Here is a 72,089-nt window from a genome sequence, read left to right as displayed (position 1 = left end):
GAGGTCAGATTCGGTCGAAGACACATCACACTATCAACCCCAAGATTTCGGTATATAAAGAAACTTTATTTTGGAAATCAATGGCATGTATAAGCTAATAAAGTAAATGTTAATATGAAATGAATGTAAGGTCAGCCATTGGTATGGCTAACAAATCTTGGTTTTGGTATATGATGAGGTTATCTTATAAATATGCATGAATCTATCTTGAAAATATGTTGAATTGGATTCGTTGATGTGGATTGGTCTGGGTTTAAAATTTGCAGGGAAGGTTAGTTATGAATAAAGGGGCTATATTGAGTAAAAAAATTAATTCGTAAACTCCGGTAATGCCTCGTACCCTATTCCGACAACGAATACGGGTAGGGGTGTTACAGAAAATCCCGTTTGAACCTTAGGAATAGAATAGGATACAAGTGACATGTCACTAGGACCCCATGTGATGTATATGATTATATGATCCGGGTGCTGGTCATGTACGTCCTACCGGTGGCTAGGTAGTCCGGCATGTGTTGCGGATACCTGACAGCTTGTGTGAGCAGCCCGTGTAGCTACGTCTTGACTCTCAGCTTGTGTGAGCAGACTCGTGATTAGCTCGAGAGTGAGCCTTTATGTGATACGAAATATGAGGTAGCTTTGGCTACATTTGTGGCACTTGTGTGCAAGGACCTTCCGTGTATCCGTTTAGTATTCCAAGTGTTCAACGGGTATGTTAAAAATGAGAAAGAGTATGTTAAGTCACGAGTTGGTACATGTACTACGAATAACGCATAAGAATGAGCTTGTTAAGTGATGAGCTTTTGGTAAGATTAAGAATGATAAATTTATGCTTATGAAACTATGATGATAAATATGTGATTTATGTTAAGTTAAATTTTATAATATTCATGCTAATGTTGCTTAATATTGTTTATTGTTGCATGTGAACTTACTAAGCTTTATGCTTACTCCCCCTACCTTTCCATTTCCTTATAGTATCGCCAAGCTAGCTCGGGGACCGAAGGACATCGAAGCTCGATTCACACTATCAAATTAATCCTTTGGGTATTCATGATTTCACATTTTGAGTATGGCATGTATATGAGACTTGGTCTTTTTGTTTACATGTCATATTAATTTGGCCAAGTATGTTGGCTTATAATGATTCGATGATTCATTTTGTATATGGCCATGAGATATGGCTTATATTAATTATTGGGTTGTAAGCCTATTTATACATGCATGCATGTGCTTATGCCTTTGAAATGTGGTTTGTGGTTGTGTATATGATGGGTTATGTTATTGGTTATGAATGCTTGTTTATTTATTCGAGATGAGTTGGTACGATGATAGGTAAGGTCCCAATGTGAAAAATGGAAACAAACTTATAATTCTTAATGCATGAGAATTGGTAAATTTGGCTTGACAAAGTATGGTGTCTTGTGCATGTATAAGTTGATATGGTGTTGCCATGAACATGACTTGTTTGATGATGTTTAAGTACTCAATTATGCCATGTTAAGTACCTTTAAAGTTATGTATGTGCTTGAGTATATAAGGATGGAAAATGGCTTCGAAAATAGCCTCAAAATTGTCTACATAGGTAGACACACGAGCATATGTCTAAGCTATGTGTGACACACGGTCTGTCCCGTGGGCGTGTCATCTGGCAGGGTGTCCCCTGCACCTTAGTTTTGAGAAACAGAATGCCCAGTAGTAAACATACAGGCACGAGACACGGCCATGTGTCTCGACCGTGTGAGAGACACGGCCATAGGACATAGGCATGAGCCCAGGCCGTGTGAAGTCTGCACCTTAATTGTGAAAATTAAATTTGCCACACGGCCTAGCACAGGGGCGTGTGACTTGGCCATGTGACCCTATTTTGTTGATGACATCATAAACAGAGAGTTACAAAGGCTAAGGACGCGGATGTGTCGCAAGGCACACGGGCATATGTAACTACACAGCCTACCCACACAGGCGTGTGACCCTCCAAAGCATGAAATTATCTAAATGTTGTAAAAATTTTGAAAGTTCTTAGTTTAGTCCCAAACCACTCCCAATGTATGTTTTGGGCCTCGTAGGCTTGTAATAGGGACGATATGAATGTATATGAAAATTTTTATTTGGATGGAAATTTATGTCTCGGTTCTGCATGATTGCTCGTGTATAAGCCTGGTAATGCCTCATACCCTATTTCGCGAGTAAGGGGTGTTACAAAAGGTTTTACATAAAAAACAAGGTATTGATTATTTTGATACTTATGCTCTAGTAGCAAGAATTGCTACGATTAGACTCTTAATATCACTTACATTAATTTATAATTTGGTTGTTCACCAAATGGATGTTAAAACTGCACTTTTAAATGGAGAATTGGAAGAGGAAGTGTACATGGAACAACAGAAAATATTTGTTATTCTAGGACAATAGCATAAGGTTTGTAAGCTTGTTAAATCTCTATATGGACTTAAACAAGCACCAAAGCAATGACACCAAAAGATTGACAAGGTTGTTCTAACTAATAGCTATAAAATAAATGAATCCGATAAGTGCATATATAGAAAATTTAAAAATGGAAAATGTGTCATAATTTGCTTGTATGTAGATGACATGCTCATATTTGGCACAGATTTGGAACAAATAGAAAACAAAAAGAAATTCTTGTCAAAAAATTTTGCTATGAAGGATATGGATGTAACAAATGTTATTCTTGGGATTAAAATAACCTGAGAGTAAAGCACTATAGCTTTATCACAATCACATTACATTGAAAAGTTGCTTAAAAAGTTTGATCCTTTCAATTGTATACCAGCATCTACACCCATGGGTCTTCAAATAAAATTAGTATCTAATGCTGGCAGGAAAATTGATCAATTGTAATATGCAAGTCTAATTGGTTGTCTTATGTACATAATGACTTGTACTAAACCAGATATTGCATATGCTGGTGGGAAATTGAGTTGGTACACAAGTAATCCAAGTAGTTTGCATTAACAAGCTTTGAATAGAGTATTTAGGTACTTAAAGAAAACTATTAACTATGGGTTGTCCTATAATGGATATCCTTCAGTTTTAGAAGGGTATTCGGATGCTAGTTGGATTACAAGTTTGGAAGATCATGCTTCTAATAATGGATGGATCTTCATTCTTGGTGGAGGAGCCAATTCTTAGGGTTCCAAAAGACAAACATGTATTACTGATTCCACCATGACAGTCGAATTTATTGCGTTAGTCGTTGCATCTAAAGAAGTGGAATGATTAAGAAATATGCTTTATGATATACCTCTATGGCCTAAACCAATTTCACCTATTTCTATCAGTTGTGATAATGATACTACTCTAGAAAAGGTATATAGCCAAGTATATAATGAAAAGTCTAGATACATTGGATTAAGACATAGTTATGTCCGACAATTAATCTCTGATGAAGTGATCACTATTAATTATGTAAGGTCAAGTGAAAATTTGGCGGATCCTTTGACAAAACGTCCTGCTAGAAATGTAGTCAACAAGACCTGAAAAGGGATGACACTCAAGCCTATTAACTAGAGTCATCCATAATGGAAACTCGACTCAACGCTTGGCATAACATCAAGTCTTGAGTTCAATGAGACAAAGTACATCGTTAGTATATGACTGCTAGAACTATAAATAAATCCATTCTAAGATTAAAGTGCTAGGTACACATAATGATAAGGGAAAGATGAGTAATGTACTCTTAATGGACCCATAAATTAAATATGTTAGAGTGTTATAATTACGGGAACACTCTTGATGATATCTACCTATGTGAGTGGAAGTGTGACTATTTTTAAGAGATCAAGGGCTTGGCTTTGACAACACTCATGAAAAGAAGACACAAACACATGGCCATAGTAGTGTCCCTGGATACTATGCATTGACCAATATTGAAATCATTGTGTGAGATGTGTTCGGTTAATCAAATTGAATAGTTGGTTCAAAACTTAGTTTATCATGCAAGTTCGATTAACTTTAACATGTTTTCACTAAGTGAAGGTTCAATAGTAAGTCATCTTCATTTATGCAAATTGATTTCCAAGAATATCAAAATCTAAAATATTTTGAAAATATGGGGGAGATTGCTGGAACATTTTCAAATATTTATAGTGTTCCAACAACTATAAATGAAAGGGTATAATTAATCAAAAGTTAAATCTTTAGGTTATTGGTCAAGAGTTATATCACTTGATTTTTGACAAAAAATTATAACTATTCAAACAATTTTATTTGAATAGTTATAATATTAGATGAATAATTATGTGTCTTTTTTAAAATGTTATTATTCACAAAAGACACGTATTGAAATATGTTTTTATGAAGAGACATGGAAATTCCTATAAATAGGAATGATATTTCATTTGTAAATCATACCAACAAGTTCTAAAAATTCTTTCTATCTTTCCTCTATCTTCTAATATTATTAGATTGTTCTGTAAAGAGTTACTACAAAAATTCTTTATAGAAATTGATTTTCTTGTTATATATTGCTCAGTGTTTAGTGGATTATTTTTGTCAATGCAAAACACAAATAATAATCGGTTGTATCCTCAAGGTTCATTTGCTTGAAACTCATTTGCACATCGAGTATAGGTGGGGGCAAACAAAACCTTAAATATAGTGGCTTGATACACGCCTTGGAGCCTTGTCCTATTTCTTCGTTTTCTGTTTGAGTTGTTGTTCGTATTCTGTTCGTGTGTTCGAGATTTCCCTCACTGAAGATTTGTACTAACATACCCAATATAAATATTGCATATGGTACATTAGGTTATAAAGGTAAAAGTACCATTGAGGCCCCTTTACTAGGAGTCAGATTGTATTTTACCCCCTCTACTAAAAAAATGGGCAAATTAGTTCTTGTACATTAGATAAAAAAGCAAATTGATCCTTTTGTTAAAAATTTGATCTATTTCTGTTGTTAAAAATTGGTCATTGTACGCCAACATGAGGTACACATGACATATCACATCACTGTTTGGTTATTTTGTCAACCATACATGTTTTTAACAGTACAAATAGATAAAATTTTTAATAGAAATGATCAATTTACTCTTTAATCTAATATACATAGACTAATTTATCCTTTTTTTTTAAGTAAATGAGACAAAATACAAATTAACTCATAACACAAGATCTTAAAAATATCATTTAACTTCAAAACGTTGTCGTTTATTTCTTGTGATTCCAATAGTGTTTTCCACTTCAAAAGTAATTCAAAACCCAAAGGCTTGAAAGTTGATTTATTCGATGGCAACCACCTGACGTGTCTTCAGCTTTTGTAGATTGTGATATAACATTATTGTTTCCAACCTTAATATCGGCTCCAGCTTTTCAACTCAAGTAATTTTATAAATGATACTTTCACCATCATACCTCAATTGCTTAACTGTTTCAACAACAGTGTTATATCCCTACAATTTACCTTTTAATTCACTTATATTTTGGTATAACGAGAAATTTAATTTTTAATATTTATATTTTTTAAAAATTTAATTTTTTTAAACTAAATTTGATTATTAGTTTTTTAGAAAAAATTTAAATAATTTTTTTAATAAAAATAATGATTAAAACATTAACTTTTTATTGATATTGTTATGACAACTCACGTGGCAATCCGTCCACGTGTACTTCTTCCTGATATAACACTATTTGTCTTATATATCACATCAAAAAATAATTTAAAAATTATAAAAATATTCAAAAATAAAAAATTCATAAAATATAAAAAGATCATAAATTTTTTTTAAAAATAAAGTACATGTGGATTCTTATGCAGGCTATCATGTTTAAAAAATTAATGTTTTAATTTTTATTCTCGTTAAAAAATAATAATTCGACACTTTTTAAAAGGTTAATGATAATATTTGATGTAAAATTAAATTAAAAAAACAAATTGATAAGTAAAAATTTCTAACAGTAAAAATTATGCCTTATATTTTCTCACACTTCATTCACTAAAAACCTACAAAGATTATCTTATTATTTCTTTTATCAATTTTATAGTTTGAACTTAACCTAAATCCTCATCCCCATCGCTAATTAATTGGATGTTCATCAATTTAGGGTTTAATTTTTTAAGATTGTTTTGAGTTTAAATTTTTTAGTTAAGGTAATTTTGGGTTTAGTTCTTGTCTCTTTTCAAGTTCAAATGATTTTAAAATTTGATCATTTCAAGTTCGAGTTAAACAAATTCAAATTACTGATTTTTCATGATGAATTTATTCAAATTTAAGTCCATCAAATTTTATTTCCAAATCAAGTCTGTTGATATAAGTCTTAATAAGGGAAAAGTTAGGGAGGAGGAAGTGATGATGCAAAGGAAGTGGGCTCACCTAAATAAGTGGAGAGCCGGAGAATGTACAAGAGGAGGGAGAAGGTTGTTGTGAAGGCTAAGAAGGTACTCAAAGTTGCTAATGAGGTAGAATATTCATTTCTCATTGTCTTGGAGGGTATTTATAGGAAATACCCATTGTTTGGTAAAGGACGTGGCAGGGTGATTACCATCATGGAGTATGTGAGAGATGTGCATGGTAGGACGCATTCTGTTATTCCTTTTGAGGGGTGAATGTCAATGATCCTTGAAGAGATGTGCATGGTAGGACGCATTCTGTTATTTCTTTTGAGGGATTATAAAATTATTATGCTCAGGTAAATCTCAATGATCCTTGAAGAGAGTGTTCATATTTGAAAGAGTGCTCACACTAAACAAGGGTGACCAAACCATAGTAAGTAAGAAGCTTGATATTTCCTCTATTGACAGATGGTCTCATGCAGTCGAGGATAAATTGATAGATGAATGGTGAAGAACCATTTTCAGGCATCCACTAGATGCATTCTAAAAGTGCCACTTGTATGGTCCATTAACAAATTCAAAGCGTAGCTATTTCATTGCAGATCAACTTTAAAACCAACCTATAAAGTGAGTGAAGTGTGAACCAGTGGAAGTTGAGCTTTATTTAATTAAAAGATCATCGCATAACCATCCATTTAAACTTGTTTTGGTTATCTAATCAACGTGCTTTTAATCTTTGACTATTCAGCAACTTGCCCCAATTTTCAACAGTCTTTCACTAGATTAATAGCAACCAACCAATGCGATGCCATTTTTATAGATGTACCTTCAAGCTACTATGTTTGTTTGCTTGTGGTCAAACCCACCACATGCCCATAAAAAACAACCCTTAAATTCCCACAAATAACATTAACAAATATAATTTCCTTTCAATCCATCAATCAACTAATATGTTTTTTCATAATGTAATGATAATTCATATTATATATTAGAAAGAAAATTTAGTTTTAAACTCTGATGATGATGTAATTGAGAAGAAATCTATGATTATCGAAAAAATTAATCTTTATAAATAATAAAACAAACATAAAAGATAATTCAATTATAAAAAATTAAAAATATTTTTTTCCTTATTGGCAGGCATAGAAAACTTTATTTCCCATAAAGAAATGGGAACCAAACTTTGGTGATTTGTTAAATATTATCACATTCTTGGCCTACTCATAAACTAATATATATTTTAATCATCAAGGTTTCAGTTCACATTTTGATCAGCATTGTTCTGCAAAATTCAGTCACCTTTTCTTAGATGGGGTACCCATTTATGGTTGGTTGGCTACAGGGAAAAACAAAGATCACTTAAGATCCGTTTGTTTATATGTAAAATGTTTTACAGAAAATATTTTTTTATTTTTTTGTGTTTATTTCACAGAAGATAGTTTGGTCAATGGAGAATTATTTACAAATCAAGGTAAAATAAGTCATTTTTCTTGTAAAATAACTTACCATTTTCAAAAGCGTAAGTCATTTTCCGGACAAGAGCTCATCTATAAATAATTTTATTTTTATATAAAAATTAACTTAAATCAAGCTGAACATTATTATATTGATAATAAATTTTATTTTTATTTTTAAAAATATTTAAAATATTATATTTTTTAATATTATTAAACTTACATATTTAATTATTTATATTTATTCAAATAATAAATTATTAATATAATAAATATAATTTATTATTTTAATAAATTATTTAATATTTCAATTTTATTTTAATAATAAATTTTAAAATTAATAATTTTAAATAATATTATTCACATATTATTGAAAATATTCAATATTAATATTTTAATAATAAATTTTTTATTACAATTATAAATGTATTAATAATAAATGTTGTGTAGTATAAAGGTTAAAATATGTCATAAGTCCATGTACACTTCACAAATGTATAATTTAGTCTTTGTACTTTTATTTTCAAAATTTAGTCTCTTTACTTTTCAAATTTAAAAATCAAGTCCAATTGTTGACATCGTTAATTTTTTTTTGTCAATTTTGTTGATGTCACATTTTTAAATAAAAAATACTCACTTAGTAGTCATGTAATTAAAAAATGACATTGTGATGAATCTAAATTTAACATAATATTTTTAATATATGCAAAAACAATGTATGTTTAATTCAATTAAACAATGAAAAAATAAGAAAATCTCAAATGTATGTTTGTTTAATTGAAAACAACTTTAATGAAATATCTTTAAGAAATCTACCAAACAATAAAAAAATATTAGATTTTCTAGAAAAGTAAATCATTTTCCAGAAATCATTTTCTGGAAGTCATTTTCAGTGAAACAAATGGAACCTTAGTAAAAAAACATAAAAGGAAAAGAAAAAGAAAGGATTGGCAGTGTGTGGATGAGAACATGCACCTCTGTACCAAAAAAATATGATTGATTGGTTCATATTTTAAATTCAGATTCAAATTATAAAACATTTAGCTTACATCTTAAAATATTAATATTATATCAATCAAGTTATTCATAAGTTTAATCGTTAGTTTAAGTGTTATATGTTAGCTTGGATTCAACGTGAAGTATTCTCAAAACAAATGGATGAAATTTTAAATGTGTATGTACTTACTATATAGACTAGGGTTGAGCAAAAAAATTAATCAAATCGAGAAACAGAATCGAACTAACAATTTGATTCAATTTGGGTTTTTATAGCTCGATTCAATTTCGATTAGATGATGTCATTGAATAATATCAATTCAGTTTAGTTTCAACTTATTCTATTTGACATCAAAAAGTAAAAATAAAAAAAAGGCCATTTAAAAATTTCAAAAATAAGCTCAACATTTTTTTGAACATATAAGCCCAATATATAAACCCACTTAAAATCCAAAACAAAACTCATTACTTCTAAATTCTAAATATGGCTTTTATTATACTTTTACATATTCTATAATTAAATAAAAAATAAATCCTAATTTTTTTGGTGAATGAAACTTCATTATAAAAAACTAATTAAAGGTACATACAAGACCCTATGGAGGTGTCTCAAAAAATTGGGTTCTACCTTTATTATCAACATCCATTTTAGCAAGACTATCAACTTCTTTGTTGAAATATCTGAAAATGTGTAGAATCGACCATTCCATCAATTTAGCCATACGAAGATTAATTTTTCTAACCAAAGCAGAATTTGACACCTTTGTAGCACTCCCTTGAATAACTTGTACCACCTCATAACTGTCGGAAATGATTAACACCATGTTGAAACCCCTATCCATAGCAATCATGAAGCTTTCCAAAATGCCCCATAATTCGAAGTCGAGAAGTGAACATATGCCCACGCACCTATTATACCCAATAATCCATCCGCCGTATCTGTCACGAAGAACTCCCCCAATCATGACAAACCCAGATTCCTCTTTTACTGCTTCATCAAAGTTTAATTGAATCCAATTCCCAAGCTTGGGCACAACTACTATTGGTACTTGTCGATTGGAGACATTTATCTTAAGAGCTTATACATATTGTTTAGCCCAACTGAAGGAGTTTTTAATCACATCCTCAGTACTCCATATTATGCCTTGGAAGATAAAAAGGTTTCGGTTTTTCCAAATATACCAAGCTACCATAGCAAAGAAACATTATCAATCTACCCCATCCAATAGAAAATTAAGATAATTCTAAAGGTTAGCTGAAATCTAATCATACAAGTCACCTACAAAAAAAGAATTTTGTTTGGTCTCTGGAATAATTCATTTCCAAGTGTCCTTAGTAGTAGGACAATCTCGTATGTCGTGTAAAATGTCTTCATATTCATTTCCACATATAAAAAAAGAACCATTTGGCCCAACTCCTCTTTTCACGCGCTCAGAATTAGTAAGAAGACGTTTTTTAAGAACAAGCCAAATAAAATATCTAACTCACTGAGGGCTTTGAAACTTGCATGATAATTGCCATATGCCATCCTTGAGATTCCAAGTCTATTCATGAATTTTCCAAAATGCGCTCTTGATTGAAAAGGGACCATCAGAAGAACTTGCCCAAGTAATCCTATCCGGACCGACTTTTGACTGAGGTGGATACCCATAATACACCTAATCATATCCTTCGAAACCCATAAGCTAAATAAATTGAGGTTCCAAAGCCCATCCTCTGTAACCATTTCACCAAGCACATTCTCCCTTTCCATATTCGAATGCGATGGAATATAATTTAACAAAGGGCCAAATTTTGGAATCCAAGGGTCACCCTAACAATTGATCAAATTACCATCCCTAACTAACCATAACATATTCTCTTTGACCAGTGGCCAAACTTTAGAAAGGCTTCTCCTAAGGAAAGAACAACATCCCTGGGTTAAGGTTACTGGTAGACCAGTAGGAACTCTATTCTTCGACCTGAGCACACAAACCCATAAAGCATTCAAATTTGAAACAAGATTGAAGCCAAGTTTCATTAAGAAAAATGTGCTCTGGTCTTCCAATCGCCAGAACCGAAGGCCCCTAAGGGATCTTGGTTGACAAATAGACTCCTAACTGACAAGCTCCATCTTACTTTCCCCTTTAGATGCCACCTACATGAATTGTCTAACCAGTTGCTCAATCTCTTCACAAAGGCCTTTAGGGATCCTTATTGATTGCATGAAGTAGCTTGGTATCATTAATAACATAGACTGAGAAAGGGTGGCCCTGTTTGGTAGGGAAAGTTTTCTATCTTCTCAGCTTTGTAGTTTAATCTGAACTTGATCAACAACGAATCTTAGAGTACTATTAGTAACTTTATCATGAATGAGAGAAATCCCTAAATAAAAACCAAGATTTTGCACCCTGTTGAAACCCAATATGTCACTAAGGATCTTCTTTGAATCTTACTAACTCCTATAGAGAAGAAGATTTTATATTTCCTTGTATTCATTCGATGTCTGGAGAAGTTGTAGAAATCTTTTAGAATTCCCTTCAACAACCTAGCTTGATTTTTGTCTGCTTTCCCAAATATGATAATGTCATCTGCAAAAAAAAAGTGAGAGATATCTAGACTTGAATGACTAAAGTGGATAGGTTGCCATTGACCCTTTTGAATTACCAAATGCAAGTTGTGTCCAAGCCACTTCGTACACAAGAAAAAAAAAGGGGGATAAGGGACACCCCTGAAGAATGCCTCTAGTCGGTTTGAACTTCGAGGATGAAACACCATTCTAGATAATTTGCATAGTAGAATTAAAGATAACAGACATAATAACGTTATTTAGGAGATCATGAATACCTGAGGCTTTACGAGAACCATTAATAAATTCCCAACGAACTCGATCATACGCATTCTCCAAATCGATCTTCATAGTCATCTCTTTTATTTTATTCTCGTAAAGTGGATGAATTATTTTGCAACAATGGTATTATCTATAATATTACACCCTACTATGAATCTTGCTTGTTCCTATGCAATAATTCTTCGAAAAATCGTATTAAATCGATTAGCAATGACCTTTCTAACCAATTTGTATAAGTTCGAGCACAAGCTGATGGGCCCAAATTGGGAAAAATTTTCAAGGGCATGGACTTTAGGTAAGGGAAAAACTAAAATGTTATTTAAATTTGAATCAATGATTTCTCCATTAAAGATCTTTTTTACCCAACCACAAACGAAATTACCAACGTGCCCCCATTGGCTTTGGAAAAATAAGACATGAAAACCATCACTCCCTGGGGCTTTTAAGGGCGCCATGTCAAATAAACCAACCTTAATCTCCTCATCAGTGATGCCATACTGAAAAATTGTATGTCTTCCTTAAATAATTTAGGAAAAGAGCCAGGGGTAACCCTAACATAGGTGCCGGATGCTCCCCGTAAAGCTGCTGGAAAAAATTAATAGCCTCCATTTGTAGGACTTCATCATTGTAAACCAAATCCACTAGATCATTTTTTAGAGCTGATATCTTATTATGCTTTATTTTCTAAAGGGTGCACTTATGGAAGAACTTTGTATTACAGTCTCCCATGATAAGCCAATCATATTTGGCCTTTTGTTTCAAAAGCAACTCCTCATGGTGGAAAACACTTTTTAACTCCTCTCTAACTTTCATTTTAAATACCAGCTAATTTTTGCAGAAGAATTTTTTTACGAGTGCGAATATGCTCATATATATTCCTATTCCAATGCTTCATGTTATTTGAAAGCAGCTTAATAGAGGCCTCCATATTACCGTTAAAATTCCAAGAATCCTTAACAAATTGAGAGAATTTTGGGTGTTCAACCCAACCAGCAAGGAATCTAAAAGGTCTACCTTTTACAGGATTTGATTCTTTTCTTAATGATGGTAACAGAGGTTGGCAATCCAATTTAAGCCTAGGGAGATGAGACATTGAACAGCTTGGAAATTCTAAAATCCATGCATCATTGCAAATATCTCTATCAAGTCTTTCAAAGACCCTGCCTCTCTTCCAAGTAAAAGCTAAACCTTTAAATTCGAGATCATAAAGATTACCGGAGTCTACAAAATTATCAAAAACAGAACACATTTTTCCTTCTCTTCATCTCCCCCTATTCTCATTGGGGGAAAGGATAGCATTAAAATCGCCAATCGCCATTCGTGGAACATTTTCATTCGGTAACACCAAATTTAGACCCTCCCATAAGAACTTCCTCTTTTACTTATTCGGGCTACCATACACAAAGGCAACTAGAATTGACCTTCGATATGAATTTTTAAGAATCCAAATAAGGACAAATTTAAGGTGACTATAAACCACTTCAACTCTAACCAAGTCTTTCCATCCAATCCAAATACCACCGGAAAAACCTACAGCCTCAGCCCTATGAGAATACTGGAAACCCAAGTTAGCGATAATCAAATCAGGTTTGCCACCACTCACTCTTGTCTAGAGCAATCCCACAATATCTGGTTTAAATTCCCGATTATATTCCTAGAAAATTCGAGAAAATTTACTACTGGCACATCCTTGACAATTCCAAGAAAATATATTTAAATTCATATATTCAAAAAAGAAAAAGAAAAGAAAGGATAGACAATCGACCTCTACTAATTAGAATCAATCCTATTACTCTGTGCATGTTAGATGAAACCATGAAAACCTTATTAGTCCCGGTATCAATATGAGAATTTATAAGTTCCACCATAGAGTTCATCAAGTCTAAAAGCGAAACTTTTGTATTTTTTTACCTTGAAACACTCTCCACGATCCTTAATAATTTTATTACGAGCCCTTCCTTTTCTAGTAGTAGTTCCTTTCCCAAATGATACACACATTATGGTAATAGAACCGATATAAAAAATTCCCAAATCACCACCGTCCAAAGAGATAGTAGTATTGTCTCCATGATTATCCTTAAATACCATTAGCGTATGCTTTAATGGATCAAGGAAGTTAGGATTTAAAGAAATCCCCAATTTGATCGGAATTCAAAAGTAGGGTTAAAGTGTGAAGTGGTATTTAAATGAAGATCTCCTGAATCAATAAGTCTTTTCCTATAATTATTCAACATATTCTCAACAACCTGCTCCACTGTTGCATTTTAAATAGGTGCCGAAAGTAACCAATCTCTATTGACCTTCTCCATATTGTTGACAATACATGAGCCCATTAAAGTGCCATGTTCACTTAGGTTGATATTAGCTAAAATCAGACCCAACCCCCATTTAATTCACCTGGGCCCCATATTCCAATTAAATTCTTTCCATCAAGTACCCCCATTTGCTTCAAGCCTACAACTGAATCCCCTATCCTTGAGGACCCAACCTCCTTAGAAATGATAAGAAAAATTTTGGCCTTCTGTCCTGGCCCAATTTAATTCCCATGGCATACAATGCCTACACCCCCTTCCTCTTTATCCAGCCTAACGGTCATGTCCCCTTTCCTATTAAAATTATCCTTTTCAAATCTTTTAAGGAAATCTCATTTTTTAAAGTTTAATCCTGAAATATCAGCCCTTAACTAATCCTTTTCCCCTTTTCATTAACCCCCGTAGAAAGTGCCCTAAATCTAGACCTTCCTTCGCCGTTAACCAAAAAGTTAGCCTCTAGTTTGCGAGGTTCCTTCATATTCTGGTGAAGATGTCTTTCAATGACCATCCAAGGACCATACTCAGCTGAGCCGACCACCCAAATTTCAATTACTGATTCATAATTATTAGTTATGTTTCTTGTTATTGAATGTTATGTTACTTGATTATTAACAAAAAATTATTAGTATTGAATGTTCGTTCTTGATAGACATTACTATCCAAATAGGCATCTATTGAATAGTTACATCTCTATCAAGAGACATGAAAACTCCTATAAATAGAAGTGGAATTTCATTTGCATGGTCCACTAGTAAAACTCAGAAATAGTTTTTTTTGTTCTCCTTCATCTTTTAAAGTTCAAAGATTATTCTATAAAAAATTAATGCAAAATTCTTTATAGAATTAGATACTCTTACTACGATTCGTTCAATGCTTAAAAAATTGTTTTCGTCAGTGCAAAATGTAGATAATCATTGGGCTTCATTGTACACTCACGGTTCATTTGCTAATAACTTTTTTCACACCAAAATATAAGTGGAGGCAAATAGAACTGTAATACCCTATACCTAACCCGATTTAGCTTACCCGAATATGGATGCCACAATACTCAAATACTTAAAAAAAATTATGATTGGCGAAAACCATGTTGAACATACTTCTTATACATTTTATTATTTTATTTTTGTCTAAATTCAAAGATTTTGAAGGAACATTTATTAATTATAATAGATTCTCAAAAACAGTATAAGACATTACAACTTAAATCTTTGTTAAACCAGACTTAAAATTGACTTAGAATACTATTTGCCATATACCCAAGAGTGCCCCTTTGTATACATAATATCGCTCTACGAATAGTCACCTTGGCACATTCCTGGCTTGGTCCCTTCTGCCATACTGATTCAATCCTAAGAACCTGCGTCATAAATAGATGCCGGTAAGTTCATTCAGAAATTATTGAGTCTCAACCAATATTACCTTTAAACATTGTAATTGAATTCCTTGAATTTAAGATTCTAGATTTCCATTCAAGCTTTGGCAGATACTTTTCAAATTCCTGGCGGATAAGTATACGCCAATCTCTACACTTGACCACTTTATACACATTCCGCCAGATGGGCAGATCACAAACTTCAACCATATTGCAAATCCTATTTCACAATATCTTTGAAGATAGAAGTTGGATACATTTTTCAGAATGATATACATACGGAAACTACTATTGGCAGATTCATATACTGGCTCTGGCTGTTGTTAGAATGCCAGTCACACCACATCTTTAAGTCGATCCAGACAAAAAACTCATTCCTATGAATGCAATACTTTAGATCATCCAATAGAATCCCATATGACTTCGATACATAACGTGAGAATTCCCAAGTTTGGCGTACACTTACACCACCCATAATTTCAAATATGCCAAGCTCTCTGTCCTGGCTGATAACTATGGCAGATTCATTAATCTGGTACACTATCGAGAATCCTTTCAAAAAAAATGCCTCAAAGGCGGACTAACAACTCACCACTTAGGCATTACAAAATTCGCCTTATAGGCTTTCCAGATAACTCCGCCACTAAGGCTCTACTTGGTTTGCCACCAACGCAGCACATAACTGTCGTGTTTAACGATATGGATTTGCCTAAACTCAGCATCACCTGAGGTTTGCCCATCATCACCTAAGGTTTGCCCATTGTTTTCCACAAGAGACGTAGAAACCCTAATAAACAAATGCGGCTCATCCACCATTTCCAAAGTATGTCATGGCCATGGACATTTTACAAATCTACCACACTGGCCTTTTCTCTTATTTACTATCCCAGTGGACTACATTTTCACCATATTGGCCTTCATGTTTACTATCCTAGTGGACGTCTTCAAAGTACCACCATGGGGTCCATTACCATCTTATTTTTTTCTCGAGACTCCACCTAAACCCCTCACCCCAACTTTACTTTACCATGTATCATATTAAACATAACGAACACATTTATGCAGATTTTACTCATACCCATAACAGAATCATACTTCCCAACACATAATTTCCCATGCATGCTTACCACATATCGTCATATTCATGCAACACCTCATACACTTTATTTACCTACATGCATATGCTTCACAGCAAACGCCCACACACATATATACAACAACTCCATAAGAAGACATGTACAACTACAAGGATATCAACCATACAAAGATTCATCATAAAATAACATGTAAGAGTCGGGTCTAGAGACTTACCAGAGGCCTACTTTTTCCTTAGCCCGGAGCTTCTGTTTCGATCTTCTTTCCCAATTACTAATAGCAACGGCTTAAAAGAATCATCAAATTTCCATTTGAATCCCCATTTGTAGATAGTTTACTAATGTTTCAACTACATGCGACCCACATGCAGGGCATTCCACTCATACCATATTATTCTTACGCCTTTTAACATCCATAGTCTCAAACAATCGTAACATACAGAGCTATAAGACTTACCAGAAGGTTAAATCATCCATTGATTAAACAAAATTTTAACTCTAGTTTAACAAAGAAGAAGAGAACATTTAGGTTAGAAAGAAAAACTGTCTGGAAAGCCCTATTCACTATATATATTCTCGGTCCCCTTTAGTGGATTTTGACAAGTGGCGATGCTTACTGAAATTATCTCATGATAACCCTACAAAAATTCAGGAAAAGAAAACCCAATAAAGGTAGACTTTACTGATTGACCAGTCATGGGGAAGGTCAAATCAATCCAGTTGACTCCCAACCAATTCCATTATGAGAACCAACTTAAACAGTGCTTATGTAAACCGAACGTACTACACCTTGATGGTGACTCGTGTATAGAGTGGTCTTAAAGACAATTAAGTCTCGTAATGCTTTCTCATACACTTGGTAGGATCTTCGTGCCCAGTCAAAACTCTAGGGCGTACTCTTTCTTGGGCGTATTATTTCTTCACTTGAAGATTCCTTATAATTAAATCCTTAGATACCGCTAACGGGAAAATACTTTAACGCTAGTATGTGTCAACACTCTAACTTGCTAATAAGCCATTAGGTTGGCAGATTATCCTACCATAATGTGCCAAAATAGTTAACATGCTTACTAAAACACCCCAAACCCGACCTAAAAGTTTTGACCCAGATTTAGCAATCTACATTATCCACCAAGGTGATTCTCCATTAACTCCCAACATAACCTCCAACATACCACTTATACATAGCACGTGAACATAGTGTTAATCTTTAGCTAAGCAGCCAAAATTACAAGAACTCAAATACAAGGGTTCGCGTGGACAAAACATTTGAAGAATGTAAAAATGTGAAACAGTGCTTTCAAACATGTAGTTATTTAAAACCATTCAGACATGGCTCGCATATTAACTTAGGTTCTCACGAAATCATGTGTTCGCAAGATCCAACAGCTCGTATAATGAGAAATCAACTTTTAAGGTATTACATTAAACATTTTAAAGGCTTATACATCCTAGTTTTACCAAGTAACAAGCTTCGCAAATTAAGTAAACATGCATGCAGGAGTTTATCACACTTAAGTAGGGTTCACATAAAAATAAGAGTATGCATGTAACTAAGGGTCGTAATACTTACACGGGATCACATTCATCATTGGGTATGCTGAGTTAGGGGTACGCATGTAAATATAGTAATTATTACATGGTTTTGCATGTAATTATAGCATGCAACATAAAGAGTACGAAATAAACTTAAATTATAACTCTAACTTAGACGTGTACAAGCATAGTTCTCTCATGCCTGAATAGCATCAACTTTATTTATGAATTATTAAGCATTTAAAACATGGCTCGCAAGAAACTAGAAAATAAAAAATAATAAAATAACCAATCTTGAGATAACATTGTCAAAGTCACGAAATCATAAACACATCTAAAACCCATAACAAAAATCCCATCATCGTTAACCCATGTTCATCGATATCCACTCAGGAATGTCCTTGCCCAATCATTGACCTCACCTATGTCATCTGCAACCTACTTACATTAAAAGGAGTAAGAGAGGAGTGGTTGAGTTCATTGAGAACTCAATGAATAATTAGAATTCTTAGAATATTTCTTAAAACAGTATTGGAAAAAAGTAGTAAACTTCAAGCTGGAAAACGTTTTGCATGTTGGGTTCGCATTAAAATCATAAGCCTATCTTTTTAGCAAAGCATTCAAAAACTAGAGTCTGGGTACGCATTTAAATAGTGAAACTAGCTCATACTTTTTTAGAAAACATTTTCTTAGAATAGAGTCAGTCTTAGCTCGCAAGACTAATTCTCACTAATGAAAAAAGTCTGCCTTAGCTCTCATGATTGGTTTGTCATTTTGTCTCGGTGGACATAATCCAACCTATCTCACATGGAACTGGGCTCACTAAGGAGCACTATCACTTAAAGTCGCATGGGGAGCTTTGCTGATACACAACTTCATCACTTAAGCTCATGTGGGGAGCTTCTTTGATGCACAACTTGTCCTTAGCTCACAGGGGAGCTGTGCTAATACACAACTTATCCATAAGCTCACAAGGGAACTTTACTGATACACAGCTTATCCATAAACTCACAAGAAAGCTTTGCTGATACACAATTTATCCATAATCTCACATGGGAGCTTTTCTGATACACAGCTTGAAAAATTATTCTTAAAACATTATTTGAAAACCTTAGCTCACATAAGAGCTCGTACAAACTATGCTAAAATCATATTTTAAAATCGTAATTGAAAACAGAGTATCGTAACTTAAAACAGAGCTTTTCAAAAATCTTACTTTTGGGTTTTGAAAACAATGTTTCCTTTAGAAAACCATAGCCATTAGCAATCATAATCGGAATACCTTCGAAAACACATAAACTGAAAGTTACCGATCACTCACCAAAAAACAAAGAACTTAAACAAGTTTAGCTTTGCCATTATCCTTGCTGGTAGACGGTCCAGCTGGTTCACAACAACACACATATATTACTTGGATAGAAAAAAATATAGAATTTATGCAATGTGAAACTGGACAATCACACCGAATAAGAAAGAGACTTACCCTGATAGATACGTTCTGAACTAAGAACAAAGACTTTGACGACAGAGTATTCAGTGAAGAATTCACATAATTTAAAGGTCTTATTTATAGACCAATGACTCTTGAAAATATTAAGATACCCTAATTGACTTAGGAAAATTGTTACTTGCACGTAAAATATTCCTAGATATACTAAATCACTTTTTTCCTAATTTAAGTTTGTTTGTATCTTTGACCACCGAACACAAGTTCGCAACTTAGCTTTCAATTCGTAACTTTAACTAGTGAACACCAGTTTGAAAAAGACTGGCAAACCTACCTCGCAAAGAAACCGGCAAACCCTCTTACCATTACTTTTGGCACATTACTACTAGTGAATATCCTTACTAATACTCTTCTAGCGAACACCTTGCTCGCACAACTCTTGACGAACACTAGTTCGCCGATACACTAGCGATCCCTTCACTTGAGATGCCATAACTTCTAGGCCCGTCTATAGGGTGTTACAAGAACCAACTCTTAGTCCTACAATCCAACAATAAAACATTGGTTTAGAACTAAAACCAGCTTATTGCCTTACTCTCCAATAAGAAAACTCTAGTCTCTCACAAAATCTAACTCGCAATCTTGCTCTCCATTGAGAAAACTCTAGTCTTATGTTAGAACCAACTCTTGATCATGTTCTCCAATAAGAAAACTCTAATCCTAAATAAAAACTTGCCACCAATCTTATTCTCTTATAAAAAAAATTTAGTCTCACACCAAAACTAACTCACAATATCATTTTTCAACAAGAAAATTTTGGTCTTGCACTAGAACCAACTTTCAAGCTTTTTTTATAATAAAAAATCTAATCTCACACCAAAACCAGCTCTCAATATTGCTCTCCAAAAGAAAACTCTCATCTCAAACCAAGTTGGCTATAATCTTTCTATCCAACAAGAATTACTATACCAAAATTAACTAGAAATCTTACTCTCCAGCCAAAAAACTATGGCCCCGCACCAAAACTAGTGATTGCTCTTGCTATCTAACAAGGAAACTTTGATTTGACACTAAAACTATCTATCTCGCTCTCTAGTAAGAAAAAAGTGGTAATGTACTAGAACCAACTCTTAATCCCTCTCTTTAACATGAAAATTTTGGTTCTACTCTAAAACCAACTTAGAATCTTACTCTGTAGAAAGAACTCTTGTCTCACATTGGAACTGTCATAAATCTTGTTCTATAGCAAGAAAAATTTGGTCCATGTCACGCCCTGTATTTTATTTATTATTTTACGTTAGTTCATGACACAAGAGATTTAATAGCCTAGTGGTTAAGTAAGTGAATTAATTCCAAGTGGTCCCAAGTTTAAGCCCTCACATGCTCACCTTGCTAATTAAATTTTTGACAACTTTAGCTAAGTGTGAACACCCTTGCCGTCCAACTCATGTTACCATACAAGGGAAGATTTTTTCCTTGATTACAAGGTCAAAATTCCCCTTTTTCTCCCCTTTTCACTCCCATGATCCCCTTTCCATGCCTTTGCCCCCTCAACATGCCAAAAATTTCCTCTTAACTTACCTTGGCCAACCATGCACCTAGACATATCCATTTTCACTTTTTATTTTTTCATTTTTCTCCTGTCCTCTCTCTTTGCCATCCACCACCTTGCTCCTCCCTCTTTCTCTCATTTTTCTTCCATTTCACCACCTAAATCACCCTTTTCTCTTCCTTTCTCCTACACTCCACCACCACCACCACCACCACCACTCAAGGTCACTGCTCCACTACCTCTCTTCTGTCACCACTACCTCTGTTATACTATCGCACCATCGCCTCCGTTGCACTGTCGCACCACCGCCATCGACCACCACCAAAATTCTTCATTTTTTCTTCTTTTCTCCTCCTTTATTTGTAATCGATTTTTCTAAAAAATCAATTCTAATTATTTTTTATTAAAGGGTTACTTCTTATACTATTTTCTAACTTTTATTTATACATCATATTGTTTTCTGATAGTGTCGAATCCTTCTCTCTAATAAACATATCAAGGGAAGTTGCTAAGCCCTTTTTCCTCCGTTCCTATGTAAGTATAATCGATCATCTGTTCTTGATTCACTCTTGTACATTTTATACATACATATTCAATTAAGACAACGCATATTAATTTGGTAACAATTTTATTGAAGTGCTATTCAAATCCTAGAATCAATACACCACTTGTGTTAGAGTGCAATTAGGCGACCGATTACGTAATTACTTTACTGAATCGTATAATTGAAGGATTATTTATTTAGTAACCTATTCTAATACATGAGTATGGTTTTAACCATAGAGTCTCGAGAATCGAACTCTTTTATTAGAAGTTGAATCGGGATCCTTGCGATCAATTTGCAAAGGTGTGGGGACCTATTTGATTTAAATAAATAACATTATAATTAATCAATATAAAATGTTTACATTTGAGAAATTTTTAATTGATGTTTAAATAAGTTTTCGAAATGTGATATTGGGTGAATACTTTAAGTATTCACAAGGATTGATGAAATCCTATAAAAGAGGATTCCAAGTAAGTGTTTCTAAAACTTCAGATCTGTGTTGTTGATATGTGATTTAGTGATTTTTTTTGTTAAATGTGATAATACGTGATTCCTAATACTCATGATATGTGATATATGATGATTTGAATATGTATGTATGATAAACGTGATATTGAGTTATTGATGTTCTAATTTACATGTTAAACATGTTAATATTCTGATGTTCTGATTCGCATGTTAAGCATGTCAAATTTTTTATTCTGATTCGCATGTTAAGCATGCCACTATGATAAATTGTACTAATATTTGAATCGAATGTAAAGCATGCCTATTGTAAAATCCGTTCTGTATGCCATATCACATGTATGGGGTTGGGAAAATGTATACAGAGGAAGTATCTAGCAGTATATTTGCAATTTTTTGGTGGCTTGTCGGCAATCTTCTGTATCTGGCAGTAAATCTGCATTATCTGGTGGCTCGACCACAACATTTTGTTTTTGGCAACATGACTACACTATCTGGTGGCTTGTCCATGATATTGGTGTGTTATTGGATTGAAGAGTTTTAGGGAACTCATTATGGTGTGTAGCGGAGATGGTTAGGATATGTTTTCTGAATATCTATATTAATTTCTAAAAAAAGTGTTACATTGACATCGTCACTATGCATTTTAATAAATGTGATTCTGTGACTGAAAATTTAGTAAGTCTATGATCTGGTTAAACTGATTCAATTATGTGTTAAATTATGTTATTGTTATTTGTAACACACACTGGGCTTTTTAAGCTCACCCCTTTAAATTATGATTTCCAGATAATAATCAAGGCTAGGATGGGCTCAGCTTATAGAGGTGCTGTCGGTCGTTTTCAAAAAAAACTTATTTATTTGGTATTTGATATACTTTTGGTGTGTTATTATTTCTGTGGACTTTGGTTTGGGACTTTCTTTTAGACTTTGGATTTATCGTGGTTCTTGGATGGTTTTGCATGACGTATGTTTTAAACTAGTAATTAAGAGGTTTTATCAAATAATAATTAAATGATGGTTTTTTTCACAATAAGGTTAATCCAACTCCATGATAGTGTTTTCAAACTCGATACTCTATTTCCAAAACTCAACATTACTTGCTCACGAAACTGATGGTTTACAAGTTATATAAAATCTACATTTTCAAAATGACAAACAAGTTTTAAATATATAAATTGTCTGCTGCGATGTTTTAACTGAAAAATGACATTTTTTAAAAACTATCAAACTTGAATTTTTCTAAAAGAAAGACGATTTCGATAAATTCTTTCAAAAGGAAATTTATAGACAACATTTGGCCTTTCTTAAAGCAACTCAAGATGATGTTTTTAAATTAAGGACAATTATTGAGAGAAAATAGTAAATAGTTTTTTACGTCATTAACATGGCCAATGTGATCTTCAAGATTCAGCCGTAACGTCTAGGTTAGGTTTAGGGGGTTATAGTCCAACACCAGAACCAGTTCCAAATCCTACTTTACAGAAAAAAAAACTCTTGTATTATGCTAGAACCAACTCAAAATTTGACTCAACAACAAAAAAGAAAGAAACTATGGTCCTTACCAAAGCCATCTTGCAATCTTGCTCTATTGTAAGAACCTAGCCCATACTAGAACCAGCTTTAAACTTCTACTCTATAATAGTAAATTCCTACTCTATGAAAACAAATCCTTCTTCCATGGTAGTGAAATCCTACTTGTTGCAGTCCAAAACCTACCCTAAACAATAATTTAACATTCCATAATAGCCTAAAACTACCTTGAGGAATACACTAAGGCTCTATAGCATCTCAAACCTTCATTGGGAGCAATTAAGGCTTTATAAAAGCCTAAAATTTACTTGTAAACCTTCCCTGCATAGGAATTTAAGGCTCAATAATGTTGGAAAAAATCTTATTTGAAAATAGTTTTCTTGCACAGCGGAAAAATAAAAATTTGAAAATCGAGCAGGTTACTGATATTTATATAAATAATATTTTCTAGAAAAGTACTTGTGCTTTAAGCGAGACGGATCCTAAATGTTCCTAACTTTCAACTGAACGACCTTCTTCGCTAATCTCGTACCACGAACTATTTCGTGTGTGGGCTCAAACAATTACAAATCAAATACAAAAGTAGAAATAATTTTCTTGCTTTTAGTAGGAAAATGTATCTCTTTCTCTTATAAAAACTGATAGAATTGTTATTCCTGGAAAAAAAAAAAGAATTTACACTTTTTAACTGTAACAGCCCAATTTCAGTGAAATCAGAACAGTGGTTTCGAGACCACAAATTCGATCCGAAAATAAAATTTATTTGTATTTCATTACATGGTCCATATTATGTTAGAAATGTCATGTGAAAATTTCGATAAGAAAATTTTATCGATTATGTGCTTAATTACGAGAAGGACTAAATCACCTAAAATGTACAAGTTGAATTCTAGTAGCTAGAAGGATTAAATAGCTATGGAATTCAAAACTTGAGGTCCTTATATGGTAATTAAACCATTAAAGAAAATTATGTAGATATTTTGGTGACTAATCCATGGAAATTTAGAAAAAAGGCAAGGACTAAATTTAAAATTAACTTAATTTAATTAATTAAAAGATGATAAAAGAATTATCATCTTATTTTCTTATCATCTTCCCAAAAAATACATGGAAACCCTAGGAGAGAGAGAAGAAACTTTCATAGCTTAATTGGATCCAGACAACACAAATTTGAGGTTAGATCGAGGAAAAGGAAAGGTTTCAGATTAGTAGATTATTTACGCAAACAAGTGTCGAGGTAAGTTCGTGTAACTTAATCAAGCATGTAAATATGTTAACTTGAATGTTATGATTTATATTTATGTGAATATTATAAAGGTGTGAAATGATTATATGTTCGGAAATGTTGGAAAAATGGTAAAGTCTCGTTTGAATATTGAATTTCGATTGATAAATGTGATTGCCTTATAAAATGAGGTCTTGCATTTGTTGCTGATGGGATTTAGCTCGGATGAGTAATCCTATTGATCTCATTATAGAAAGGATTTAGCCCAGACGGGTAATCCTGATATAATCCCTCTCGAGCATATGTTACAATTAGGGTTTAGCCTGGACTAGTAATCCTAATTGAGCTCTTCTAAGCATACATTATATAAAGGATTTAGCCTAGACTGGTAATCTTGTTATACGATATGTGTGACGGCCCAAAGTTGACCCTAGTCGAAAAGTGGTTTCGGGACCACGAAACCGAGTCTTATAAATAATTAAAAATTATATTCTGTGTTTATGATGTGAGTAATTACATGTGTGAAAGTTTCATGCATTAATTTGATCATCTTTATGTGAATTTTTTTTAATATGGACTTATATGAAACTTTGTTGGAAAGTGAGAGGCTAATTTACAATGGTCTAATAGTACATGCATTGAAAGGAGTGGTTTTGCATGTCAATTTACCCATGTTAAATATAGTGGCCGGCCAAGGAAAGAATATGCTCCACTAATTCAAAAATTAAAATAATTTTGTATTAACAAATGATTTAATAATTGAAATAAAAGGAATTAAATAAAAGAGAAGAAGGAGGATGGTGTTCATCTTCTTCTCATACCTCCCTCAAGCCGAAACAAGGAGAAAAAAAGGAAGGGGAAAACTTACCTAGAGCAATTCGGCATTCATCTTTAGCTATTAGGAGGTAAGCTTTGAATTTGTTGATTTGGCTTTATAATATGCTAAGTTAAATGGTGGATGCACTCTTGGTAATGTCAAGAAAGTTGAGATTTCTTATGGTGAATTGAGCAATATGCCAAATGATTAAGTGTTGGAATTAGGGGTTATTTCATGTTGTATGGAACAATGGGAGAGTGACTAGAATGGGGTAAAGATTTTTGGATGAGTGGCTTAGAGGAGCCTAGTACATTCGGTCAAAGATTGAGCCTATTTAGAATGTAAATTTCTTCCTCTATGATTATGTTCCTTGCATGTTAAATGGTTCTTGATAGGACCAAAGGATTGATCAATAGGCATTAAAAGGCTAAATGTGTGAATTTAAGGTATAAGAACCTATAGGTAATTACCTAGGTAATGTTGGAAATTAATGTAGTGTATTCGGCCATGTAGAGTATATCCTAGAGATATTATGTTTAATTCTCTATAATCGGCTAAATGAGTGATAATGGGTTATAATGTTGAATTGAATTATATGTATAAGTGGTTAGCAAAGTGATTAAACTACCGAATTTAATTAGTAAATGTGTTCTAAGCTTGATGAATTTTGAGATGCGATTGGGAGTAAATTTGTCATGAGCATACTTTGTTAATAATAAATATGATAAATGTATATATATATAGCTGAATGTGATATGTGTGAATTATATGTTAAATCAAGGCTTGGTAAGCTAGCTATTAAGGTGAAATGCTAATGTTACTGTTTGGGGACAGCAGCAGTAAGGTGATTTTGGAAAATCGACATAAATTATAGGAGTTGAATTAGAAGCTGAGTGAATTATGTCATTAAAGCTTGAAGAGTCTATTTTCTTACAAAAGAAACTATAAAAACAAAAGAGTTACCGATCTTGAGATATTTGAAGCATTGTGGGGCTGAGTCATAATGACTGCTGGATTCCCTGTTCTGTTTTTAGAAAATCATTATAAATTGTACAAAAATGATTATAAGATAAAATTTATATGCTTAGACTCCTTAATGAGTCTAGTTTCTAATGAGATCAAATACAACACATTTTGAATTCTGTAAAGTGAGAAATTGGATTCGTAGTGAAGAGTGGTCAGAATAGTCAAACAGTGAACAGGGGAAACTTTAAGAAAAATCTGGTATTGATTGGCCAAGCCTAAAATTCTGAAAATTTTATGGATGGAAGATATACGAGTCTATATTCAGGGAAAATTAACGGCAAGTGATTTGGAGTTTAGTAGCTCCAGTTATAAGTAATTTAGTAACTACTGCTCAGGAAAACAGCTCGTAGTGAATATGTGATTTTGTTGTAAACATTAATGAAAGTTTGCCGATGAATTATTTATTGATTAATATAAAGCTTACTATAATCTATGTGTGTGAAAGTTGGATCAATATATATATTATTCTGAAAGTAATACTTGAATAGTCGATTAATGACTATTTTAAATTTTGTTGAACTTAAGCTCAAGAGCAAAGGGGAACTAGATCCGATAAAGGGAAGGAAAAAGTAATCGAATAGCCGTTGAAGTCGTTCGACGACATTTGAGGTAAGTCTTCGAGTAATGACCCTACTTGAATTATATTGAAATGAATAGTCATACTATGACGGATAGTCGAATGTGCTTAGAGACTATCTTATAAAGCCAATTGAAATCATGCTCTTTGTGTGTGGCTACTGAGCCGAAAATTGAAAGGTTTAATAAATGTTTTGTGTTTGAGCCTTAGTAACGAAGAAATGATATGGATGTGTTATGATTATTGATATATGTGTGCATGAGCATTGGATTATATCCGGGCTAAGACCCGAAGGCAATTATGCGAGTTGATATATCCGGGCTAAGACCCGAAGGCAATTATGCGAGAGTTGATATATCCGGGCTATGACCCGAAGGCAATTATGCGAGATGATATATCCGGACTAAGACCCGAAGGTAATTATGCGAGTTGATATGTCCGGGTTAAGACCCGAAGGCAAATGTGTTTGCGGCTGTATTCGGTTAAATACCGAAGAAACTTGGGTTTGAATGTGAGCGTTTTGTGCTGTAACTAATTTAATAATTATGCTTGACCAACCCGAATGATAAGGTATGTTTGCATGTGCATTGGAAAAGTCGGTTCGTTTTAAATAGTATTCGTGCGATCGGCTAACGAATTTTCGGCTTTTAGAAAGGTTGATACCTTGTGTATCTATGTTGATGAAGTGTGAAGTAAGTATGATTATGAGAATGTGTGTTAATAAAGTGATTTAGTTAGCTATGTGAATGTAATACTGTAGTCAAAGCCGATTTCATTACTTGAGACTTACTAAGCTTAAAATGCTTACCCGGTTGCTTTGGCTCTCTGTTTTATAGATTTTGTTCGTTAGCTATCGGATTCGGGATCAGCGAAGTCGAAGTCATCTACACTATCAAGCTCTTTTGGTACTCTTTTAGTTGAACTCTGGATATGGCATGTATAGGACTACCCCCTGTTGTTTAAGTTCTTTTGTGATGTATGTGTGTAAAGCCATGCGAAAATGGCTTGTAAAAGTGGAGTATGGCATTAGACCATTTGTGTTTATGTATGTATATATATGGTTTCACGATGTGACTATGGTTTGAAATGGAAGTGTTGGGCTAATGATCAGCCATTGGAATGGCTAAATATGATCACATGTGGACCTATGTATGGCAAAACCCTAGTTGGTCCATGGTAACCACAAAATAGGTAAAGTTTATCTTGAAAACAGATTTTGACAGCAACAGTGGTGTAGAATTGAAAAATCACATAAATTCGTAGGAGTGGAATTAAATAGTGAATAAATTATGTAATCGAACCTTGATGAATCTACTTTCATATGGAAGTAACGAAACAATTATAGGAACAGTACAGAAAGAGATATTCGGGTTCTTGTGGAACAGGGCCAGAACAGTTTCTGGATTCACTGTTCCGCCTTTGGAAATTCACTATAAATTGACCAGAGATAATTAGGGGTCATACCATATATGTATGGATTCCTCTCTGAGTCTAGTTTCCATAGAAACAAACGGAATTAGTATTGAAGCTCTGTGCAGAGAGATATCCCAGTCGTAATGGGAAAAGGTCAGTTTAGTCGACCCCTGTAACATGGGAGAACTTGACTAATAAACTGTACCAATTGGTCCGACCAAAAATTCTAGAAAAAAATACATAGGTGGGGACATGAGTCTAGTTTCAGGGAAAAATCACAAAACTAATTTTCGAGTTGTGAAACTCAAGATATGATTTTTGAAGCGACTAGTACTCAGACTGGGCAGTGTCTGGAAAATTTTTTAAAAAGTCTGTCAGCACCTCGTATTCGACTCCGGTGACGGTCTCGGGTTCGGGGTGTTACAATTGATTGGTATCAGAGCCAGGTTTAGTCGATTCTAGGACTACCGTAATGTGTTGGGGTCTAGCTATACATGCCATTTTATGTGATTAATTGATAGTGTGGTGATTTCTGACATTTGCAAATGTGTTTATTTATAGTAATGGATCCCGATCCCAACCGAGCGGTAGCTGATGATCTTGAGAGTGTAGCGCCTGCTCCCGCACAAGGGACAGCGCCGGTGGACTCTCAACCTAATGCGAGTAACCCGAACGATGAAGCTAGACAAGCTTTCTATAGCGTGATGAATGATTGGTTCAACCAATACATTCGAACTAATACGGCTGTTCCACAACCTCCATTCCCGACAAACACCACCCCCGCACCTACAATACCTCCGGTAACTGACCAAATAAGGTCAAATAAGCCCCCAGTTGACCGAATCCGAAAACATGGGGCTACTGAATTTAAAGCTACGGATAGCGACGATGCCGAGCAAGCTGAATTTTGGTTGGACAACACTATCCGGGTACTCGATGAGCTATCTTGTACACCCGATGAATGCCTAAAGTGTGCTATCTCTTTGCTACGTGATTCTGCCTACTATTGGTGGAGTACTCTGACTTCTGTTGTGCCCCGGGAGCAAGTAACTTGGGAGTTTTTCCAAACTGAGTTTCGGAAAAAGTATATCAGTCAGAGATTTGTTGATCAAAAACGGAAGGAATTTCTCGAGCTTAAGCAAGGTTCTATGTCAGTTACTGATTACGAGCGAAAATTTGTTAGACTTAGTAGATACGCTCGGGAATGTGTTTCGTCCGAGGCTGTCATGTGTAAACGCTTCGAAGATGGGCTGAATGAAGATATAAAAATGTTCGTTGGCATTCTTGAAATACGAGAGTTCGTAGTACTTGTCGAGCGAGCTTGTAAAGCCGAAGAGCTTAGAAAGGAAAAACAAAAAGTTGATGTGGGAACCGGGGAGTTTCGTAAAAGATTCTCGGGAAAGTCTCTTCAACAGGCATCGAAGAAATTTCGAGATGATGTGGGCCGGTCTAAAAGCACTTCGGGCCCTTTTAGACGAGATCGTGATCGACCCCCTGTGGGTACACGAGGCACTTCAGTCGCCAGTGTTGGGAATGAACGTCGAGGCCGAACGGAATGTCGACATTGCGGTAAATGGCATTTAGGGAGTTGTAGATTCCATGACCGCTCCTGTTACAAGTGCGGATCAGTGGACCACTTCATTAAAGATTGCCCGAGGCTGTCCGAACAAAATGTAAATCAGAGTGGGAAACCGGGTGCTACCACTGCTCGAGGTAGACCATCTAGAAATATGGGCAATGCTAGTGGTGGTCAGAGAGGATCTAGAGATGCTACGACCAGATCCGAGGCTCGTGCACCTGCTAGAGCATATGCTATACGTGCCCGCGAGGATGCTTCTTCGCCTGATGTTATTACCGGTACTTTTACTCTCTTTGATACTAATGTAATTGCTTTGATTGACCCCGGTTCTACTCATTCTTACATATGTGAAACCTTAGCATCCAGTAAGACTTTACCTATTGAGTCTACTGAGTTTGTAATTCGGGTGTCAAATCCCTTGGGTCGTTATGTGCTTGTCGACAAAGTGTGTAAGAAATGTCCCCTGGAAATTCGAGGTTCTTGTTTTCCGACGGACTTGATGCTTTTGCCGTTTGATGAATTTGATGTTATCCTTGGGTTGGATTGGTTGACCGCGCATGATGCGATTGTGAATTGCAAGAGCAAGACTATTGATTTGAGGTGCGCAAACAACGAAGTAGTCCGAATTGAGTCCGCGGACTTGGAGGGGATACCAGCTGTAATATCAGCAATGTTGGCACAGAAATATGTAAGAAAAGGGTGCGAAGCATACCTTGCATATGTGCTTGATGACAAAGAATTAGAAAAGAAACCCGAATCTGTGCCGGTGGTTTGTGAATACCCGGATGTTTTTCCGGAAGAATTACCGGGTTTACCACCTGTTCGGGAGGTAGAGTTTGGTATTGAGCTTGTACCTGGGACTACGCCGATCTCGATAGCTCCGTATCGTATGGCACCAACCGAGTTAAAAGAGTTGAAAGCTCAGCTGCAAGAATTGACGGATAGAGATTTCGCTCGGCCAAGTTTCTCACCTTGGGGTGCACCAGTATTGTTCGTGAAAAAGAAGGACGGAACCATGAGGTTGTGCATTGACTATCGTCAACTGAATAAAGTGACGATAAAGAATAAATATCCACTACCGCGTATCGATGATTTGTTTGATCAACTAAAGGGGGCCTCAGTGTTCTCAAAAATAGATTTGAGATCGGGTTATTATCAGTTGCGGATTCGAGATTCAGACGTACCCAAAACTGCTTTCAGAACGAGGTACGGTCACTACGAATTCTTAGTGATGCCGTTTGGGCTCACTAATGCCCCGGCAGTATTTATGGATTTGATGAATCGGATCTTCAGACCATATTTGGATCGGTTCGTAGTTGTGTTCATTGATGACATCTTGGTCTATTCAAGAGATGAGACCGAACATGCTGAGCACCTGAGACTAGTGTTGCAAATTTTACGGGATAAGCAGTTATATGCTAAGTTCAGTAAGTGTGAGTTCTGGTTAAGAGAGGTTAGCTTCTTGGGTCATGTGGTATCCGCGTCGGGTATTCGAGTTGACCCGAACAAAATTTCAGCCATACTTGACTGGAAACCTCCGAGAAATGTTACTGAAGTTCGGAGCTTTTTGGGGCTCGCCGGTTATTACCGACGATTTGTGAAAGGTTTCTCGATGATAGCCACACCAATGACGAAGCTACTTCAAAAGGATGTTAAGTTCGAGTGGACGGAGAAATGTCAGAAAAGTTTCGACCAACTGAAAACTCATTTGACTGAAGCTCCAATTTTGGTGCAACCCGAATCAGGTAAAGAGTTTGTCATCTATAGTGACGCATCCCTACTTGGGTTGGGTTGCGTATTGATGCAAGAAGGTCGAGTCGTGGCCTATGCGTCGAGACAATTGAAGCCACACGAGAGGAATTATCCGACCCATGATCTCGAACTAGCTGCCATCGTGTTTGCTTTAAAAATATGGCGACATTATCTGTTTGGTGAGAAGTGCCATGTATTTTCGGATCACAAAAGTCTCAAATATTTGATGACTCAACGAGACTTGAATCTGCGACAAAGACGTTGGCTTGAGTTGTTGAAAGATTACGAGCTTGTCATTGATTACCACCCGGGAAAGGCTAACGTGGTTGCGGACGCCTTAAGCCGGAAGTCATTGTTTGCTTTACGAGCGATGAACGTGCATTTGTCTATTCTACCAGACAGTGTGTTAGTAGCTGAATTAAAAGCTAAACCATTATTGACTCACCAAATTCGTGAAGCTCAGAAAGTCGATGATGAATTGGTTGCAAAACGGGCTAAGTGTTTTCCGAACGAGGGATCAGAGTTTCAAATTGATGACGATGATTGTTTGAGGTTCAGAAATCGTTTGTGTGTTCCAAGGAATTCGGAACTCATTTCGATGATTCTGAACGAAGCCCATTGTAGCCGAATGTCAATTCACCCGGGGAGTACGAAAATGTACAACGATTTGAAACGTCAATTTTGGTGGCATGGTATGAAACGGGACATCTCCGACTTTGTTTCGAGATGTTTAATATGTCAACAAGTGAAAGCGGAACATCAAGTGCCTTCAGGATTACTCCAGCCGATCATGATACCCGAGTGGAAATGGGATCGAGTCACAATGGACTTTGTGTCCGGACTGCCTTTGTCAGCAAGTAAGAAGGATGCGATATGGGTTGTTGTCGATAGACTAACTAAGTCGGCTCACTTTATCCCCGTGCGTACGGATTTTTCATTGGATAAACTAGCTGAATTGTATGTTTCTCAGATTGTGAGATTACACGGGGTACCGATTTCTATTGTGTCGGATAGAGATCCGAGATTCACCTCGCGATTTTGGAAGAAATTGCAAGAAGCTTTGGGTACCAAGCTGCATTTTAGCACCGCTTTTCATCCACAAACAGATGGTCAATCCGAGCGGATAATTCAGATACTTGAGGATATGTTGAGATGTTGCATCCTCGAGTTCAGTAGTTCATGGGAACGGTACTTACCTTTGATTGAATTCGCTTACAACAATAGTTTTCAGTCAAGTATTAAGATGGCACCCTACGAGGCTTTGTACGGTCGTAAATGCCGTACACCATTGTTTTGGACCGAGCTCGGTGAAAGTAAAATTTTCGGAGTTGATTTGATTAGAGATGCTGAACAGAAAGTAAAGGTAATCCGTGAAAGTCTGAAGATAGCCACGGATCGTCAGAAATCGTACGCAGATTTGAAACGAAAAGACATCGAGTATCAGGTGGGAGACAAAGTGTTCCTTAAGGTTTCACCTTGGAAAAAGATACTCAGGTTCGGCCGTAAGGGCAAGTTGAGCCCAAGATTCATTGGGCCGTACGAAATCTCCGAACGAGTTGGCCCGGTTGCGTATAGATTGATTTTGCCCCCGGAGCTTGAAAAGATTCATGACGTCTTTCATGTTTCGATGCTTCGACGCTATCGATCTGATCCATCGCACATAATTAGCCCATCGGAGGTTGAAATTCAAGTCGACATGAGCTATGAAGAAGAACCGATGCGTATCCTAGCTCGTGAAGTAAAGGAGTTGCGAAACAAAAGAGTTCCGCTAGTAAAGGTGTTATGGCTCAAACACGGGATCGAGGAAGCTACTTGGGAGACCGAGAGCTCGATGAAAGAACGATACCCAAACCTATTTACCGGTAAGATTTTCGGGGACGAAAATTTCTTAAGTGGGGGAGAGTTGTGACGGCCCAAAGTTGACCCTAGTCGAAAAGTGGTTTCGGAACCACGAAACCGAGTCTTATAAATAATTAAAAATTATATTCTGTGTTTATGATGTGAGTAATTGCATGTGTGAAAGTTTCATGCATTAATTTGATCATCTTTATGTGAATTTTTTTTAATATGGACTTATATGAAACTTTGTTGGAAAGTGAGAGGCTAATTTACAATGGTCTAATAGTACATGCATTGAAAGGAGTGGTTTTGCATGTCAATTTACCCATGTTAAATATAGTGGCCGGCCAAGGAAAGAATATGCTCCACTAATTCAAAAATTAAAATAATTTTGTATTAACAAATGATTTAATAATTGAAATAAAAGGAATTAAATAAAAGAGAAGAAGGAGGATGGTGTTCATCTTCTTCTCATACCTCCCTCAAGCCGAAACAAGGAGAAAAAAAGGAAGGGGAAAACTTACCTAGAGCAATTCGGCATTCATCTTTAGCTATTAGGAGGTAAGCTTTGAATTTGTTGATTTGGCTTTATAATATGCTAAGTTAAATGGTGGATGCACTCTTGGTAATGTCAAGAAAGTTGAGATTTCTTATGGTGAATTGAGCAATATGCCAAATGATTAAGTGTTGGAATTAGGGGTTATTTCATGTTGTATGGAACAATGGGAGAGTGACTAGAATGGGGTAAAGATTTTTGGATGAGTGGCTTAGAGGAGCCTAGTACATTCGGTCAAAGATTGAGCCTATTTAGAATGTAAATTTCTTCCTCTATGATTATGTTCCTTGCATGTTAAATGGTTCTTGATAGGACCAAAGGATTGATCAATAGGCATTAAAAGGCTAAATGTGTGAATTTAAGGTATAAGAACCTATAGGTAATTACCTAGGTAATGTTGGAAATTAATGTAGTGTATTCGGCCATGTAGAGTATATCCTAGAGATATTATGTTTAATTCTCTATAATCGGCTAAATGAGTGATAATGGGTTATAATGTTGAATTGAATTATATGTATAAGTGGTTAGCAAAGTGATTAAACTACCGAATTTAATTAGTAAATGTGTTCTAAGCTTGATGAATTTTGAGATGCGATTGGGAGTAAATTTGTCATGAGCATACTTTGTTAATAATAAATATGATAAATGTATATATATATAGCTGAATGTGATATGTGTGAATTATATGTTAAATCAAGGCTTGGTAAGCTAGCTATTAAGGTGAAATGCTAATGTTACTGTTTGGGGACAGCAGCAGTAAGGTGATTTTGGAAAATCGACATAAATTATAGGAGTTGAATTAGAAGCTGAGTGAATTATGTCATTAAAGCTTGAAGAGTCTATTTTCTTACAAAAGAAACTATAAAAACAAAAGAGTTACCGATCTTGAGATATTTGAAGCATTGTGGGGCTGAGTCATAATGACTGCTGGATTCCCTGTTCTGTTTTTAGAAAATCATTATAAATTGTACAAAAATGATTATAAGATAAAATTTATATGCTTAGACTCCTTAATGAGTCTAGTTTCTAATGAGATCAAATACAACACATTTTGAATTCTGTAAAGTGAGAAATTGGATTCGTAGTGAAGAGTGGTCAGAATAGTCAAACAGTGAACAGGGGAAACTTTAAGAAAAATCTGGTATTGATTGGCCAAGCCTAAAATTCTGAAAATTTTATGGATGGAAGATATACGAGTCTATATTCAGGGAAAATTAACGGCAAGTGATTTGGAGTTTAGTAGCTCCAGTTATAAGTAATTTAGTAACTACTGCTCAGGAAAACAGCTCGTAGTGAATATGTGATTTTGTTGTAAACATTAATGAAAGTTTGCCGATGAATTATTTATTGATTAATATAAAGCTTACTATAATCTATGTGTGTGAAAGTTGGATCAATATATATATTATTCTGAAAGTAATACTTGAATAGTCGATTAATGACTATTTTAAATTTTGTTGAACTTAAGCTCAAGAGCAAAGGGGAACTAGATCCGATAAAGGGAAGGAAAAAGTAATCGAATAGCCGTTGAAGTCGTTCGACGACATTTGAGGTAAGTCTTCGAGTAATGACCCTACTTGAATTATATTGAAATGAATAGTCATACTATGACGGATAGTCGAATGTGCTTAGAGACTATCTTATAAAGCCAATTGAAATCATGCTCTTTGTGTGTGGCTACTGAGCCGAAAATTGAAAGGTTTAATAAATGTTTTGTGTTTGAGCCTTAGTAACGAAGAAATGATATGGATGTGTTATGATTATTGATATATGTGTGCATGAGCATTGGATTATATCCGGGCTAAGACCCGAAGGCAATTATGCGAGTTGATATATCCGGGCTAAGACCCGAAGGCAATTATGCGAGAGTTGATATATCCGGGCTATGACCCGAAGGCAATTATGCGAGATGATATATCCGGACTAAGACCCGAAGGTAATTATGCGAGTTGATATGTCCGGGTTAAGACCCGAAGGCAAATGTGTTTGCGGCTGTATTCGGTTAAATACCGAAGAAACTTGGGTTTGAATGTGAGCGTTTTGTGCTGTAACTAATTTAATAATTATGCTTGACCAACCCGAATGATAAGGTATGTTTGCATGTGCATTGGAAAAGTCGGTTCGTTTTAAATAGTATTCGTGCGATCGGCTAACGAATTTTCGGCTTTTAGAAAGGTTGATACCTTGTGTATCTATGTTGATGAAGTGTGAAGTAAGTATGATTATGAGAATGTGTGTTAATAAAGTGATTTAGTTAGCTATGTGAATGTAATACTGTAGTCAAAGCCGATTTCATTACTTGAGACTTACTAAGCTTAAAATGCTTACCCGGTTGCTTTGGCTCTCTGTTTTATAGATTTTGTTCGTTAGCTATCGGATTCGGGATCAGCGAAGTCGAAGTCATCTACACTATCAAGCTCTTTTGGTACTCTTTTAGTTGAACTCTGGATATGGCATGTATAGGACTACCCCCTGTTGTTTAAGTTCTTTTGTGATGTATGTGTGTAAAGCCATGCGAAAATGGCTTGTAAAAGTGGAGTATGGCATTAGACCATTTGTGTTTATGTATGTATATATATGGTTTCACGATGTGACTATGGTTTGAAATGGAAGTGTTGGGCTAATGATCAGCCATTGGAATGGCTAAATATGATCACATGTGGACCTATGTATGGCAAAACCCTAGTTGGTCCATGGTAACCACAAAATAGGTAAAGTTTATCTTGAAAACAGATTTTGACAGCAACAGTGGTGTAGAATTGAAAAATCACATAAATTCGTAGGAGTGGAATTAAATAGTGAATAAATTATGTAATCGAACCTTGATGAATCTACTTTCATATGGAAGTAACGAAACAATTATAGGAACAGTACAGAAAGAGATATTCGGGTTCTTGTGGAACAGGGCCAGAACAGTTTCTGGATTCACTGTTCCGCCTTTGGAAATTCACTATAAATTGACCAGAGATAATTAGGGGTCATACCATATATGTCTGGATTCCTCTCTGAGTCTAGTTTCCATAGAAACAAACGGAATTAGTATTGAAGCTCTGTGCAGAGAGATATCCCAGTCGTAATGGGAAAAGGTCAGTTTAGTCGACCCCTGTAACATGGGAGAACTTGACTAATAAACTGTACCAATTGGTCCGACCAAAAATTCTAGAAAAAAATACATAGGTGGGGACATGAGTCTAGTTTCAGGGAAAAATCACAAAACTAATTTTCGAGTTGTGAAACTCAAGATATGATTTTTGAAGCGACTAGTACTCAGACTGGGCAGTGTCTGGAAAATTTTTTAAAAAGTCTGTCAGCACCTCGTATTCGACTCCGGTGACGGTCTCGGGTTCGGGGTGTTACAATATGTGGCTCGAGAGTGAGTTCTTTGATTAAGTGCCTTAACGAGTACTCTTGAATAAAAATTGACGGGTTATTGAATTGTACATCTTGAATGTACTGCTTGAGTATCCATCGGAATTCCAATGATTCAACAGACAAAACTCTTGGCATGATGAGTGTGACAGCCCAAAATTGACCCTAGTCGGGAAGTGGTTTCGGGACCGCTAAACCGAGTCACCGAAATGTTCGAATGTGATATTTATGGTCTAGAATATGTAATTATGAATGTGTGAAAATTTCAAGCTTCGATTTAGTCGATTGCATGTGAGTTTTAGTAAATAGGACTTATGTGAGAAAATTTTGAAATGTGATAGGTCAAAGCATAAGGACCTATTAGTGCATGTTGAAAAAAAAGGGGGACTTGCATGTCAATTTCCCCCCTTTATTAGTAATGGCCGGCCATGACAAGCATGGTAGACCAAGTGTGATGGGCAAGACATGTCATAGACATGTTGTGTTGGTGCATCATGGGTGGAAACAATAAAATAAGGAGCATGGGCTTAAAATAATGAAAGGAAATATGATGAAAACAAAAAAAAGGTGTGTGGTTGTTTCCCCCCCCATTGCCGTGAGTAAAAGAAAAGAAAAGAAAAAATTTTGTTCATCTTTTTTTCATCTTCTTTTGGCCGAAAATTCTAAGGAAGGAGGAAGGAGTTCTTGCTTCATGTTTGGTTTGGAAGAGGATTAGGAGGAGGTTTGGCCATACTTGTATCTAGATCAAGGTAAGTTTGAGGTTGTGCCATGAGATTCATGCATGTTTTTAGTTGCTAGCTTGAGTTCTAATTAGCCCATGGTTCAAATCTTTGCTATGTCATGGGGATGATATTCGGCCTAGGTGGATTTTGTGTTAATGCCATTGCATGCTAAATATGAAGCTTGTTAATGATGCATGTGATGGTGGATTGATGATTCTTGAATCTTCTTTTTAGCATTTTTGAGTGAGCACATATGTGCATTGGTTGCTAGATGGAGAAGAATCGGCTAGCAAGTTGTGTGCTAAGGCCGAATATAATTTTTGTATATTAATGAGTAATGCATGTGTTAAATTGATGGAAAGGGAGAGGATGCTTTACTAGTGTATATATGTGTCTATTAGCCAAGTTTTGAACTTGAAACAAAATGGTGTTTAGTCAATACAAGTGACCATACTTGTAGAATGTATTTAGTGTTGCAATCGGCCCCAACATAGACATGCATATTCGGCCATAGGAAGGAGATTGGTGTTGCATGTATTCGGTTAGAGGCAAGCTTATTGATGCTTTTGTCTTGGCTTAGAAAATTCGGCCAAGGGGGAAAATTAGCTAAAATGTTGAGTTTGATTCATGATTTCCGTACATATGTGACTTTAATGTCTAATGTATAAATATGGGCTAAGTGCCTTGTGTTCCTCTTTTCGATGCTCAAATGATTAAATCAATTTATTTGTTTAATTAAGCTCAAGAGCAAAGGGGAACTAAATCCGATAAAGGGAAGGAAAAAGTGGTCGAATAGCTATCGGAATCGTTCGACAACATCCGAGGTAAGTTCTTGAGTAAAAGAGCTTAAATTATGATTTGAATAGATCATGTTTTAAGCAAATTAAAATCATGCTCTTTGTGTGTGGCTATTGAGCCGAAATTGCAAGAATGATAAGAGTCTTGTGTTTGAGTTTTGCTAACGAAAATGAAATACGAATGTGCCATGATTTATTGTTAAATGTGCATGGTTATTTGAATGATGCCCGGGCTAAGTCCCGAAGGCTTTGTGCTAAGTGACCATATCCGGACTAAGATCCGAAGGCATTTGTGCGAGATACTAAATCCGGACTAAGATCCGAAGGCATTTGTGCGAGATACTAATTCTGGGCTAAGCCCGAAGGCATTTGTGCGAGTTACTAAATCCGGGTTAAGTCCCGAAGGCATTTGTGCGAGTTACTATAACCGGGCTATGTCCCGAAGGCATTTGAATGAGTAGCTATATCCGGTTAAATTCCGAAGGTACGTGATTTGGGAATGAATGATCTTGCTGTAAAAATTTCAGTTAATACGCTTGAAACATCCCAACATTGAGGTATGTTTCGTATGTGCTTTGAATTAGTTGAGCCCTTACAAATAAGTATTCGCTCAGTTGATAAATGAGCTACCGGCCTTTGGCTAAGTTGATCTTTGTGTATGAATAAAAGGGTTGGTAATGTGAAGTAAGTATGATATTGAAAAATTGTGCATATGAAATTATCCGTTTAGCTACATGAATGCTATACTTTTGTTGTGCTAGAATCCCTTGCTCAAAACTTACTAAGCATAAATTGCTTACTCCGTCTCCTTGATTCTCTGTTTTATAGATTTTGGTTCTCCAGCTATCGGACTCGGGATTTTGAAGTCGAAGTCACCCACACTATCAAAGCCCCCCCCCTTTTGGTACAAATTTGGTTGAACTTCGAAATGGCATGTATAGGACTACCCGTTTGTTGTGGGTCATGGACCCTTTGGACTTGTATAATTTTGGATAGCCATGCGAAAATGGCTTATATATGTTTGAGCATAATGTTATCATCATTTGGTATGGATATGGTTATTGAGAGGTGTGGATATGCTTAACAAAGATTGGCCATGGGAATGGTTAATCACTATCATAATTTGTGCTATTTATGCTAAAAGGGCTAGTTGAATCATGGAAACTATGAAATAGGTAAAGTCTACCTTAAAGGCAGATGCTGACAGCAGCAGTGATGTAGATTTGGAAAATCACTAAAAATAGTAGGAATGGAATTAAATAGTGAATAAATTATGTAAACGAACCTTGATAAATCTATTTTCTTAGGAAAGTAACGAAACGATCATATGGGCAGTATGTTAAGAGATATTCAGGTTCTCGTAAGACAGGGCCAGAACGGTTTCTGGATTCCCTGTTTCGACTTTGGAAATTCATTATAAATTAACCAGAGATAATTAGGAGTCATGCCATATATTTATAGATTCCTCTTTGAGTCTAGTTTCTATAAAAACAAACGAAATCAGTATTGAATCGCTGTACAGGGAGATATCCAAGTCGTAATGCGCAAAGGTCAGTGTAGTCGATCCCTGTAACATGGGAGATTTTGACTAATAAACTGTACTAATTGGCCCAACCAAAAATACTAGAAAAAAATATGTATATGAGCATATGAGTCTAGTTTCAGGGAAAATTTACGGAACTAGATTCTGAGTTTCTGAACTCAAGATATGATTTTTAAAGCGACTAGTACGCAGATTGGCAGTGTCCTGGAAATTTTTTTATAAGTGGTTTAAAGTCTGTTAACACCTCGTGTTCGACTCCGGTGACGGTTTCGGGTTCGGGGTGTTACATTTGATTGGTATCAGAGCTACGGTTTAGTCGATTCTAGGACTACCGTAATGCGTTGGGTCTAGCTATACATGCCATTTTATGTGATTATTTGATAGTGTGGTGATTTCTGACAATTGTAAATGTGTTTATTTATAGTAATGGATCCCGATCCCGACCGAGCGGTAGCTGATGATCTTGAGAGTGTACCGCCTGCTCCCGCACAAGGGACAGCGCCGGCGGACTCTCAACCTAATGCTAGTAACCCGAATGATGAAGCTAGACAAGCTTTCTATAGCGTGATGAATGATTGGTTCAACCAATACATTCGAACTAATACGGCTGTTCCACAAACTCCATTCCCGACAAATACCACCCCCGCACCTACAATACCTCCGGTAACTGACCAAATAAGGTCAAATAAGCCCCCAGTTGACAGAATCCGAAAACATGGGGCTACTGAATTTAAAGCTACGGATAGCGACGATGCCGAGCAAGCTGAATTTTGGTTGGACAACACTATCCGGGTACTCGATGAGCTATCTTGTACACCCGATGAATGCCTAAAGTGTACTATCTCCATGCTACGCGATTCTGCCTATTATTGGTGGAGTACTCTGACTTCTGTTGTGCCTCGAGAGCAAGTAACTTGGGAGTTTTTCCAAACTGAGTTTCGGAAAAAGTATATCAGTCAGAGATTTGTTGATCAAAAACGGAAGGAATTTCTTGAGCTTAAGCAAGGTTCTATGTCAGTAACTGATTACGAGCGAAAATTTGTTAGACTTAGTAGATACGCTTGGGAATGTGTTTCGTCCGAGGCTATCATGTGTAAACGCTTCGAGGATGGGCTGAATGAAGATATAAAAATGTTCGTTGGCATTCTTGAAATACGAGAGTTCGTAGTACTTGTCGAGCGAGCTTGTAAAGCTGAAGAGCTTAGAAAAGAAAAACAAAAAGTTGATGTGGGAACTGGAGAGTTTCGTAAAAGATCCTCGGGAAAGTCTCTTCAACAGGCATCGAAGAAATTTCGAGATGATGTGGGCCGGTCTAGAGGCACTTCGGTCGCCAGTGTTGGGAATGAATGTCGAGACAGAACGAAATGTCGATATTGCCGTAAATGGCATTCGGGGAGTTGTAGATTCCCTGACCGCTCCTGTTACAAGTGCGGATCAGTTGACCACTTCATTAAAGATTGCCCGAGGTTGTCTGAACAGAATGTAAATCAGAGTGGGAAACCGGGTGCTACCACTTCTCGAGGTAGACCATCTGGAAATACGAGCAATGCTAGTGGTGGTCAGAGAGGATCTAGAGATGCTACGACCAGATCCGAGGCTCGTGCGCCAGCTAGAGCTTATGCTATACGTGCCCGCGAGGATGCTTCTTCGCCTGATGTTATTACCGGTACTTTTACTCTCTTTGATACTAATGTAATTGCTTTGATTGACCCCGGTTCTACTCATTCTTACATATGTGAAACCTTAGCATCCAGTAAGACTTTACCTATTGAGTCTACTGAGTTCGTAATTCGGGTGTCAAATCCCTTGGGTCGTTACGTGCTGGTCGACAAAGTGTGCAAGAAATGTCCCTTAGTAATTCGAGGTTCCTGTTTTCCGGCGGACTTGATGCTTTTGCCATTTGATGAATTTGATGTTATTCTTGGTTTGGATTGGTTGACTGCGCATGATGCGGTTGTGAATTGCAAAAGCAAGACTATTGATTTGAGGTGCGCAAATACGAGATAATCCGAGTTGAGTCTACGGACTTAAAAGGGTTGCCAGCTGTAATATCCTCAATGTTGGCCCAGAAATATGTAAGAAAAGGGTGCGAAGCATACCTTGCGTATGTACTTGATGACAAAGAATTAGAAAAGAAACCCGAATCTGTGCCGGTGGTTTGTGAATACCCGGATGTTTTTCCTGAAGAATTACCGGGTTTACCACCTGTTCGGGAGATAGAGTTTGGTATTGAGCTTGTACCTGGGACTACGCCGATTTCGATAGCTCCGTATCGTATGGCACCAATCGAGTTAAAAGAGTTGAAAGCTCAATTGCAAGAATTGACGGATAGAGGTTTCGCTCGACCAAGTTTCTCACCTTGGGGTGCACCAGTATTGTTCGTGAAAAAGAAGGACGGAACCATGAGGTTGTGCATTGACTATCGTCAGCTGAATAAAGTGACGATAAAGAATAAATATCCGTTACCGCGTATTGATGATTTGTTTGATCAACTAAAAGGAGCCTCAGTGTTCTCAAAAATAGATTTGAGATCGGGCTATTATCAGTTGCGAATTCGAGATTCGGACATACCCAAAACTGCCTTCAGAACGAGATATGGTCACTACGAATTCTTAGTGATGCCGTTTGGACTCACTAATGCCCCTGCGATATTTATGGATTTGATGAATCGGATCTTCAGACCATATTTGGATCGGTTCGTAGTTGTGTTCATTGATGACATCTTGGTCTATTCAAGAGATGAGACCGAACATGCTGAGCACCTGAGACTAGTGTTGCAAATTTTGCGGGATAAGCAGTTATATGCTAAGTTCAGTAAGTGTGAGTTCTGGTTAAGAAAGGTTAGCTTCTTGGGTCATGTGGTATCCGCATCGGGTATTCGAGTTGACCCGAACAAAATTTTAGCCATACTTAACTGGAAACCTCCGAGAAATATTACTGAGGTTCGGAGCTTTTTGGGACTCGCCGGTTATTACCGACGATTTGTCAAAGGTTTCTCGATGATAGCCACACCAATGACGAAGCTACTTCAAAAGGATGTTAAGTTCGAATGGACGGAGAAATGTCAGAAAAGTTTCGATCAACTGAAAACTTAATTGACTGAAGCTCCAATTTTAGTGCAACCCGAATCAGGCAAAGAGTTTGTCATTTATAGTGACGCATCCCTACTTGGGTTGGGTTGCGTATTGATGCAAGAAGGTCGAGTGGTGGCCTATGCGTCGAGACAATTAAAGCCACATGAGAAAAATTATCCGACCCATGATCTTGAACTAGCTGCCATTGTATTTGCTTTAAAAATATGGCGACATTACTTATTTGGTGAAAAGTGCCATGTATTTTCGGATCACAAAAGTCTCAAATATTTGATGACTCAAAGAGACTTAAATCTGCGACAAAGACGTTGGCTTGAGTTGTTGAAAGATTACGAGCTTGTCATTGATTACCACCCGGGAAAGGCTAATGTGGTTGCGGACGCCTTAAGCCGGAAATCATTGTTTGCTTTACGAGCGATGAATGTGCACTTGTCTGTTCTACCCGACAATGTGTTAGTAGCTGAATTAAAAGCCAAACCATTATTGATTCATCAAATTCGTGAAGCCCAGAAAGTTGATGATGAATTGGTTGCAAAACGGGCTGAGTGTGTTCCGAACAAGGAATCGGAGTTTCAAATTGATGATGATGATTGTTTGAGGTTCAGAAGTCGTTTGTGTGTTCCAAGGAATTCGGAACTCATTTCGATGATTCTGAACGAAGCCCATTGTAGCCGAATGTCAATTCACCCGGGGAGTACGAAAATGTACAACGATTTGAAACGTTGGTTTTGGTGGCATGGTATGAAACGAGACATCTCCGACTTTGTTTCGAGATGTTTAATATGTCAACAAGTGAAAGCGGAACATCAAGTGCCTTCAGGATTACTTCAGCCGATCATGATACCTGAGTGGAAATGGGATCGAGTCACAATGGACTTTGTGTCCGGACTGCCATTGTCAGCAAGTAAGAAAGATGCGATTTGGGTTGTTGTCGATAGACTGACTAAGTCGGCTCACTTTATCCCTGTGCGTACGAATTTTTCATTGGATAAACTAGCTGAATTGTACGTTTCTCAGATTGTGAGATTACACGGGGTACCTATTTCTATAGTGTCGGATAGAGATCCGAGATTCACCTCACGATTTTGGAAGAAATTGCAAGAAGCTTTGGGTACCAAGCTACATTTTAGCACTGCTTTTCACCCCCAAACCGATGGTCAATCCGAGCGGATAATTCAGATACTTGAGGATATGTTGAGATGTTGCATCCTCGAGTTCAGTAGTTCATGGGAACGGTATTTACCTTTGATTGAATTCGCTTACAACAATAGTTTTCAAACAAGTATTAAGATGGCACCTTACGAGGCTTTGTACGGTCGTAAATGCCGTACACCATTGTTTTGGACCAAGCTCGGTGAAAGTAAAATTTTCGGAGTTGATTTGATTAAAGATGCCGAACAGAAAGTAAAGGTAATCCGTGAAAGTCTGAAGGTAGCCACAGATCGTCAAAAATCGTATGCGGATTTGAAACGAAAAGACATTGAATATCAGGTGGGAGATAAAGTGTTTCTTAAAGTTTCGCCTTGGAAAAAGGTACTCAGATTTGGCTGTAAGGGCAAGTTGAGCCCGAGATTCATTGGGCCGTACGAAATCTCCGAACGAGTTGGTCCGGTTGCGTATAGATTGATTTTGCCCCCTGAACTTGAAAAGATTCACGATGTCTTTCATATTTCGATGCTTCGACGCTATAGATCTGATCCATCGCACATAATTAGCCCATTAGAGGTTGAAATTCAAGCCGATATGAGTTATGAAGAAGAACCGATGCGTATCCTAGCTCGTGAAGTGAAGGAGTTGCGAAACAAAAGGGTTCCGCTAGTAAAGGTGTTATGGCTCAAACACGGGATCGAGGAAGCTACTTGGGAAACCGAGAGCTCGATGAAAGAACGATACCCAAACTTATTTATCGGTAAGATTTTCGGGGACGAAAATTTCTTAAGTGGGGGAGAGTTGTGACAGCCCAAAATTGACCCTAGTCGGGAAGTGGTTTCGGGACCGCTAAACCGAGTCACCGAAATGTTCGAATGTGATATTTATGGTCTAGAATATGTAATTATGAATGTGTGAAAATTTCAAGCTTCGATTTAGTCGATTGCATGTGAGTTTTAGTAAATAGGACTTATGTGAGAAAATTTTGAAATGTGATAGGTCAAAGCATAAGGACCTATTAGTGCATGTTGAAAAAAAAGGGGGACTTGCATGTCAATTTCCCCCCTCTATTAGTAGTGGCCGGCCATGACAAGCATGGTAGACCAAGTGTGATGGGCAAGACATGTCATAGACATGTTGTGTTGGTGCATCATGGGTGGAAACAATAAAATAAGGAGCATGGGCATAAAATAATGAAAGGAAATATGATGAAAACAAAAAAAAGGTGTGTGGTTGTTTCCCCCCCCATTGCCGTGAGTAAAAGAAAAGAAAAGAAAAAATTTTGTTCATATTTTTTTCATCTTCTTTTGGCCGAAAATTCTAAGGAAGGAGGAAGGAGTTCTTGCTTCATGTTTGGTTTGGAAGAGGATTAGGAGGAGGTTTGGCCATACTTGTATCTAGATCAAGGTAAGTTTGAGGTTGTGCCATGAGATTCATGCATGTTTTTAGTTGCTAGCTTGAGTTCTAATTAGCCCATGGTTCAAATCTTTGCTATGTCATGGGGATGATATTCGACCTAGGTGGATTTTGTGTTAATGCCATTGCATGCTAAATATGAAGCTTGTTAATGATGCATGTGATGGTGGATTGATGATTCTTGAATCTTCTTTTTAGCATTTTTGAGTGAGCACATATGTGCATTGGTTGCTAGATGGAGAAGAATCGGCTAGCAAGTTGTGTGCTAAGGCCGAATATAATTTTTGTATATTAATGAGTAATGCATGTGTTAAATTGATGGAAAGGGAGAGGATGCTTTACTAGTGTATATATGTGTGTATTAGCCAAGTTTTGAACTTGAAACAAAATGGTGTTTAGTCAATACAAGTGACCATACTTGTAGAATGTATTAAGTGTTGCAATCGGCCCCAACATAGACATGCATATTCAGCCATAGGAAGGAGATTGGTGTTGCATGTATTCGGTTAGAGGCAAGCATATTGATGCTTTTGTCTTGGCTTAGAAAATTCGGCCAAGGGGGAAAATTAGCTAAAATGTTGAGTTTGATTCATGATTTCCGTACATATGTGACTTTAATGTCTAATGTATAAATATGGGCTAAGTGCCTTGTGTTCCTCTTTTCGATGCTCAAATGATTAAATCAATTTATTTGTTTAATTAAGCTCAAGAGCAAAGGGGAACTAAATCCGATAAAGGGAAGGAAAAAGTGGTCGAATAGCTATCGGAATCGTTCGACAACATCCGAGGTAAGTTCTTGAGTAAAAGAGCTTAAATTATGATTTGAATAGATCATGTTTTAAGCAAATTAAAATCATGCTCTTTGTGTGTGGCTATTGAGCCGAAATTGCAAGAATGATAAGAGTCTTGTGTTTGAGTTTTGCTAACGAAAATGAAATACGAATGTGCCATGATTTATTGTTAAATGTGCATGGTTATTTGAATGATGCCCGGGCTAAGTCCCGAAGGCTTTGTGCTAAGTGACCATATCCGGACTAAGATCCGAAGGCATTTGTGCGAGATACTAAATCCGGAATAAGATCCGAAGGCATTTGTGCGAGATACTAATTCTGGGCTATGCCCGAAGGCATTTGTGCGAGTTACTAAATCCGGGTTAAGTCCCGAAGGCATTTGTGCGAGTTACTATAACCGGGCTATGTCCCGAAGGCATTTGAACAAGTAGCTATATCCGGTTAAATTCCGAAGGTACGTGATTTGGGAATGAATGATCTTGCTGTAAAAATTTCAGTTAATACGCTTGAAACATCCCAACATTGAGGTATGTTTCGTATGTGCTTTGAATTAGTTGAGCCCTTACAAATAAGTATTCGCTCAGTTGATAAATGAGCTACCGGCCTTTGGCTAAGTTGATCTTTGTGTATGAATAAAAGGGTTGGTAATGTGAAGTAAGTATGATATTGAAAAATTGTGCATATGAAATTATCCGTTTAGCTACATGAATGCTATACTTTTGTTGTGCTGGAATCCCTTGCTCAAAACTTACTAAGCATAAATTGCTTACTCCGTCTCCTTGATTCTCTGTTTTATAGATTTTGGTTCTCCAGCTATCGGACTCGGGATTTTGAAGTCGAAGTCACCCACACTATCAAAGCCCCCCCCCTTTTGGTACAAATTTGGTTGAACTTCGAAATGGCATGTATAGGACTACCCGTTTGTTGTGGGTCATGGACCCTTTGGACTTGTATAATTTTGGATAGCCATGCGAAAATGGCTTATATATGTTTGAGCATAATGTTATCATCATTTGGTATGGATATGGTTATTGAGAGGTGTGGATATGCTTAACAAGGATTGGCCATGGGAATGTTTAATCACTATCATAATTTGTGCTATTTATGCTAAAAGGGCTAGTTGAATCATGGAAACTATGAAATAGGTAAAGTCTACCTTAAAGGCAGATGCTGACAGCAGCAGTGATGTAGATTTGGAAAATCACTAAAAATATTAGGAATGGAATTAAATAGTGAATAAATTATGTAAATGAACCTTGATGAATCTATTTTCATAGGAAAGTAACGAAACGATCATATGGGCAGTATGTTAAGAGATATTCAGGTTCTCGTAAGACAGGGCCAGAACGGTTTCTGGATTCCCTGTTTCGACTTTGGAAATTCATTATAAATTAACCAGAGATAATTAGGAGCCATGCCATATATTTATAGATTCCTCTTTGAGTCTAGTTTCTATAGAAACAAACGAAATCAGTATTGAAGCCCTGTACAGGGAGATATCCAAGTCGTAATGCGCAAAGGTCAGTGTAGTCGATCCCTGTAACATGGGAGACTTTGACTAATAAACTGTACTAATTGGCCCAACCAAAAATTCTAGAAAAAATATGTAGATGGGCATATGAGTCTAGTTTCAGGGAAAATTTACAGAACTGGATTCCGAGTTTCTGAACTCAAGATATGATTTTTAAAGCAACTAGTACGCAGATTGGCAGTGTCTGGAAAATTTTTTTATAAGTGGTTTAAAGTCTGTTAACACCTCGTGTTCGACTCCGGTGACGGTTTCGGGTTCGGGGTGTTACAATGAGAGAATTATGAGATGAAATGATAATTTCTTGAAAGAATATTACATGATGAGCTCATCTATGTTTACTTGATGTATATGAAAATTTTGTGACTAACATGTTTGATTGAATACATGTGATTAGGCAATTTTTCCAAGTTGATGGAAAACATGATATTGTGTGCTTAGATTTAATAAATGGGATTGGTAAGTTTACTTTTCGTTATACAAACTTACTAAGCATGTAATGCTTACTAGATTTTATTTTCCCTGTTTTATAGTGCTCAGAAGCTCGCGGAGGTTGGAGATCATTGGAGCATCATCACACTATCCACTAGCTTATTTTGGGTGTAGATGTAGTAAAATCATTTTGTATAATGGCATGTATAGACTAACTTGGTCATAGATGGCTTAAATATGTGGTTTGTAATCTAGCCATTGGAATGGCTAGTAATGGTTGTTTTTTATATACTTGTAATGTCATACTATGGTAGCTACATACATGTTAAATGGTTAATCAAATTATGCCTAGCATATGGAATATACAAAGGTAAGATTATAAAAATGTATGCATGTAATGATACGCCATGTTGAATGATAGAGTTTGCTTAATTTGAATGCTTGAAATGGTTGGTATTTGGATGTGAATTTAAGTACAAGTCATTGGTGTGGTTTTTGGGTGAGAAATGACATTATAAATGGCTTTATTTTGTCCAGACGGGCGTGTGTCTAGACCGTGTGTGACACATAGCCTAGTACACAGGTGTGTAGTTAGGCCGTGTGTCCCCTGCACCTTTAATTTGAGAAACAGAATGCTCAGAATTGAGCACACGTGCAGAGACATGAGCATGTGTCTCAGCCGTGTGTGCTACACGGCCTAGAACACAGGCGTGTGTCTTGCCGTGTGAAACCTTAACCTCAATTTGAAAAATAAAATTAATCACATGGCCTACTCACATGGGTGTGTGGCTGGCCTTGTGGCACAAGTCAGAGAGTTACATGAGTTCGAACACGGCCTGTAGCACAGGCGTGTCCCTTGGACCACACGGGCATGTGAGCCCTGTAACTTAGAAAATTTTTGAAATGTAGTAAAAAATTCTTATAGTTTCTGATTAAGTCTTGACTTGATTTTAATGCTCATATTGGGCCTCGAGGGTCCATTTAAGGGACGTTACGAATAATTTCGAAGGATGAATAGTAATTGATATAAATTATCTGTAAATGTTCTGAAAGTTTTGGTAATGCTCCGTAACTTTATTTTGGCGACGGATACGGGTTAGGGGTGTTACATTAACTATTTTCAACCACAATAATAATATCTCAAAGTTGTATCTATAGCCTTACCAATGCCATCTATTTATAAGGAGAGATAGAGAAACTCTAGTTGAATTAGTATAGCACAAACAATACTTATTTAATAGAAAAGCCAATCTCCTAGTTGAACTAGGAGAAAGGGCCGACTAACCCTAGTTAATAAATACTAGGGTTGTCGCCCATCATACTTAATATAAGGGGTTTTGGGCATCTCCTGTACCGGGTCCAATTATATGTGTTTTTTGGATTTTTAACTTATCATTTTATAATTTAATCCAACCCAATACATGTTTTTCTACTTTTCAAAATAAATATTATTTATTAATTTAAATAAATTAATTTTTTAATTAAATAATTTTTAAACTGAATTCTAATTTCGCTAAAATCATTTTAACTTTACCATAAAATAATCTATGAGAAAATATATTTAATTTCTACATTTAAAGAATTTCACAATGACCAATTAATTTAATTTCATTTTTGAACTTCAATTATTTAATTAAATAATAATTTCAAAAACTTAAATTAACTCTCAGGTCATTTTCATATTTAGTGAGAAACCACATTCATTTTAGAATGTAACTCATTTAACTTAATCATTTTTTTATCCATTTCTGTTCATTTGATTCAACGTTCAATCCATTTATGGTTTCAACGAGCTAGCGAAGAAATCGATTGAACATATGTATTTAGGGCTCAAATTATTTATAATTAAGTTTTAGCTTTTCACCTATTAATTATAAACTCATTTAGTCACGAAGTCATTCCACTAGTATTGTGATTGAGCTCGACCCAGTTACATACCATTACAAAAGTTACTCCATCAATACTCGTCCAATGACCTTGTCATAAGTGTGTTACCCTCATAGGATATCATTAATCTCTTTAGGATAAATTCATTCTTCCAATGTGATTCTATTTTATCTCATGGTAACCATTACATCACTCTTCATGAAAAGTCGATTACTATAAAATAATAATTAACCATTTATCACAAAGACAAATGACCCGTGGCCACGTTTACTTTTCATTTATCATGTAATGCCAATAAGAGAATATCATTTACCCATTTCTTCGGCTATGAATTCCACTATTGTGAATTATGCTACATTCTGTAGAAGTCGTATACTCAACGCACCAACTTTTGGTTCCTTATCTATTTGAACTCAATTTTTTACTTACATCAAAGTACATAAGTCACACATACATAGTCCATCATCCACTTAGGATTAAGGTATGTCACACTATGAACGTCACAAGTGAATAAGTCTATAAACAAATTCAGGATCTATTCCACTTGGGTTTTGTCTGATGTACTGCCAGTCCAGTTAGTCACATCTATGTCTCTATCTTCTGGGCATGATCCGCTCCGATGCCGAAGATAAAACATCTCCCCAATTGGACTTATAAATGGTATATTAGTCTTTCAATTGGTTTGCTCATTTTTTAATAGACTAAGAACATGTTTAGGTACATCTATTAATACAAATTGTCTTTTTGAATTATGATACGACCACGAAATATCGTTTAGTATTAGTTAAATATTAGATAACCAATAAATCAATATTTACTTCCATTTGCTTTGGGTGCAAAAACCATAGAGGGCAATATACAAAGAATATTAATGCAACTCATGGATAATTTTATTAAACCAATCTATTTGAAAAAAATTACAAGTATACAAACGAATATACTATACTTAGGGAACCTGGATCCAACAAATAATAGACCAAAACTTATCTCAGGCAGCACATTAATGCTTCATAATAGTCTATAACCTATGAAATAACAACCTAAAATACACTCCCAAATAGAAAATACAAGCCTCATGCCTAAACACACATGCACCCTTGCCCCATAACAACAAGCACCAAGCTCCTAAAACACAAATCGGTTGAGCAAACATTTTCAAGGCAATACAATCAAGTAATAGTAAATTGAATTCAAATACAATAGCTACAAGGCTAGTTTTTAATCTCAACAAATAACTTTAAAAAGTTGGCATAGTGTACTAAGCTATAACACCCTTTAGCCGTATTTAATGCCAAAATAAGGTTACAGAGCATTACTGGACATATTACACAATTACGCATACATTTCACGTACATTTTCAAATTTCATATAATCATCAATCAACAACATTCATATCGTCCCTAATACGAGCCTACGAGGCCCAAAACATGCATTCGGGGTGGTTCGAGACTAAACTGATAACTTTAGAAACTTTTCAAACACATAGAAATTTTTTACAAAATATAGGAGACACACACCCGTCTGGCCCGACCGTGTGTCTCACACGGCCAAAGACACTCCCGTGTCACAGGCCGTGTGGGACATTCGAAATGGGATCACATGGCCGTGTCCCAGCCCATGTCTGACCCCGTGTAACTCTCTAAATTGGGTCACACGACCAACACACACGCCCGTGTGGCTAGCCCGTGCGCCTTAAAAATGGCCACACACGCCCATGTGTAAGGCCGTGTGCTAGGCTATACCAAACCTATAGGGTATATTGACTTATACCACACGGCCAAGTCACATGCCCGTACTGACTTGATTTTTAATTCAACACCAAGGGACACACAGCCATGTAACATAACCGTGTGTCACACACGGCTACGACACACGTCTGTGTCTCTGCCTGTGTGGACAAAAATAGACTACTTATGTAACAACCTGATTTTGGGTCTAGTCGTAAAAATGGTTTCGGGACCACAAATTCGACACAGAAAAAATTATTTTTCTTATATTTTTATGATCTACTATTTTATGGAATGATTTCGTGAAAATTTCATTCAAAATTGATGTTTGGGCACTCAATTTGGTCAAAATGACTAAATTGTAATAAGTGCAAAATGTGAGTTCTATAGGTTAAAGGTGTCTAATTGTTATTAAATTTTAAATTGGAGGTCTTTAGGTGGTAATTAGACCATTACTTAAGTTGGTGGACAAAAATGGACATAGAGTAAGAGAAATTTTAGTGTTTTAAGAAAATGGCATTTTGGTCATTTGGTAATTAAATTAATTAAAAAGCCAAAATAAAGCCAAAATTTGTTCATCTTCTTCCTCCCATAGCCGAAATTTATAAGGGGAAGCCATAGCTAGAGTTTGGCCACTTCCGAGCTTGATTGTAAGTCCATTCTTGCCCCTTTTTTAATGCTCTTTACATTTTTGAAGTTGTTGTAACTCGATCTATCTATTTCTAGCACTAATTTGAGAAATTATTAAGGTCTAGGGTTTGAAACATGTTAGACATGTGTGTATTTTGATGGCTAGTGGTAGAAAATGCATGTTTGTTGTAAGAAAAATAACTTTTGCTAAGTGATTTTCGGTAAAAATGTCAAAAAGGACCTATTTATAAAAAGTTGTAAAATGGGTGTTAAAATGTGAATAAACAAAAAATTGTGGGCTATTATAAGCATGTATAAGGTTCAGCTAGGTATGGATATTGAAGAAATTGAGTACATTTCATTTTACGAGACTAGGGACTAAAATGTAAAAAAGGCAAACTTTAAGGGCAAAAATATAATTTTTCCATAATGTGATTTTGGGCTGATTTGAATAGTATAAAGATTAAATAAGTTATGTGATATTATAGATCAAGAAAAACGAGGTTCGGAATTGGAACGGGAGAAAAACAAGTATTTGACGGTTAGGCCCTTTTCGCCATTTTTATGCCGAGGTAAGTTCATATGTTAAAAATAAGCTTTAAAATACTTTTATTTTAATGCTTTAATATTGCATGAACCGTATGTTTGATTATGTGAATGAGTTTAATTCCATGAATGAGCCCGACAAGCAAGAAATCTCGTTTGAACCTTAGGAATAGGTTAGGATACAAGTGACATGTCACTAGGGTTGCATTGTGTTATGTGTTTATGTGATCCAGGTGCTGATCTCGTACGTCCTATTGGTGGCTGGGTACTCCGGCATATGTTGTTGATACTTGACAACTTGTATGAGCAGTACCGAGTAGCAACGTCTTGACTGACAGCTTGTGTGAGTAGGCCCGTGATTGGCTCGAGAGCGAGCATTTATGTGTTATGAGATATGAGGTAGCATTGGCTACGTATGTGGCACTTATGTGCAAGACTTTTCGTGTATTCGATTAGTATTCCAAGTGTTCAATGGGTAAGTCAAAGAAGAGAAAGAGTATGTAAGTATTACAAATTGGTACAAGTATGTATGTAATGTTTATATGCATTGACTTCATGAAATTGTGAGTTCATGATTTCCACGTGAAAACCTTGTGATGATTGGTCTATACTTGTGATGTATGAAATTCATGGTAAATTCGATTGAAAATCATGTGATTGGCTTCCAGGCCAAATTGAGTTATGATATAGCATGTTTTATTCACACAAATTGTGATTTATCATATATGAGAAAAAGGAAAGATTGGCATAATTGCCTATTAAAATGACTATGGAAGTATGGAAAGATATGAGCTTTAAATAATTGAAAGATGTTAAAATATATGGTTGAAATGTGAATACTCATAATTAATGTGCATGTTTACTATGAGATTTGAAATGATTTGTTAATTGATGTAATATGTTACAAAGGAGAGATTACGGTTGTTAGGCTAATGCCAAGATATGTTAAGTTATGCTTATAAGTTGATAGAGTAAACAATGTGACTGAATAAAATTATAACTGTGAGATTCATAGCAATTTGTATTAACTTGTGTTTAAATTGTTAGACTTGATAAAAGATTGGTAAAAGTTGCTCATTATTTTCGTACGGACTTACTAAGCTATATAGCTTACTCCCCTTTTTTTCCCCTATCTTATAGGTTTATTAAGCTAGCTCGGGTTGAAGATCGCCGGAGATTCTATCACACTATCAAGCTATCATTTTGGGTATAAATGAATTCAAGCATTTTGAGTTTATGGCATGTATAGGAACTAAGTTAATTTGTTATATGTGTCATTATTAATTTGGTCGTATGTGTTGCCTTGTAATTGTTAATGCTCCATCTTATATATAGCCATAAATGATGGCTTATGCTGATTATAAGTTTATTCATATGTTAATGCCCTCTTGTGAATGTGAAATTAGCATGTTTTTAATGGGCTAAGTATGATGTTTTAAGCATGATAAGTGATGGTATAAGAATGACATGTTATTGTTTTGGTTGTGGTTGTTTGGTTGCATGTACATGCTAGGACTTGTGCCATGTGATGTGGTGTAGATGTGTGCAAGTGAGGGTGGCAAAATGGCTTGGTAAATAGCCTTGTTTCTGTCTACACGGGGCTAGGCCGTGTGTGACTCACGGTCAGCCCCATGGGCGTGTGAACCGGCTGTGTGTCCCTTGCACCTTAATTTTTTCAAAACAGAATGTCCAGTATCCAACACAATGACAAAGACACGAGCATGTGTCTCAGCCATGTGAAGGACATGGCCTTAGACATGGGCGTGTGCCTTGGCCGTGTGATTTCAATTTGTTATTGGTTGACAAACAGAAAGTTACACGGGTTAGGGACACGGGCGTGTGTGACCACACGGCCTACCTACGCGGGCGTGGCCCAAACCCCACACGAGCGTGTGGCCCTTAAAACATGAAGAATTTTCTAAGTTTTGTAAAACTTCCCTAAGCTCTCGGTTTAGTCTCGAACCACTCCAAATGCATGTTCTGGTCTTTGTAGGCCCGTACTAGGGACGAAATGATTGAACGTTAAAAATTTTTAATTTGGAAGAGAATTTACAACCCAATTTGTATGAATGAATGTGATATAAGTCCGGCAATGCCTCGAGCCCTGTTCCGACGTTGAATATGGGTAAGGGGTGTTACAATTTACCAAGCCATTTTGCCACCCAAACTTGTGCACACCTACATCAATTCAAATGGCACAAAACATAGCACAACTAGGCATTTAAAACAACTCCAATCAAACTCAATTCATACCATTCAATGCCAACCAATACATAACACAACAATGACGTAATATACCATTTAATTCCATATCAAATCTCCTAATTTCAAACATCAATATGAAAACTTTCAAATTTTGCATATCTAGCTTAATCTCACAACATACCAAATTAAATTCTCAACTATTTAGTACCCCTAATTTCCAAATATCAACAAGCATAACCTATTCATCTTTAATCACATAACCAAGCCATATGCACATTGATATATACATAACCACATCAACCAAAATAAGCCAACTCTCATGGCTATATACAAACCAAAACATTTAACATTTACAACCATTTCAAATGACCAAAATCATTATCAACTCATAACCAAAATAACCATAAATCCTATACATGCCATATAACTAAAATATAAGCTCAAAAGTACCAAAGTGATAGTAGGATAGTGTGACGAAGTCTCCGATGATCCCCGAATCTGAGTTAGCTTTGAAATCTTTATAAAACATTGTAAAATAAACAGAGTAAGCTTTATAGCTTAGTAAGCTCGTATGAAATAAACTCAATTTGATTATAATTATACAATTCAACAAATTGAATATATTAACATGTAACTCATATTAACTAACAAACCTTTCATATATTAAATCATAAGATTATACATGTCTTTCTCAAATTTCTTTGATTTAAAGCTTATACGGTTTATGTACATACCTATACCATCTCGTATAAATCTCATACCCAACCACATCTTTCATTTACCTGTTGAACCATTCGGAATACTATCAGATACACAGGAAGCTCACACCAAAGTGCCACATACATAGCCAATGCTATCTCAATCTCATATCACATACATGTTCACTCTCGAGCTATCAACAGGCTTGCTCACACAAGCTATAGGTCAATACGTAGCTACACGGTGCTACTCACACAAGCTGTCAAGTAACCACAACATATGCCGGTATACTCAACCACCAGTAGGACGTACAAGACCAGCACCCGGATCACAATATCACAATAACCCCTAATGACATGTCATTAGTATCCTAATCTATTCCTAAGGTTCAACCGAGATTTTCACATTTTTCGAATCATCGTCGAACATGTCTGCAGTCTCGTATTCACATTTTATACAATATCAAAGCATTTAAAATATGTTTATAACAAAACTTATTACATACGAACTTACCTCGAATGTAAAAACGACAACACGAGTCAACTAATCTGAAACCTTGTTCTTTCCCCGATCTAAGTCTGTATTTCACCTTTCTTGATCTAAATATAATAAAAATTAACTTATTTAATTATCTCTTTATTAAATTTAGTCCAAAACTCACATTAAGGAACTTTTACACATTTTCCCCTAATGTTTTACAACTTTTACAAGTTACTCTTTATTTCATAAAATCACAAATTCATGCAGTTCCACCTAAACCCATGCTTCAATTAGGTTCCTAGAAGCCCGTATTTTTCATTTATTTCACATTTTAACCATAAATTTTCCACAGTTCACAATTTAATCCTTAATTTACATTTTTACTAAAAACCACTTAACAAAACTTATGTAACTATCATCAAACATTCATAATATCTCATAAATCATTAAAATACATGCTTATTCATCAATGGAAACATCCTAAAACTTTAAAAAATTTACAAAATAGTCCCTGGGCTAGCTAGACTAAGCTGTAACGATCAAAAACATAGAAATCATTAAAAATGGGACAAAAAAAGGACTTACAATTGAGCTAGGAAGCTTGGCTGAACCTATCCATGGCTTTATCTAGGTTAAAATAGGTTGAAGGAAGATGATAAACATCAAAATATGTCTTTTGTTTTTATTTATTTTAGTTTAATACACTAATTATCTATTTACCCTTTTTTTAATTCATTAAAACATACATAAATAATGTCCATAAAAGTCCAATTGAGCCACCAATGGTATAATCACCATATAAATCCCTCAACTAATAAGTTTTATAGCCATTTAGTACTTTTAGCTATTAGAACATCGCTTTTGCACTTTACACGATTTAGTCCTTTTTACCAAATTAAGCACTCAAACAATAAATTTTCTTAACGAAATTTTCACACAATCATATTATCATGTTGTAAATATTAAAATAATAATAAAATAAATATTTTGACCTCAGATTTGTGGTTCCAAAATAACTGTTCCGATTTGACTAAAAACAGGATGTTACATAAGCAACCAAACTTATCAAGCCAAAACTTGACCATCGACTAATAAGGTTAATCAATAAAAATAGTTATGTAGCCAAAAGATTAAGTATGTAGCCTTTTGGACACATATGATGTGGAAAAGTAAAACAGAAGAGAAAACATATTTTTGGTGGCAAGTAAATTAGTGAAATAGGTCAATTTTGAATTAGGTCATTTTAGATTGAATAATTTTTGGTTTGAGTCATTTCAGGTTCATTTCAATTTTGGGTTTGGTGGCATGATCATGTGGTCAGTTGGGATACAAGGTCATTACAGGTTAGGTGTCACTATATAGTGTACTATGTAGTCTTGCTCTGACATTTTTGTCCCTTAGGTTGTAAGAAGTTATTGCACCTCAGTGGTCCTCACGGAGGTTGTGTAGTAAGTGATCCCCACAGGGGTGCGTAGCAGGCTAACTGTCGAAACCAGTCTTTTGAAAACGGGGATCGACTTTGTTTGAAAGTGAAAATTAAAACGGGAGTCGCCACCAATCTTTTACCAGGTGTGATCGGATCACCTTTGTTTTAATAAATCAATTTTAGTTTACTAAAACAGGGCCTTTGGTCTACGAAACTTGAGAGAATGAGTTCGGGCGTCGGTTACGTGCGAGGAAGGATTAGCACCCTCGACACGCCCAAAAAATTGGTACCGAATTGATTAGTTAATGTCTTAATGTCGAAAATTAAAAATCGGGAAGGGACTTGAAATACGATCTTTTCTATTAATACTGATTTTAAAATTCTTAAATTAGCTTAAATCGATTTGTTTAAATATTTCCTTATCTCGAGATATCGGAGTATCACATCCCGTAAGTTAGGACACAATACCATGAATTCCCGAGCACAAGGTCGTCTTTTAATTTAAATTGGAAATCCGTGCATTTCAAAACTCAAAAGGATATTTAGCTATTTAGAACCAACAAGAGAACCGAAACCCCGTAAGTTAGGGCACAATTCTTCGATGTTCCTAAATGCGAAACATTGCCTTATTTATTGAAATTAGTAAAAACATGAATAAAATCTTTAAAGTAATGAACAACAGAATGATATAAAATAGGCGGGAGACAAAAATAAATGAGTTGGAAATACATTAAAACAAATAATAAATATGACAACAATATTAAAACAATAACAATGCATGCGATATATTAAACGTAATAATAGTATCTAATGTGAAATAAAAACAACGAATATATACATAATAAAGATATTAATAGTATGTACGTAAAATATATATATATAAATAGTAATAGTGTTAGAAATTTACTATATATAGTGTCTGAAGTATATACATAAAATAGTGAAAATATAACTAGTAATGTTAAGATATATATAATATATACATATGTATAAAATAGATATAAAAAAAATATGTACATAATATAGTGTAAAAAATACATACATAATATAATTAAAATATATACATAAGATAACATGTAGAAAAAATATATATATAAATAATATAATATTAAAGATATATACATAAAATAGTATAATATATATACGTAATATAGAATTTAGAATATACCTAATATATTAAAAGAATATATATATAATATAATATTACGAAATATAATAATAACAAAAAAAAGAGGGAGAGAGCGGGTGATTTCCGGCCACAAGGGCGGTCACCGTCCGGTCACCGGACCGCCGCCGGCTACCGTCGGTGCCACCGTACACGGCAGCTGGACCTCAAAAAAACTTTTTAGGTAAAAATGGGAAAGCTCTTTTGCTTTGATATTTGATTAATCTCCAAAAAAAAAACTAGCCTCTCCAAAAACTAGCCTTTACAATAACTCTTCTCCTTGATTACTCTCAAAAAACCTCTCAAAAATCCTTTACAATAACTTTCTCCCCCAAAACTTCTTCCTCCCCTAAATACAAAATATGAGAAGGCTTATATAGCCATTTACCAAATATTTTTATTGTTTATGTCTTCATTTGTAGGTACAAGTGGTGGTGGAGCAAGTGTGGCTAATGGAGTAGGTGGTGGAGCAAGTGTGGCTAGTGGAGTAGGTGGTGGAGCAAATGTGGCTAGTGGAGTTGGTGGTGGAGCAAGTGTGGCTAGTGGAGTTGGTGGTGGCAAAGGCTAGGATTTAGTTGAGAAAAGTTTAGGCCGTTGGCTAGGTTTTTTATTTTGATTTGGGTTTAGGGTTTGGGCCATTGGGGTTTTGATGTAAATTGGGCTTTGAGTAGTTAAGATTTTGGGTTTTGGGTTTAATTTTGGTGTGTTAGGTAAGGTTAAATTGGGTTTTGATGTAAATGGGTTAAAATTGGCCTACAACAGCTGCCCCTCTTTGCTTATTATCGTGTAACGGGAATAAAGCAAAGATACAAAGAAAGGCCAATTTTGCCCAGTCTTACTAAGTATGAACTTCTTTGTTGCTCTTCTCATCCAGGTAGTCTCTTTCCAAACCACTGTATCTTGTTGTCTTGATCAAATCCACTGCATCTTCTGATATATGCCTTGTAGCTTCAATTTACTCCAAGGTGACTTCAAAAAGATAAGATCTACAGCTTCAATCTGCTCTTCCATCGCTTTAGTCAGATAAAATTTGCGGTCTTCTCTTCTACAACTTTTAGAAAGGTAAAATCTGATATCATCGATCAGCTCCACTGCAACTTCAATTAGCTTTACTGTAACTTCAGGGATATAAAATCTGTGTCTTTGATTAATTCCAGTCTTTATTCTTTACTCGGCATGTGATCCTGAGCTTAACTCATTTCTTGTAATATGAATTGACTCTTTAAAACTAAACATTAAAAATAGAAATTGAAAATAGCTCAGCACGTGAGCCAAGGCTCAACTCACTTCTCGCAATATGAGTTGATTTTTAAAACAAAATTTGCAAAACAGATTTTGAAAATACCTCGGTATGTGACCCGAGGCTCAACTCACCTCTCGTAATATGAGTTGATTTTTGCAAAGCATAAATTGAAAAAAAATAAAAATAAAAATCAATTGAAAATACCTCGGCGTGTGATCTGAGGCTCAACTCACCTCTCGCAATATGAGTTGATTTTTTTGACAAACATAAATTGAAAAAAAAATTGAAAATATCTCAACGTGTTCTGAGTCTGAAATCACCTCTCGCAATATGAGTTGATTTTTTGGAAAAACAAAATTTGAAAAACAGAATTTGAAAATACCTCAGCGTGTGAGTCAAGGCTCAACTCACCACTCGCAATGTGAGCTGATTTTTTTTGAAACACAGAAATTGAAGAACAGAAATGGAAAACACCTCAGCATCTTAAGGTTCAACTCACCTCTCGCAATATGAGCTGATTTTTTTTGAAAGACAGAAATTGAAAATACCTCAACGTGTCTTGAGGCTCAACTCACCTCTCGCAATATGAGTTGATTTTTGACAAACAAAAATTGAAATTACCTCAGCGTCTTGAGGTTCAAGTCACCTATCGCAATATGAGTTGATTTTTTTGAAAAACAGAAATTGAAAATACCTCAACGTGTCTTGAGGTTCAACTCACCTCTCGCAATATGAGCTGATTTTTTTTAAAGACAGAAATTGAAAATACCTCAACGTGTCTTGAGGCTCAACTTACCTCTTGCAATATGAGTTGATTTTTGACAAACAAAAATTGAAATTACCTCAGCGTGTCCTGAGGCTCAACTCACCTATCGCAATATGAGTTGATTTTTTTGAAAAGCAGAAATTGAAAATACCTCAACGTGTCTTGAGGCTCAACTCACCTCTTGCAATATGAGTTGAGTTTTGACAAACAAAAATTGAAATTACCTCAGCGTGTCCTGAGGCTCAACTCACTTCTCGCAATATGAGTTGATTTTTTTAGAAACATAAATTAAAAAACGAAAATTGAAAATACCTCAGCGTGTCCTGAGGCTCAACTCACCTCTCGCAATATGAGTTGATTTGAAAAGCAGAATTTGTAAGGCAAAAATTGAAAAACAGAAATTGAAAATACCTCAGCGCGCCCTGAGGCTCAACTCACCTCTCGCAATATGAGTTGATTTTTGAAAAACAGAAATTAAAAGCAGAAATTGAAAAATAGAAATTAAAAATACCTCGGCGTGCCCCGAGGCTCAACTCACCTCTCGCAATATGACCTGAGGCCCAACTCACCTCTCGCAATATGAGTTGACTTTTTTGAAAGATAGAAATAAATACATCAAAATACCAAAAGATGTCATCTGGTGGAACTCAGGTGTCCTTTCCTTTGATTCAGTACAGCTATCATCGAAATCTCTTGTTCTGCTGAAATACATGTATATGTCATGCATGATGTTATCATGAAATGCACATGTTTGCCTTAAATGCCTTTATGCCTACATGATCATGCTATGTGCCTTGGGCTTGCTTGTCATATGTCCCTTTCCGTCATGATTTTTGATGATCTGCATTCATTGCTTTGACTCTTGACTTTCTCTTCAGGCCCTATACCCATCCTCTAGCTTCACGACTAATTTGTGTTTCTCAGATATCGCTCTTTTGCCCCTGGTTGAACTTTGTCCTTGCTTTGAGGCTCTTGTACTTATCAAATTCTTGTCCAGGTAATGCTTAGTACTTCTTTTGTTTAGAGTATGTCATTTCACTATTTATCATGTAAATGAAACACATAATGAGATGCATGAAAATGGTTAGGTAGGGACAAAAGGATACCTCACATTTATTCATTTCAAATGTAGCAAACAAAGAAAGTTAATCAATGATAGTAAAAAAAAGTGTCATAAACAGAAAGGGGATCGCATTTCAACAAATACAAATGTTCTAGATATTCAACGCATGAACTCTTCCACATTCCTCAATCAAGAATCTTTTCGAGCATGGCTTTCTTGCGTAAGAAATTTCGAGTTTTCAAAAATGCTTCAAATACTGTAGTCTCTCTGTTTGACCCACCGTTCAAAACGCCTTGCTTTTTAAGCCAGTGCTTGCTTCATTAGAACGCCCTTTAGGGTTTTCATCCTAATCTTTTGTGTTAATCAAGACGTCATTTTCGGGTTTTCACCTTGATCCCTCTCTCTTTTTCTTTTTTCTTTTCTTTTCTCTTTTTCTTATAAGATGCCCTTTTTCGGGTTTTCATCTTGATTTTCCTTTTTTAAGCATAATATTTCTTCACAGCATCTGAATTCACTGGATTCGGTAACTCCTTCCCATCCATCTCAGTGAGAATCAAAGCTCCGCCCGAGAATGTCTTCTTTACGACATATGGTCCTCCCCAATTTGGTGCCCATTTTCCTCGTAAGTCCTTCTGTATTAGAAGAATCTTTCTCAGCACGAGTTCTCCTTCCTGGAATTCTCTTTGGCCGTATTTTCTTGTCATGGGCCGCAATCATTCTCTTCTGGTACATCTGTCCGTGACAAATTGCCTTTAAACGTTTTTCTTCGATGAGGTTTAACTGGTCATGTCGAGCTCGAACCCATTCTGCCTCCTCTAGTTTCTAATCCATTAAGACTCGTAAAGAGGGGATCTCAACTTCGATAGGTAGCACAGCTTCTATTCCATAGACCAGAGAGAAAGCAGTTGCCCCCGTAGATGTCTGTACAGATGTGCGACATGCATACAAAGCAAATGGTAGCTTCTTGTGCCAATCTTTATATGTCTCAGTCATTTTTCCAATAATCTTCTTAATATTCTTGTTGGCTGCTTCAACAGCTCCGTTCATTTTCGGGCGATAGGGTGACGAGTTATGATGCTTTATTTGAAACTGCTCACACATTTCCTTCATCATTTTGTTGTTCAGATTCAAGGCGTTATCTGAAATGATTCCCTCAAGCAAACCATATCGACAAATGATTTCCTTTTTCAAAAATCTGCAAACTGCAGTCTTTGTCACATTGGCAAACGAATCAGCTTCTATCGATTTTGTGAAGTAATCAATAACCACAAAAATGAACCGGTGTCCATTAGAAGCTTTTAGGGAAATTGGCCCTATAACATCCATGCCCCACATAGAAAAGGGCCATAGAGAAGTCATGACATGAAGGGGGCGAAGGGGCTACATGAATCTTATCGCCATAAATTTGACATTTGTGGCATTTTCTTGCAAAACTAATGCAGTCGCTTTCCATCGTCAGCCAGTAGTAACCGAGTCTCCTAATCTTCCGGCCATAGTGAAACCATTGGCATGTGTCCCACAAATTCCCTCGTGGACATCTTCAAGTATTTTTCTGGCTTCAACAGCATCTACGCATCTCAAGAGCACTTGATCTTTTCCTCTTTTGTACAAGATGTTCCCATCAAGAACAAATCCCGCTACCATTCTTCTGATTGTTCGTTTGTCATTCTCATTTGCTTCTTCGGGATACTTTTGGTTCTTGACATATTCTAAGATATCATGGAACCATGGCCATCCATCTGGCTCTTTTTTAATGCTGAAACAATGTGCAGGGACTTCATATATGCTCATTTGAAGAGGCATTATTTCTGTTTCTCTGTTTGCTTTGAACATTGAAGCCAAAGTGGCCAGGGCATCAGCCAATTGGTTTTCTTCTCGTGAGAGGTAATTAAAAGTTATTTCTTCGAATTCTTTAATCAGCTCTGCCACTAGATCACTGTATTTGACCAGTTTCGAATCTCTCACTTCCCAATCTCCACGGATTTGGTATATCACCAAGGCTGAGTCTCCGTATACCTCTAAAGTTTTGATGTTTCGTCCAATTGCTGCACGAAGTCCCATGATACAAGCCTCATATTCTGCTATGTTACTGGTACAGAAAAAGTTTAGCCTGGCAGTGAGTGGGTAATGGTTTCCTTCTGGTGATACTAAGACTGTTTCAATCTCATGCCCCAATGCATTCGATACACCATCAAAGCTCATCTTCCATGACTTTTCTTTTGATGACTCACATTCTTTTTCTGTAATGCACATCAAGTCTTCATCTGGGAAATCAAATCTCAATGGCTCGTATTCCTCCGTTGTTCGAGTTGCTAAGAAGTCAGCTATTGCGCTCCCTTTTATTGACTTTTGGCTCACATAGACGATATCATATTCTGATAGTAAGATCTGCCATCATGTCATTCTTCCTGAGAGTGCAGGTGATTCCATCATGTACTTTATTGGGTCCAACTTTGAAATTAGCCATGTCGTATGATACAGCATATATTGCCTGAGTCTCCGAGCTACCCAAACCAGAGCGCAACAGTATTTTTCTATGGACGAATACTTTGCCTCATATTCAGTGAACTTTTTGCTGAGGTAGTAGATCTCCTTTTCTTTCTTTCTGGACTCGTCATGTTGCCCCAGTACGCAACCCATTGAATTCTCAAACACAGTCAAATACAATATCAATGGTCTTCCCGGCATTGGTGGTACTAGCACTGGAGGACTAGACAAATACTGTTTTATCTTGTTAAAAGCCACTTGGCACTCCTTGTTCCATTCTCCGGGATTATGTTTTCAAAGGATTCGAAAGATTGGGTCGCATTGGTTGGTAAGTTGAGCGATAAATCGGGCGATGTAGTTTAATCTCCCTAAAAATCCTCTGACTTCCTTTTGCGTACGCGGAGGTGGTAACTCTTGAATGGCTTTTATTTTATCTGGATCAACTTCATTGCCTCTCTCGCTGACAATGAAGCCAAGCAATTTTCCTGAGGTAGCCCCAAACGTACATTTGGCCGGATTGATCTTTAGCTGGAACTTTCTCAGTCTGTCGAACAACTTCTTCAGTGTCACTACATGCTCTTCTTCCCCTCGGGATTTAGCAATCATATCGTCGACATAGACCTCTATTTCTTTATGCATCATGTCATGGAATAACGTCACCATAGCCCTCTGATATGTTGCCCCAGCATTCTTTAACCCAAATGGCATCACCTTGTAGCAGAATGTTCCCCACATTGTTACGAAGGTAGTTTTCTCCATATCCTCAGGGGCCATCTTGATCTGATTATACCCCGAGAATCTATCCATGAAAGAAAACAATAAATGTTTTACTGTGTTATCCACCAACGTATCAATGTGTGGTAAGGGAAAATTATCTTTGGGACTTGCTCGATTCAGGTTACGATAATCCACGCACATTCGTACTTTGCCGTCTTTCTTTGGTACCGGAACTATGTTGGCCACCCACTCTGGATATTTGGAGGTTTGTATGAAGCCAGCATCAAATTACTTCTTGACTTCCTCTTTTATTTTCAACAACATCTCAGGTCTCATCCGTCTTAGCTTTTGTTGAATGGGTTTGCATTCTGGCTTCAATGGGAGCTTATGGACCACTACATCTTCATCCAATCCTGGCATATCCTGATATGACCATGCGAATACATCTTTGTACTCACGGAGCAAAGCAATCAAATTATGCCTGGTGCCCCCTAAAATAGAGGTCCCAATCTTCACTTCTTGCTTCCTTTCTTCAGCTCCCAAGTTTATTGTTCCAACAAATTCTTGATGAGGAAAAATCTGTTTATCCTCTTGTTCCACCATTCTTAGCAAGTCAGGAGACGATACATAGTCTTCAGCATTTTCTTCGGCTTCGAATTCTCCTAAACAAACAGCCTTCTCAAAATCGATTTCAGGACTCGTAACGGGTTTGTTCATGCAATTGATATCTAAGCACCTGAAAGTTGAATGGAAAAGGAAACTATAGAGGGTTATCCAAGTATTGAAACCAACAAACTGAATGTTATGGTATGGCATGAGGCAAATGTAAAGATAGGCTATGAAATGATTATGGAATTAGTGATAATGCGAAAAATCGTGACAAAATGCATCTTCATTAATATTCATTTAAATGATAAAGAGCGAATGCAAGCTCTTACAAAAGAATTCTATTATATCTAAGGACCTAAGAGAATGTTAACATTTGAGCATTACTCTGAAGACTTATAAACTACAAGAAGATCATTGGCAGTCCAATTGTTCAACATGAAACCCGGGGGACAAGGGCGTATCTTTGAGACATCTTTATTCACGTTAGCTCCTTTGTCAATGACATTTATACTGATATTCTAAAAACCCTCTTCGATCATTAACATTGTGCTTTGTGCACTATACTGCCCTGGGTATATCATTCCCGCAGACGTAAATGTTCTTGACAAATGAGGGAATTCCATGGGCTCCCATTCTGGTTCTCGGCCTAATGTTCTCGCGATCCTTCTTTCCTGATCTTTCTTCCACTGCTTTCTTCTTTGACGCATGTCCGGCTGGAACCCTAAACCGTATCGAGCCTTGTGGTGTACTGGCTTTAGAGCCCTGACTATTCCTTGTAGATATCTCTCTAAATCTCTTTTCGCTCGAGCTCCCCTTCCTATAGTCAACTTGACACCCATTCTGGTATTTCTCGACAGTTTTGGCACCGAAATTCTATTTCCCTCAGCGACAAAAGTGGCATTGACAAATTCAAGGGATCGGAAGGAACATTCCACTGCGCCTTTGCTTTCTTCAAGATATGGCGCATCAGCAGAGATAGATGCGATAATGTCTTCTTCTCCCTCGACAGTGACCAAACAACCATCCATGATAAACTTTACTTTTTGATGAAGAAAGGATGGAACTGCTCCAGCAGAATGGATCCAAGGCCTTCCTAGAAGGCAGTTATACGAGGGTGTGATGTCCATGACTTAGAACTCGACATTGTAAATGTAAGGGCCCACTTCTAAAGGGATATCAATCTTTCCCATAACTTCACGCCTTGTCCCATCGAATGCCCTTACCGTGGAATGACAGGGCCTTAAATAGGACAGATCTATCAGAATTATGGAAAGCGTGGCCAAAGGCATGACATTGAGTGCCGAGCCATTATCGATAAGCACATTCGGTATTATGTAGCCCTTGCAACGCGTCGTAACATGTAGTGCTTTCACGGAGCCTCTACCATTGGGTGGTATTTCGTCATCACTAAAAGAAATGAAATTATCCGCATTCAAGTTGTTCACCCATCTGTCCAGCTTCTCCACGGATATATTGTTTTCCACTTAAGCTTGATTCAACACCTTCAGCAAAGCATTCCGGTGTGGCTCCAAATTTAGCAGCAGAGATAAAACCGAGATTCGTGCTGGTTGCTTATTCAATTGTTCCACCACATTGTATTCACTGTGTTTGATAAATTTCAAGAACTCCTGTGCTTCCTCCTCATCCACAGGCTTTTTAGTTTCTTGCATGAGTGGAATTTCTTGCTCGACTTCGGCCTCATGCATCACTGCTTTCCCTTTTTGCTTCCAGTCACTGTTCTTCTTCACTGGTTCGACCTCTTTCGAATAACATCTTCCACTTCGGGTAAAATGACCTACCTCTCCAACATCTCCAGTTATAGCTTTGAGCTTTTCATCTTCCGGTGTGACGATATTGATGTCATATTTCCATGGTACGGCTTTGTCGTCCTTGTACGGGAAAGGAGACGGTACTTCGATTATCATTTTTGGTTTTACCGGCTCTTTCGTCGCGTCGTAATAAATTATTAACCATTGATCCGCGCTATAAGGGAGACCTGATGGCTGGTTGTCAGAGGTGCATACTTCTCTTTCGTTGGTCTATTCCCTCTTGTTAATGACCTTAATCTCCTTATTATCCATCCGGTCTTGAAGCAACCTTTTAAATTCCTTACAAGACTGAATGTCGTGTCCTACAATTCCATGGAAATTGCAAAAACTTTGACCTTCTTCTCCAAGAATTCTATCGGGGTGACAAAGCAATCCTTTCTTAACCAGTACCTCCCAGATTTTCTGCAGAGGCGTCCTTATTTCCGAAACACATCTTCTGACTTTCCATTCGTCTTCTTTCCCCACTGTGCTCACATTCCCTTCAGCATGGTTAGGGAACGGGTTCCCAGTTGCGTTACTGGTACTATCGAACCGTAGGATACCCGCGTCAAAGAGTCCTTGAACTCTCCTCTTAAAGGCTAGGCAATTCTCCGTGGAATGCCCCTAGTTCCCCGCGTGGTATGCACAACTAGCATTTGGATCGTACCACTTTGGGTATGGAGGTTTAAGGGGTACCATGTAATGGGGAGAAATCAGCTGTTTCTCCAGAAGTTTTGGGTACAATTCCCCATACGACACAGGGATAGGAGTAAATTGCGGTCTCTCGAGATTAGGCCTTGCTGGTCTTGGTTCATTTCTGGGCTGGCTTTGAGCGGGTACCGTGTTTTGTGGGAATGTGGTGACGGGTCTTTGGTTGTTCGTGGCGTATACGGGGTAGGAAGAAGGTGGTGCTTGGTAGTAAGGGGTTTGAGGGGGATAATAGAAATTTTGAGGTGGATAACTTCGAGGTCGGGGTTGGTTTGGATTGGATTAGGGGCATAACGACTTTCTATTCCCACCATGTGGGCTTCTGGTTCTTTCTTCTTCGTGGGTGCTACCCTTCTTGAACTTTCTTGACCTTCTATTCTACCACTCTTGACGGCGTTCTCTATAAGCTCACCGGATATTACAATATCCGCAAAGTCCTTCGTGGCGCTTCCCACTAGTTTGTTATAAAAAAGCATCTTTAAGGTGTTGATAAAAAGGACGGTTATCTCCGTTTTTTTTAGTGGGGGTTCCACTTGGGCTGAGACGCCCCTCCATCTCTGCGCGTACTGTCTAAAAGTTTCTGACGGCTTTTTCTCCATCATTTGTAAAGTCATCCGATCAGGCACCATATCTGATACATGCTTGTACTGCTCACAGAATGCCGACGCCAAGTCTTTCCAAGATCGGATCCTTTCCTTACTGAGCTGGTTGTACCATCGAAGAGCTGATCCTACTAGACTGTCTTGAAAACAATGTACGAGTAGCTTATCTTCATTCACGTAACCTGTCATTTTTCAGCAAAACATGACAAGATTTGCTTTTGGACATCTTGTCCCATCGTACTTTTCGAAATCAGGCACCTTGAACTTCGGAGGCAGGATTACGTCAGGTACCAAACTGAGTTCTTTAGCACCTAGTACCGAGAAGACTTCAGTGTCTTCTATTGCCTTGAGTCTTTCTTCCAAATTCCTATACTTCTCTTGAGCCTCGTGATCATCTATTTTCAACTTGGTTATTTTGACTAGATCATCTAAATCTGAAACTACAGGATTGCCAGGGGTTGCTCCGGGATTTGACATAAATGTTCCTTGCCCTAGATGAGCAAATGGCATAGGTCATTGTTCCAAGCCTGTGGATTCCCCTTGAGTATACCCTCTTTGTGCTACGTGGGCATGTGGTGGAGTGAATCCTGGGGGATAGAGTGGATCCTGGTCATGATTAATTCTTGATTGAGGTTCCATACTGTCGGGGTTCTGCATGGGTCCCTTTCCTTTGACCAAAACTGATATCATCTCCATCATTCTAGCCATTTGATCCTTTTGTTCAAGTGATTCCTCTCGAGATCTTACTATCAAATCCCTCGTTTCTTGCTGTGACTTAGCCAGTTGTTCTTGTAATTCCTTCTGGACTCTTTCCATCCTTTCGATTCTTTCATTGAACCCAGCCTCTATTACTCTAGCTTGTCGACGCGTTTTATACGAATGGCGTGGTTCCAGATTTGAAGTGTTGCAACTGCGATTATATGATTCTAACCTTAGCGAATGATTATGGGATATGTATATGCAATGAATGGATGAATGGATGCAAAAAAAGGCATTGATTCCAATTCAATTTCATTAGAAGAACTTCACTAGAAGAAAATTTTCTTTACATAGAACGGATGATTACATATACGACTTCGCCCTAATGCCCAAAGTCTTAACTTTCCTAAGAAGCCAAGCTAAGCTTCGGCCTCGGTCTGATTCCGACTCGTACTTTAAACTCAATATATCAGCCAGAACTGCCAAGGTTTGCAAATGATCAGCTATCTCCCGAACCTGAGCTATAGCTTCACCCATGACATAGTCTCTATCTCTAATCTGGTTTTGAGAGTGGTGAAGCTGTTCTCTGTAATGGTCGTTGTTTGTCTCAAGAAGTTCCACTCGAATTTTGCTATCTCGCAGTACGGTCTCGAGTTCTTCTATTTTCCCTTTCAACTCTTCGATCCTGCTCAAACTAGCCTTTAGCTTAATTATCGAATTATGGCTACGATGTTGCTGATGTAATCTTTCCAATTCAGCCACCCGAGCTCATAACTTCTCCTTTTCGTTTTGGGTTTCTAACAAACTCTTCTTCAGAGTGTCCTCTCGTACTCGGGCATCTTGAAATCTTTTCTCCCAATGGTCGGCTCTAGTCTTTTCCTCTTTAATCTCTTGACTCGATTGCTCTGACGTTTTACCTAATCCGGCAGTTTTTATTGTTATACGAAGCTTCTTGTAATTGGTTTTCAGACTATCTAAATCTTCATCGGCCTTGTTCTTTCCTTTCCTTAACTTCTCGGCCTCTAGCTTGTGGATATCGGCGTCTAACCCCAACTTCATTTTATCTTCTTCTAGCTGCTCTATCTTCTTCCCCAACTCCGAGTTTCTTTTCTCAAAATCTTGCTTAATGATCTCTAACTCGGATAGGATGACCCGTAAATGCTCCTCTATCGGTTGTGTGTTCCCTTGATTCTGCCTAGGGATGTTGTCGTTGACTCTCCTACCCCACCACCATTCATACTCAGGGGTCGTCATCGGGCCTGCAGTGAATCCTTGCATTCTTCGAGTTTGGTTCCATGCATCTGATATCTCGCGAACCCTTTTTTATAATTGTTGTCTTTATAGGGGAACTCACATTGTGCCAACCCTTGTGTCACCGGTATAAACTGCCTTGATCGATACTGCCTTAACACCATCAGTGGAGCGTATCCAATGGCTCCCTATATTCCAGCCAGAGGGACCCAGTCAAAATCACCGCACCTATATAAGATCTCGTCAGGAATCAACCACGGAGCCCTCCATTCAACGTCTTCGGTCCGTAATTTTTGGAGAATAGTTATCCACCTCTCT

The sequence above is a fragment of the Gossypium hirsutum genome, chromosome A09 (genome assembly GCF_007990345.1).
Source record: "Gossypium hirsutum isolate 1008001.06 chromosome A09, Gossypium_hirsutum_v2.1, whole genome shotgun sequence".
NCBI lineage: Eukaryota > Viridiplantae > Streptophyta > Magnoliopsida > Malvales > Malvaceae > Gossypium > Gossypium hirsutum.
This window is presented reverse-complemented; position numbering follows the sequence as displayed.